General features: G+C 38.6%; 1 long non-coding RNA gene across 1 annotated transcript; it reads left to right on the forward strand.

The window, feature by feature from the left end:
* The first annotated feature begins 10,587 nt into the window (after nt 1–10,587).
* On the forward strand, nt 10,588–48,339 carry LOC142856749 (uncharacterized). The gene is made up of 3 exons (XR_012911716.1): nt 10,588–10,600; nt 12,444–12,547; nt 48,307–48,339. It is a non-coding gene; the product is annotated as an uncharacterized LOC142856749 (long non-coding RNA).
* Nucleotides 48,340–72,089: the final 23,750 nt, after the last annotated feature.

Raw genomic sequence — 72,089 nt, forward strand, 5'->3', positions numbered from 1 at the left:
GAAAGTTAAAAGCCCAAAGGCAAAAGGCGTTTGGGTTAATTAGGATTGAGAAAAGCTGGAAAGAAGAAAGCCAAGCTAAGGCCAGGCATTCTTAACGAAGTATATGCCTCTGTGTGATCTATTAGGTAGCTGGGTAGTAGGCCCCTCAAAAAGTCAAAAGAGTAAAACATCACACAACAGAATTGTGGGAAAGAACATAGAAAAGATATTTATTAGAAATATTTCAGTTAATTTTGTTGTTGCTTAAAACCATAGTCTAAAGAAAATACGACTGCTGGCCCTATCTAGACCATGGGCTGCCATCTCAGACCTTCTTACAGATGGTTCGACAGGAGTAAAATCATATTCCAATGAGACTGAAGTGCACAGCATCACATGGCTTTCTCAGTATTAGGTATTGCAAATCCAAGTCTCGAGACCCATGGTTTAAGCTACCTTCGGCTTCTTTATTCTTCTCAAGCCACATGCCTAATTTTGGGATTCTGTTAGTTTCTTCAGTTCACAGGTGTGTCATTTCCACCACTATACCAAATGTTACCCGGTGATTAAAGTCTCCCCATTGAAGGATACGTAGAGAACTTGATATAAATGTTACTTCAAATATTTAAACATGGTTTTCATTTCATAGCCTATCCTGCTATCCAAGTTCATTTTCCTGTTGAATTTCACCACACTCTAGAATTATTGACATTTGGAGTTATAGTTCTCGAGTTTATTCTATATTTATAAGGACAGTTTAGCTAATGTCAGAACAATTTAATAATTTTGACATTAATTAAAGATGCACTTTAATTATTTCCTTTGTACTAACTTGAAATGATACATATCAGCTTAAATGGAAACATATATCCATATCTATACTTGTTCAGAGGTAAATAAATATTGATATGGTCTTTAAGGGGAAATGTAATCATCTCAATTTTTTTCTGTGATAAAAAATGTAAAAGAATTTATTTACCTTTTTACTGTCTTTTCTGTAGTCAAGAAACCTGTAGCCTCTAAACTTTGAAAGCTGAATGTTTGTCGTTCTTACCTTAGTATACATCATAACTATAGTTTCAAATTCTAGTGGGCTAACTTCTCAGTGTTATTATTATACATAGCTCAGCACCGTTCGTTAAATCCAAATTCTCCTGAGATACTGCATTTGAATACTTGAATTTTAATGTGGAGCCCCTACATTTTCAATACTAAATCTGAAACCACCCTGACCACGTAGTAATTGAACAGGACTGTCTATTCCAATTGCGGGTATTGGGGATTAGACTACTTACAAATGAAGTCCATTGATTAGGTCACATGGTATCATTGCAGGGATGTGAAAAATTCTGAGCTCTGCTTTTGCCCTTCCCTTGGGGTGTTCACTCTTCTCTGTGACCCTAACTTGCTTCAGGATTTTTAAATTTGCTGCTAACTAAGGTGGATGCATTTCCTGACCTTGCTTGTGGGAATAGTCCAGAAGTCTCTCAAGTGCTGTAGGAACTAATTAATATGCATATTATACTAAGAAAGAATCATTAGTTTATGGTTAGCTGAGACAGAGAGCACGGCAGCCATGGCGGCTCATTACTAATGGCATGCCCATCTCTAATACAGAAAGGGGTCTTCACTTTGATGGGAGAGCTTAATTCTACAACTTAAAATAGCTGAGAAAAATTTTTGATTGTATCAAAATACATGAATTTTTTCTATTGCTTTTAAATCACCTTTCTCTGATTGATAGCCACTATATGGAAATGAGTCGAAATTAAAAACATTTTCAGTTTTGGGGAAGTATAATTCACTTAGAAAGAAAGTGCTATCAAATAGAAATTGTTTAATTTACTTCATTTTAATTCAACAATTAATTACTGGGAGATGAAGAGGACAAAGTGCTGTAACAGGTTGTTTGTTTTTTGTTTTTTTTTTGTAAAAAACAATACCATGTAGATGAGTTATATTTCTCTTTTGAAACTTCCTGTCTCTTTTGCACCTTATTTGCAAACTCAGTAGTTCCTCACACAGGTCAAACCAGGAAGTGACAGGCATTAGGGCAATCACCAGTATCCAAAGAATCAGAAATACCATATAATAGGTGGTGATAAAGAGGTCAGTGTCAGGGTGACCTGGGGCTGAATATCCAATGGGAGTTTTTAGCTCCAGAGAAGAAAAAATAAAAGCTTTAGAACTGATGTGTTGTGAGTTTTTGATACCGGGAAACAGTAGTAGATCAGGGAGAAGACTGAGTAGGGCACCAGCTGTAAATTCAAAATATAAGTCAAATGCTGAGTTCCTTGAGTCGAAAATTGTCTCACCTCTCTTGTCAGCCCACTGACAGGATGGGACCTTTATTGACTTTGAACATCAAGGACTTCTGCCTAATCTTTGGATACAACATTGCTTAGATGAGTGTAACTCATCAGTCGCTAGGCTCGAAGTTAATCAGGTAGGAGAAGCAGACCATGTACACAAGTCAGCAAAGCCATGCAAACATAAGTAGAAATTTTCCAGAAAAATAGACCTCTGGGTAAAAACACAGAATTGATAAGATATATGATGCAAAATATACACTTTTACACAATCAAAACATAAAGTGACAGAGAGAGAAACAGGAACCTGTGATGCACACATCAGGAGGAAAATAAGGCTTTTTCCCTCTCAGATCTTTGATTTAGAGAAAAACATTTTAAAATAAACACAAATATTTCTGCAAAAGGTAAGGATGTTGAAGAACTAAAATTTAAGTGGACATAAAGATAACTTAGGATTTACTTTTTTAAGTAATAAAGAAGAAGAAACTATTTTTCAAAAGACACATGAGCTCCAGGGTCGGAATGCACAGTAATGGAATCAATAACATGAGATTCCAGTAGAGAAGAACTGGGTCCATAGAGAAACAATCAGTTCTGAAGGGAACCCAGGAAAATAGCTCAAGAAGAATAACTATATCTCAAAGACCCGTGGAAGGAGTTGAAGTATGCAAATACATGTATGATGGGAAACCCATGAAGACAGCAGAGGGGAGAAAGGAGGAAGAACATTCCTGAAGAACAAACCTTAAAATCTTTCTAGAAGTTCTTCGAGGTGAATGGAAGAGACCTGAACAGAACGATGAACCCACATGAAGAAGAGAAGAACACTGAAATATATGATAGCTACAAAAGATGGGGTCAATGTGTATTTTCTCACTCCCTTAAAAATTATCCTAAATGCTGTAACCATATAAAGTAACATGCACAACAATGGATTATGGGTTAATAACATAGCTAGAAGTAACATATGTGGTGGAATTATGGCCTAAGTATGAGGAAATGGGATTATGTTTGGACAAATGGTTTTACTGGACAGATTTCACACTAATAATTTAAATACACGATATTATAGATTTTGATTAGCTAAGATACATGTTGAAATGTCTGGGGATCATGAATCAAATATTATTTAAAATTATTAAATTATTATTAAGGCAGAGACATGATTCATATCTGAAAAGACAGAGTGTTCTTCAACTTGATTAAAAAATTACACATGATACATACCAAAAACAGCATGTTATATCATAAATATATGGCATATTGTGTTTTATGTTAAAGACAAATCAACAACGAAAAATTATACACTACCCCATAAATAGACAGAACTTGGTGTTACGCAAATAGATAAAAATTGGAAAAGGAAATGTAATCATAACACTATATGTTTTGACACAGAAGAAGGCAGTAAAGGTAGAATAAAATACCAAGATCTGCCATACAGAAGGAAGAAAAGCCAAGCCACGTCTGGAATTCAACTGAAATTACATCCAAGGAGAGTTTATTAAACATACTCTGATCAAAGAGACGGGGGTGGAATAATAATGCAATAATTGGCTATTTATACACTATACCTGGCGACCATACATATGTCAGAGATCTCTAGAGAAACAGCCCAATAGGATGAATAAATATTAAAAGAGGATTTATAGAATTTCTTACACAATATGGTTGGAGGAGTCCAGCAATGTCTGCGTCATAGTGGAGAGGTGAGAACTGAGTAGTTTCTAAGGGTCTCCGCAGTGTCATTCAGGTACCAGAGGCCTAGAGGATTCCTGAAGACCTTTATTTATTCCTAATTCCATGTTGGAAGCTGGATGAAGCTGACTCTATTCTCAGCAGAGGAATCGGCTGTATCCACAACCTTTCATCTGGGCTGCTGCCAGAAGGTGACAAGCACATTCACTGCGAATCTTCCCACTATAAAGGCAATCAAACTAATCCCCGCAGACATGCCCATGGGCCAAATGCATAGAGATTCCCTTATTGAGACCTTTTCTCCCAGGTAATTCTAGTTCATGTCAAGTTCACAATTAAAGATAAGCATCATACTATATGTCATTTTATTTTATATTTTATTTAGCTAACATATTTATTGTTTTGAGGCATGTGCATTGTACTTAGAGCCTCAAACATGCTATCCAATTGACTTATAGCATGAACCTAAAAGAGTCCGCTTTGATTCAAAGATATAGAGATGTTTCAAGACAATTGTGGAAAGAAATTGTTTGATTAAAAATAATCACAGCAAAGACGGAATATCTATATTAATACCAGATAAAATTTGAAAAATAAATATGTGAATCATAGAAGCTTGAGGGCTTGTTTGGTAGGCAAATATACTTGATATGCAAGTTTGATACTGAAGTTAAAACACTGGAATCAATGTGAAAATTCAGATGGGGTAACACACATATGAAATCCCAGAGTGCCCATAGTGAGATAGGAGGCAGGGGCAGTAGACGTTCCCGGAAGCTTGTGAACTAGCTTGCCCATAGTACACAATGTAATGAAGGAAACAAAGGAGAGCCTGACTCAAGAAAATGGAAGACCAGAACAGACTCCAGAAAGACATCACTCTTGCTTCTGAACACACGAATGCACACGTGTGCATACACACACACACACGTACACATGCACATCCCCACAGACATGAATGTGCCTACACACACACTTGTGTGCCCCACACACAACATGAGTAAAATTTCAAAGATGACTTTCATAACTTAAAGCTCAACATCATGAATATATAATGATTACTATTGTAAAGATATCTAGCAATGAAGAACCATACATTAAACACGATCAGAAAATTAAAGAAGCATAGACAATTCAAATGGAAAATTTCTTTTTAATTTTTTCTTTTATTGAAAATATATTATTTTCTCATAAAATATATTCTGATCATAGCTTCCCCTTCCTCTGATTCTCTTAGTTCTTCTTAACTCCTGTCCCCTCCTCTTCCCTTCCCTCCCCTCTAGATCCACTCCCTTTCTGTCTCTCATTTGAAAAGAAAAGGCTTCTATGAGAACAATGAAACATGGCAAAATAAAATGTAATAAGATGAAAGAAAAACAATCATCTCAAAGTAGAAAATGGCAACTTAAGAGGAGAAAAAGGGTCTCAAAATCAGGCAAAAGAGTCCGAGATCCACTTGTCATAGTCAGGCATCCCATAAAATTACTAAGGTAATAGGTAATAATATCCAGAGGACCTGGCGCAGACCCATGTAAACTTTATGCTTGCTGCTTCAGTCTCTGTGAGCTCACATGAGCCTTGCTTAGTTGATTCAGAGGGCCATGCTCTCCTGATGTCCTCCATCCACTCTGATTCTTACAACCTTTCTTCCTCTTTTCCCTGAGCTCCGAGGAGAGATATTTATTGGAAACCTCTAATTTAGACTCTTTGCACAATGTCTGGTTGTGGGTCTCTGCATCTGTTCCCATCTGCTACCAGATGAAGCATTTCTGATGATGACTGATCTATATGAATATGGCAGAATATCATTTGTAGTCATTTTATTGATTTTATGGGTAGGCTTGGGGGTGGATGGGTGGGTTGGTGGTGTCAGGAGTGGGGGATCACATATGGGTGGAGACGGGGTGAAAAGAGAGTGCTGGTAGAGATAACTGGAATTAGGGGACATATGAAGGATAATGTGGAAACCTAGTGCAATGGAAATCTCCTGGAATGTGTGGAGGTTATGCTAATGAGGAATTCTAGTACTGGGGATAGGGATTCTCGACTGGCCATCTCTTGTCACCAGCTGAGACTTTAAATGACAGTACTGGGTTGGTTGTTGGCCTATAGGGGTCCATGAAAATTCCCAAACAACTCAGGCTGTTAAGAAGGCAAAGGATTATTCTTCACAAATGAACAATGGGACCCTATTGCCAAGCACAACACCCACAGAACACATAGAACATGGAGAAGTTGAGCTAGTGTCCACATAGAGCCTTCACCTGTCTTGTAGTCTCTTTGCTATGGGCAGGTACTCTGCAGGCTACCAAAAGAGAAACGTGAACATCAACCCAGTTACAAAACTTAGGTCTACAATCTCTCCTGTCTGAAAAGTATGTTAAGGCAGTGGAGGCACAGAATTTGTGGGAGCAGCAAACAGATGTCTGATTTGACTTAAGGACCACTCTAAGAGAATAAACACAAGGCCTTAGATAACCAAGAATTATAGACTAAAGAGCTCAGAAGAACCAGAGACTAGAAAACTAAAAGCCAAGGTTTCACCTAGGATAAAACCAAACACTGTTGGATTAAAAAAAATAAAATACCAAATGGAAATTTCAACCTGGTGTTGAATGCTCCAAGTGCAACTCATACAGAAAGTCAGCGAGGCTCCCAAAGGCTCAAAATTTCTTGTTATACAATTGGCCTAGCTGACAGATATGGAAGACGCTGAACCTACATTTTCAAATACACAGAAAACATTTTTCAAGTTAGACCACATACTAAGCAACAAAGTAAATCTCCATATTGTCAAATAGATTTTAAAGTATGTTTTTGACTAAAATGGAGTTAAATAAAAATCCTGTATCATGGGTCCTGCAGAAAAACTCCAAATATTTGTACAGTCAGTATCACATTTCTGAATAATCCATGAGCCATATGAAAGATTAAATATTAGAAAGTATTTTGAATTGATTCAGTGGAGACATGGAGAATCAAAACACACAATTTGCAGCCTAGACAGTACTGAGGAGAATGTGTATTACTTTAAATGCTTCTGGTTTTTGTCATTGCATACCATCTCCACTTATCCATTGATCATACATGTGAGAACCTGCTGTGCTCCTGGAATCATGCATGCCATGCTGAGCCAGACAGACTCTGCTTCCCAGAGCTCAGGGCAATAGAGGAAGGGGGAGAGCAGTCAAGGAATTGCTTATGACTATGTTATCATGAATTTTTAAAGGCTTTTCTGAAAACATAACATGTTTACATAAAACTAAAGTATTCCCAAACTGTATTTCCAATTATAGATGCATATATTAATGAATTCATAACATTAACAACTTCACTTCTTAAAATTTATAATACAGAACCCAAGTAATCTGATTAAGACTTAGAGAGGGGATGATAATATCCACTCAACCATCTGGTAAGTACATTTATAGCTTTTTGAGGAATCTACATATTGTTTTCCACTGTGGTCTGATTAGATTACATTCCTACCAATGGCATAGAATGGGTTCCTTGCGAGCAATTCCCTGTACCTGTTTTCACAGTGACTATCATGAGATAGAATCTCAGTACAGTTTTTATTTGCATTTATAGTCATAAAATAATTAATATGAATTATAATTTTAAAAGTGACAGGTAAAATAGATTGTAGCAGTCCATAGAGAACATTATCTTCTCTTGGACAGCCTACATAAAACCCAAATGTAGTCACCATAAAGGAATAAATCATAGACTTGATCAAAATTCTCTTCTAAAATCAGATGGGGTGATAGAGGCAAGGATGAGTAGAAAAAAGGAAGAACACAAGGTTTAAAAATTGATAAGCTGTCAGGGTTCCCTGCCCTGTGGTAAGTCCTAGGTCCTCCCCTCTCCCTCCATATCTAGGAAGAAGAACATCCAAACTGGCTAGGCTCCCACCAAGCCAGCACATTAAGTAGGACAAAACCCCGTGCCATTGTCCTTGAGGAATGGGGGGAGGGGGAGAAGGGTGGGAGGACGGGGAGAAGAGTGGGAGGAAGGGGAGAAGAGTGGGAGGAGGGGGAGGGAAATGGGAGGTTGGGAGGAGGTGGAAATTTGTTTTTTTTTATTCTCCTTTTATCAATAAAAAAATAAAAGGAAAAAAAAGAAAAAAATAAAACTGACAAAACGCCCCCCCAAAAAATTGATAAGCATGTAGAACATCCAAATTCACAAGAATACCCCCTTACGATGTTCAAAATTTGGCATGATTCTCTCTCTCTCTCTCTCTCTCTCTCTCTCTCTCTCTCTCTCTCTCTCTCTCTGTGTGTGTGTGTGTGTGTAAAACTAGTTGCTAACATTTGTAAAGGAATATGAATAAATGCCAATTATAAATAACTAGCAGGAGGGGCATATAATTAGAAAACGATATCACTATTTATACATATATCACTAAGACAGTTTCTTAGATCTGTTGTATAGCCCATACTTTAAAAAGTTTTAAAAGCGGGTAGGCAAAGCAATGTACTCAGTTCAATACCTAACCCTGTCCATTTGCAATGACTCACACTGGGAACTTTATATTCAGAGACCTGTGCTACAACACGAAGGCACAAACCCCAGAAACCTGAGCAGAGAGCATAGCTGGTTGTTAGTAAAGGCATTTCTTTGGCCCGTGTTTCTTGGGCTATGTGTGGGGAGTGTGTACTGCTGGGGAACATGCACACACCATGGAAGGTCTTCTCATCACTGCTGTGCAGGAGGAGGGTTGCACACAGAACCAGCCACAGAGGACACAGTGGGAGCACAACATCTGTACTCCAGAGCCTCTGACCTTAAGACTTCATCTGGGCCCTGTGTCTAAAGTCACCTTTGGTTTTCCATCTCAGGATCTTACTATATACTACACCTCACTGTTTTCTGCAGCCGTATCTGTTTGTTCCCCTTCTTTAACTTGGTCGTGGCTAATGTGCTCTTCCTTTCCCACTTTTACCAGGTTCAAGCTCAGCGGATTGATCTGAGACCCTTCTTCTCTGTCATAAGAATTTAACGCTGTCTATTTGCCCCTAAGCCTCTCTTTAGATATAACACCCCCAATTCGATCTATTTGTGCATTTGCGCTCTTATTTTCTTTCCATAAAAACATTTTTGACTTCTTTCGTGACTCCTCCTTGACCCGTCTGCAATTTAGAAATACACTACCTCATTTCCAGATATCTTGGGAATTTCCAGGTATCTTTGCTGCTAATGATTTCTGGCTTAATCCTTTTATGATCCAAGAACAAAGTTTATATTATTTTAATTTTTAAGTTTATATGATTATTTTCATAACTCAGGGTATGGTCTTTTGTCCATGTGTACTTGAAAACACTTATCTGCTCTTGGTTGGAGTGTTGCAAGAATGTTAACAGGCTAAGATTGTTCACAGCTATAATTATGTATCTGTATGTTTCTTTTTTAAAGTTTATCTGGGGTTTCAAAGCATAACAATGTCTAACAGAATTTGCTATTCTAATACTGTCTTCAGTGTTCTTACTCTTTATCATTATACAACCATCATTTCTTAAATACCTTCAGTGCCCTAAACAGAAACTCTGTTTCTGAAAAAGTAGCTTATCTGAAACCCTTGTGTTCCTGAATCTATTTTTTCCCTATGTGTTCCCCACAGGCCGTATAAATACACCCAGGCAATATTGGTACCTTCGAATTACAGATTTATCATAGTGCGTTTATCCACATTGAACCAACATTAGCATTTCTTTCTTTTCATGACTGCATACTTTTCTTCATGGTAAGCATAGCCCTGAGCTGCTGTACATATAAGCATATGACCCTTGGTTCAAGCCTTTGTTTTCAATATTTTAGGATTATAAACAGAAATGATCATAATATCTGTAACTCTTTGAGGAACTGACGAATTGTTTTTTAAAGTAGCTGTGTTTTTAATATTCCATTTCAACACCAACCTCACTTCTGTTTCTTTTTAATCCTAGTAACTATGAACTATGGCTCATTATAATCTTGATTTTCCTAAAAATATTGAACTTCTTTTAAAGTGATGACTAGTCATTTGTATGTCTTCTTTGGAGAATTCCTGATGACCCAAGTCCTTTACTCACATTTAAATTGCATTTTTGGTCTTCCATGTCATATTTTAAAAGTATTATCAATCACACAGTTTAGCAACATTTCCCCTGGGTTTTCCTTTCGTTTTCTTGGTGATACTATGATGGACAAAAGTTTCTGATGTCTAGGAATTCCAAGTTGCCTGTCCATGCTATGGTTGCTCATGCCTTTGCTGTTATATCTAAGACTTCATGGTTGCATCTAAGGCTACAAAGGTTTTATGACTTTAGTTTAACTATTGGAATTATCAATCCATTTTGAATTAATTTGTTATATATTGTGTAAAGTAGTTTGCCTAAAAACTAAATATTTAACTTTTACAGAGTCAAAGAGTAAGAAGCAGGATGAATCTTTCAAAAGTTGACACATCAAAAAATTTAGGGCTATCATTTAAAACACATGTGTGTACAGGGAAGATATCAAAACCAGGAGATGAACGCACAGAAGTGACACCCTCGACAAAGACACAGACTCAATGAAAGCATCTTCATGGATCACCCTGGGAAGGGGAAATAGATGAGACCTCCCAGGTAAACTGGGGCTGATGGTGGTGGGACAGTAGAGGGGAGGGGATGGGGGGTGAGAACATGAGGGAACATGAATGAGGATGGTCGAGTTGGGGGAGGGGCAGAGTGGGAGAGCAATGAAAAAGATAGCTCAATAGAGGAAGTCATTATGGAGTTAGGGAGAAACCTGGTGATTAGGAAATTTCCAGAAATCTACATGGATGACCCCAGCTAAGACTTCTAACAATAGTGGAGAGGGTACCTGAACTGGCCTTCCCATGTAATCAGATTGCTGATTACCCTAACCGTCATCATAGAGCATTCATCCAGTAACTGATGGAAGCAGATGGAGTGATCCACAGGCAAACACTAAGTCTACCTCCAGGAGTCCAGTAGAAGAGAGGGAGGAGGGATTATATGAGCAAGGGGAGTGAAGATTATAATGGGGAAATCCACAGAAACAGCTGACCTGAGGTTGTGGAAGCTCAAGGATTCAAGACATACAGCTGGGGAGCCTTCATGGGATCAGAATAGACCCCCTGCATGTGGGCAACAGTTGTGTAGCTAGGTCTATTTTAGGTGCCCCTGAGAGTGGCACCAGGATCTATCCCTGATGGTGCATGAGCTGGCTTTTTGGAGCCAATGGGCTCCAAAGGAATGCCCTATGTTGGCATGCCTTGCTCAGTCTTGATGCACGGAGGGGCTTGGTCCTATCTCAACTTGATGTGCCAAGCTTCGTTGACTCCCCATAGGAGCCTGACCCTATCTAAAAAGTAGACGGAAGGTGGGTTATGGTGGTGGAGGTTGGAGGAAGTAGGAGGAGGGGAGGGAGTTGGAACTGTGGTTGGCATGTAAAATGAATAAAAGTTTAAAATTGAAAACAAGAGAAAGCGGCGCCTGAGGCAGTGACTGAAATGGCCATGTTTGCCATCTGTCTTGATGAACAAAGAAGCGGGGACTCAAGTGCTTTCCTGGTGCAAGGTACAGTCATCCCTTCAGGGATTGTCCCGAGAAATGCCTGACTTTACTCCTTAAAATCTGATCTTCTACAGTTTTGACGTACCCTTACCGAGAAAGATTAAGTCTTGGGACATCGGTTGAATTTTCTCAAACATGACCACATTTCAGGAAAGCAAATACAACCCCCAATGCTCTCAAAGGTGCTTTCCTTCCTCTATACCTAGATTGTGCAGCTGCACACTGTGCCACAACAATGAAGCTGATTGCACACTCAAAATGACCAGGGGCTTCAAAAAAGGTTAATAAATAAGAAAGAAATCTTTTTTTTTTAAAAAAAGTCTGTAAATGCTTCCAATTTATGAAATTGTTTGACTTGATGCACAAAGAAAAATTCAGTCAATAATACTTTCACAGTCATGTTTCTGATATTGGTGTGGCTTATTAAAATTGTAGGATCTCTTCAGGAATAGAACTGATTGTGATAGATTTTGAAGTCTGTTTGATCTTTTGTTCATTTTTTTGCCAGGGGAAACTAAAGAAGAGGGAGGGAATTACTTTTCCCTTAGTGCAAGGTACTAGTCTGAGTGTTTTGATCCTGTTATCTCATTTATTTCTCAAACGACCGCAGTGGCAAGTATTATCAACTTCATTCTTAGTACCGAAGAATTGAAGGCCAGGAGAGACGAGCAACTTGTCTGAAGTGATACAGAGTAATTTTCATAGATAGAATTTGAACTCATGACTTATTGTAAAATCACTATGCTTTATAATATACTGGAGTGTTCCGGTCAGAAAGCTGTCCCCAGCAAGGACCTCAGGCTTGGGAATGTGTGGCTTGATATTCATGAAGTGACAAGAGCAATGGACACCGAAACTAATACATCATTTCATACCATTTGTCTTTCAGAATCAGGACTGCTCGGTATGTCTAGAAAAAGTATGTGCGAATGAGTCAATGTAATTAGCTATTCCACATAATCGCTGATCACAGCAGAAAACATCGTGGTTTAGGTGGGTATGCTCTTCCCGCAATGGGCTTTGTAGTCTGATGTTTAGGAATTTCTGTTACAAAAATAGCTCAGTGGTGAAGAAAGGAACAGAGGTGGAGGCTACAAGATCACAGGCTGGCGAAAATGATCCAATTTTAGCTCGAGTCTTTGTGAGTGGCTGCCAACCATCCACTTTTGTTTCCAGAGGAACCTGTGGCTGCTGGGATGATGCCGACACGTGTTGTCTGTTATCCAGCTGGCATCAAATCAGGTTAGCAGTTGCGTCGGGCCAAATTGGGAGAGTGCTATCGTCTGGTGCTGTTGCTCACTAGGAATGGCAAAGCAGGGCTATTATGTCAAGGGATGAAGTCCAGCCTCCCTTTTCCTAACAAAACACAGGCGCAGAAACAAAGACTAAAACTTGGGCTGAATGTTGGGGTAAGTTCTAATTCTAGAGAGAAACTGAATGCTGCAGAGGTTTGTTCTAGAGTTCTAGGCTTCCAGAGGCACAGAGGACCTCACAAAAGCTGCGTACCATAATCGCAGCACCAACACCCCCAATGCTTGTTACCGTCTCACCAGATCCTGTAAAATTAGCTCCATACTTCAGGGCCTGTGAATGAAGCCTCCACTAGACTTCCTCCCTCACTCTCTGCTCCTTTCAGAATTTAAGGCATGGGACAGGTTCTGGAGGCCACGGCTCAGGGAGCAAAACACTTGCTGAACAAGCAGGAGCACCTGCATTCAAATCCCCACTGCCCACGCAAACCTTGACTAGGTAGTAGGAACCTGAAATTTCATCTCTCCTTGAGCCTCATGGTAAGTGGGGACAAGAGAATTCCCTGAAGCTCAGGGGCCAGCTAGCTCTGGCAAACATAGAGAGGTTGTCTCAGATAAAGTAGGTGAGGATAACATCTCAAGGTTGTCTTCTTACTTCTATATGTGTCTATCTACATATGAATAAGCACCCACACCACCCTCCAACATGCTTATGTCATTTATATCTACACACAACTATGAATGAAAATGTTTTTAAAGACTTATAAGAATAGTAGGCACGGGATTAGCAACCCGGTGGACAGAGCTTCAATCGCTCCATTTTTCCACTCACTCAGCAAACACTCACTAAAACCCAGATATAGTGACTTTTTCTTTGGTTTTAGAACATAGTTTTAAGTGGCAGGAGATTTGGCTTAGAGGTTAATAGCACTTGCTGCTTTTGCAGAGGACCTGGATTTGTTTTCCAGCAGCCGTACTGTAGCTCACAACTGTTTGTTACTACTCCAATTCCAGGGGATCCAAAGCCCTCCTCTCATCTCACTGGGCATGTGTGTGGTATACATACATACATACATACACACACACACAGAGTCAAGAAACATAATAAATATATATATATATTTTAAATAAAAGAATATAATTTAGGCTTAAGTGTTGCTGATATTTTCTTCATATATATGCTTAGTTTATTTGATTTAACATTTATTTCGAATCAATCAATAAACAAATAAGAGTTAAGTGTCAATTCCTTTACTTGATCAAAGACTATTATTGCCTCTTATGAAGCAGGGACTCACTATGTATATATTCCAGGATGGTCTCAATTTATGATCCTGTCGCCCCAGCCTCCTGCATTCTGAGGTTACAAAACTGTGTTTTCTTGCTTGATCATACAATATTTTTTATCACCACAAATTTTTTTCCATTACTATAATTTATTTAAATTCAATATAAAATGATGTGTAAATGTTTGTGAAATTAAGGAATACTCTTGAATGCTGGCTATGCCTTGATGGGTAGAGAACTTTTTACCAACCCTAATGACCTGAGTGTAATCTCTGGAACCCCAGATGGTAAAAGGAGAGAGATGACTTCCAGAAGTTATTTTCTGACCTACACACACACACACACTCTCTCTCTCTCTCTCTCTCTCTCTCTCTCTCTCTCTCTCTCTCTCTCTCTTTCTCTCTCTCTCTCTAAAGTAAATGCATATCAATTTATTAATACAGAACCACTTTTTTATATTATCACATATTTGAAGGTGACTAGCATATGATAGAAGCAACACAGAAAGTTTATATGGTGACTCACAATAACCATATAAAGTCTGTTATATTTATATTTTATACACATGAGCACCAGGTCTCAGAAAGGTTCATTGACTTGCTCTATATGCAAGCAGTGTTGTCCAAAAACATGTACTGTGCTTTGACCAGCACAACTCTTTTTTTTCCCCTCATTCTCGGCCACATTTCAGGATGCAACCCTTGGAATTCACTTCCTTCTGGTGTTGCATCCGATTTACAAAACTCAGCTTTGCTTGTCTCCTGCTTCCCCTTAAAAGTGTCACTTGCTTCCTGGAGAGCCTCCACATTCAGTGCTGTGGAACTACTTTTGTGAAAAAGGATGAGAGGGATAAGCCTTGGAATGAAGTGATCTTATCAACCCAGGACCCAGGAAGGTGTCCACAAATGTCTTACAAATGGGCTTCAGCTTTTCCTACCTCTCAGGACCGAGTTGAGGGGTGCTGTTTTAGCAGTTGTTCGGCAGGGCGGTGTGGCTGGGGTTGGGAAGAATAAATTCTTATAATGCATGGTAAACTTGGACCAATGGCAGGAGGAGATATAGGCTGGAGCAATTAAAGACCTCCGGGAAGATTAAAGTCCTTCTTCTTTCCCACCCTTTAGATTGTTGCACAATGTAGGCAGTTTCCTGTCAGCTGTCCAGACGCCAAAAAGCCGACTCTGCATTTCCACTTATCTATAAAGCATTCCCAATCTCATGCCTGCCTTATGCCTTTTCCCCTCATTCCTCTGATTGTTGCTGTTTTAGGACTTTCCTTCCCAAGGAAACATTAGCCTCAGTCTGTTCATGAGAATCATTGAGATGCAATAGTGCTTGCACAGATGTTTCCGGATTCAATAGGCTCACAACCCCACTTTTCTACCGTATCTCACTCAGAGACATTTCCAGGGATACTCTCACAAGACCCCAAAGGACCACATTTAGTTTGAACCCTCTACTCCACGTGAACATTTTTCTTCAGGATTCCTTGAAACATTCCTCTAACTTTCCTTTTGCTTACTTTTTACTCATTTGTAAGTCATTTGTGGACTCTGTATCCTTGACCACATGCAAAATGTTGAACTTCAGTAGAATTGTTCTTTATGCTCCCTTTTCTTCCTTCTTCTCATTAGCTATTTTATCTACACCTGATTTTACCTACCTGCACTTTGATAGAGTCTGAATCCATTTGATTATTATAAACCTCTTTCCTCAAATTCATGATTTCTCTTCCTATCTGAGTACCCTATAAATACATTGCATTTGTCATACCCAAAGTTATATTTGTACCTCTAGGCCTGTGTCTGTATCAGATCTTTCATTTATACTTCAAAATTCTCTTTTTCTCCCTTAAGCACCGCATTTTGTGCTCTGGAAGACAGACCTGAGCTGGGTAGCACAAAGCGTTCCTTGTTCTCCAGCTTTTCATTGAATCCAGTCCTAACATACACTGTATGTCAGATGCATCACAGACTTGAAATGTGAACACTATTGCTTCAGCATAATCTTGGAATGGTCAGAGTAAGCTGGTTATGTCCCTTGACATATGGACACAATTCCTGCTAGGCAGTCTTTCTAAGCAAATATCCTAGATTCTTATGACTGATGGCATTTAGATTCTGTCACATTAGGTAATTATCTCCTTTTTATCGCTCATGAAACTACTGTGGATAGTCTGTTTCTCTATCCCTAATGGTAGTCTTCGTTTCTTTTAGATAATCAGTAGGTGCTTACAGATTAAGTATGTGCTCATATGCATGCCAGATAGAAAGAGGACATGCAATATTAAGATTGCCCTCAACTTCAAAGAATTGATAGCTCATTTGAACCTAATACTACTGTGTGGAAAAAACAGATTATTCAGAATGATGTGTTAGCTGGGTTTTTTGCCAACCTGACACAAACTTAGGCATAAACTGATAGACATGTCTTGATCAGCGGTTGATGTAGAAGGGCTTAGCCTATTGTGGGTGGAGCCACCAATGGAAAGGTTGTCCTGGATTGTGTAAGAAAGCAGGTCAAGCAAGTCACCCGACACTGGGTAGTCAGCAGAATTTCTCCACGACCTCTGCTTCAGTTATGCCCCCCCCCCCCGTTCCTGCTGTGAATTCCTGCCATGGCTTTACCTGATGATGGGCCATATGCCATATAAATGTTTTCTTCTACACATTACTTTTGGCCATTTTTTATCACAACAATAGAAAACAAACAGAGATAAAAGTTTTTACAAGGTTCATGGGATATTGCTGTGGCAGATATGACCATATTTTGGGGTGGATGGTGGAATGACTTTGGAATGTTTGGCAGGAACAGACATTGAGTTCTCAGAGTTTAATGACCTGTTGTTGTGAGCGCTTGACAGATAGGAATGCTGAAGGAAATGCAGAGGATGAAGAACTGGCTTATGAAGTTTCAGAAGGAACAAAGATCATAACTGCCATTTGTGTGATCTTTTGTATTTAGAGTATGTGACGTTCTGGTCAGCTGGATCTGAGAATCAGCTGTAATTAACAAGAGACTAGCACTACAGAAGTGAAATTTCAAAATTCTACCCTTCACCTTCTTCATTCTCAACAACTTCCAAGTTGTTGGCATCCACCTAGATATTCAACAGATACAGGATGATGGTGCATATACAGAATGGGACATTTTTCAGCTATAAAAATGGCCTCAGCTGGGCACCCGCCTTTAATCCCAGCACCTGGGAGGCAGAGACAAGCAGATCTCTGTGAGTATGAGGCCAACCTGGTCTACAAGAGTTAGTTTCATGACAGACTCTAAAGATACAGAGAAACCTTGTCTCAAAAAACAAAAACAAAAAATGGCCTCATGAAAAGTGCAGGCAAATGAATAAAAGTGAAAAAATTACATTGAGAGGTGTCATTCAAACCCCTAAAGACATATTCAACATGTTCTTTCATATATGGGGGTCATAGATTTAAATCTTTAGGTTTAACAGGGAGTATGCATAGGATCTAGTCAGATAGAAATGGGCTAATGGTGGAGAAGGTGAATTTATGGAGTAGGTAGTAGAATATAGGTGAAATGAACATAATGTTGGGGGATGCTGAAGGCAGAAAAGTTTAAAGGTACTGAAGTGATAAGGATCTAGAAATAAGGAGGCAGGGGAAGGCTTAACTAAATGAAGTATCCATGAAGAATCTACCTAGAAATCTGCCATCTTTCAATCCAAGTGAAAAAGGAAGAAAAACAGAATATATGAGGACAGGTAGAAGATGCAGGGAGATAAGGGTCTAAGCAGAGAGAATGATAGAATGATAGGCAAGGGAAATAAGAAAGGTGGGTAGTGGGTTAACAAAAACTAAGGATTTGTGACTAAGCTTTATGAAACCCCACTAGTTTATAAGACATTAAAGATATAATTATTTTAAGTAAAAGAAGTTTGAATGTAAGTATTCCATATTAACAACTTCTTCCAGAAGACATTCATTAGAACATCTCAGTGTTAAGTCTTGGTTAACTCCCTACAAGTTATTGGTTGGAGAGGCTCTAGTGTGCTTTGTTAGTCGAGAGAAACAAGCTAATTGGAAAAATATTCTTCGTGGCCTGTTATTTGGAATTTTGAATTTATTTTGCTTTCATAGTTTTTAAATCTGCCATTATACTTGCTAATACTATGTAACTACCATCAGTGACAGTTTTGTCAGACACAATGCCCCACAATACAAACTTATCATAGAACATGGCATTGTCAAAGACTGAGTGGCGAATTGAAAAGGGGATTGGCAGATGGAGTCTGGGACTGGGAATTGCTGCAGTTATCTTTGATGCTTGTAGTTTTGCTTATGCATATCCATTTTTGTCATGTTTATTTGGAAAGAAGGCCCAGAAATATTCATACTGTCAGTCTCTGGTTATTTAGGAGGTCTCCCAGACTGCTTTTTTCCTGTTACCCCTGAGAGTATTTCTTCTTTCTCTTCTGTTTTGCCCACTGTTTGGGTGTTTTCTTAACATCTATATTACTAGCTAGTTTTTATATCAACTTAACATGGACTAGAGACATATGGGAAAAGACTCCATCAATTGATTCATGGGGCATTTTATTGATGGTAGATATGTGGAGATTGGTACCCTTAGGAGATGGTCCTCCGTGCTATAAGAAAACTGATTGAACATATTGGGCAGTGGTGGTGCACACCTTTAATCCCAGCACTCGGGAGGCAGAGGCTGGCAGATCTCTGTGAGTTTGCGGCCAGTCTGGTCTACAAGAGTTCCAGGACAGATTCTAAAGCTACAGAGAAATACTGTCTTGAAAAATCAAAAGAAAAACAAACAAACAGAAACAAAAACCTGATGAGCAAACCTTGAGTGACAAACCAGAAAGCAGGACTGCTTCATGGTTTCGGCTTCAGTTCATGCCTCCAGGTCACTGCCTTGAGTTCCTGCCCAGACATCTTTCAGTGACAGAGTTTCAAGTGGAACTGTAAGCTTAAACACCTCGTCCATCCTCCCCAAATTGCTTTTGGTCGTGGGATTTTTACCACAGCAATAGGAACCATGATGAAGATATCAATATTTAGGAATTTCTGTTGTAAATAGCTGATGTGAAATATCCTTCTGTTTATGTGTTGCTTTGATGGGTAAAGTTATTTTGGACAATGGCTTATCGGAGTAAATCCAGGCTGAAAATATGAACAGATATGTATAGAGAGTAGGAAGAGTCAAAGGAATACCAGCCAGCTGCCAAGGAAACAAGACATGTAAAAAATGAGGTAATGTCACAGTCACGTGACAATACATAGACTAATAGGAATGGGTTAAGTTAAGATGTAAGAGCTAGCTAGAAATATGCCTGAGCCATTGGCCAACCAGTGTCATAATTACTATATTGTTGCTGTGTGATTATTTGGGAAAATGATAGCACAGTCTTAGTCTACAAGTAGTAATTTGTGGGACTTCAGTATTAGTAGAGGGCTACATAGACCGTTGTCTGACAACTCACTATTGCCATTTATTGGGAAGAATATGACACTTCTTCAAACAAATGCAAATTCAGTAGCATCAAGGACTACAGATGCTAAATGTAGAACATTATTTTGGCATATATGTATGCATGTTTGCATGAAGAGAAAGGTAGGGGAGCTGTCAGAGAACAGTATATAATGTCTCTTATGAGACAAAACAAAAATAATTGAAAAACAAACTTGGAGCATAGTGATGATGACTCGTACCACATTTTCTGATAGAATTCCAGAATCACCTTCTTTTTGAGGAATGGGTACACAATTTCTTTTCAGTTGTGGACAAATGCTTTTAGGTAAGACAGTATTTTATCTTACAATCACACCATGTCAAGCTAAAGCCATTGTTCTAAAAGACCTGCACCTTCTGCCACTTCAACAACCCCTGAGTGCTGACTGTTGGCTCATTTTTCTTTTCACCTGATGGGCTGGTGACAAGATACAAATTCATAGAAGCAGAAGCAGAATTATCTAAGACGACGGGCCATCGGTCAGCTGACCTTGGAAAAGTTAAAGCCAAAAGTGCATGACTGTCCTCACTGCAACCAGATCCAAGCTAGAATTTCAATTACACACACAGACTTATTCATAAGACTCCAAATATGAGGGTCATTTTAAGAATATTTATTAGATTTGTTATTGACAAAACACTTATTGATATCTCTGAGCCATTTGATTTTCAAGCTAATGATAGTGATTTTTAAGTTATGATTTAGAACAACTAAAAAGTGTGTGTGTGTGTGTGGTTAATGTATCAGTTGAACATGTTGGTGACTCTTTTAAATTCTATTCCTACTTGATTTGTAAAGCTTGGTTTCTCAAAGCTATCTATTTACTTTCTAGAGTCACCTTATGAAAGAAAGTGTGCTCGTACTCCAAACATTTTCTTCAGTCTCCCCATCCACATCCTGGAGAATAAGCCATTTAAGTTTTTCTCCAGACACTATGCGCTTCCTCATCTTTGCATTCTTTACTATTTAAATGCCATATTTTTCAATCTCAGTCAATCTCCTGTTTTTATTTTTTTTAAATGTTATCAGTGGAAATTGCCATTTGGGGCCACAAGAATTACCCTGGGAATTTAGTCAAATGTTAAGCTAATTCTATTCAATTCCATCTTAACTTATTTTTATTTTACTTTGTTAAGTTCAGTAAATTTGCTTTTTGTATTCTGCCTATTATCAAGAGTACAAGTCAGTGAGATGCCTCAGTGGGGAAAGGCACTTGCCACTAAGCCTGAGTACGCAAGTCTGATCCCAAGATTCACAGAGTGGAAGATAAAAATTGATTCTAGAAATTGTTTTCTGGCCTCCAAACACATTTACACACAAATAAAGAAATGTAATGAACTAGAAGATAAAGCTTAGTATGATGTGGCTTTGCTATTGAAGAAATGTAGACGTTACTGACATACAAGCATGACTGTGAAGTTCCTAATGCCAAGTGCAGCATATTTAATAGATAACACGCTATGCCAATCACTGGTTATTATTTATATAGTTGTTTTTGTATGAATGTGGTGTATATGTTTATGCATATGTGTGCCTGCATGGAGGTTAGCGGTGAATGAGGTCTGTCTTTGTCTATCACTCACAACCTTTTTATTTATTTATTTAAAGACAAATTTCTCATTGAACCTGCTGCTCACCATCTTGGTAGGATGGTCGGTCAGCAAGCATCTGGAATCTGCCTGTCTCAGAACCTCCTCTGCTCAACTCTGAAGTTACAAGGAATACACCATCAAAGTGGATTTCAGGTGTTTTCTGGTCAGCCAAACTTTGTTCTTTATACACGAGAAGCAAGCACTTTACACTCGAATCTCTCTTCCTAGCTGTGGATTAAGTGTTTTATATGGATCATTTCATTTTATATTTATGGCATCATCAGACAACATGAATTGTTTTCCTTTAAGATTAGGGAGTTGAGTTCCAGGGAGCTTTACTAACCAACGCTTAGCTATATAGCTCACAAGTGATTCAACCCAGACTAGGACGCAGGCATCCTGCATCTTAGATGCCCACCCCTTACTTACTTGACCCATATAACTTCAACGGGCCGACACATGTCACAAGTACAATTTTTATGCCATAGAAGACAGCTGTTTAAAATAGATGAAGTAGCACAGATTACTGGTTTTGAAATTCATAATGTAGACCAGATGAAAACATCTAAGGAACTAGTCGTGGTTGATTTTAGTTTAGTACTTGATGGAAACACATTATTTTTAAATGAGAAGAGGAATAGCAAAGAATGTTTAGGGAATTCCAAACAATTGTATAGAAATTAGGAGGAAACCAGTGTTAAACACAAATCCTCATACTTTGCATCACTGTTACATTTTTTTGCTGTTTTTTTAATTAATTTTTATTGAGCTCTACATTTTTCTCTGCTTCCCTCCTTGACTCTTTCTTCCACCCCCTCTTCAACCCTCCCCCAAGGTTCCCATGCTCCCAATTTACTCAGGAGATCTTGTCTTTTTCTAGTTTCTACTTCCCATGTAGATTAGATCTATGTAAGTCTCTCTTAGTGTCCTCATTGTTGTCTAAGTTCTCTGGGATTGTGATTTGTAGGCTGGTTTTCTTTGCTTTATTGTTACAATTTTACTGATAAAGTAAGTTTTGCAATTATTCCTAAATTGTAAAATTACACAGCATGGAAAACCACTGCAGATTAAAAAGCCTCTTCTGACTTGTGACTATGTTAAGAAAGATTATGATAGCATCCTGGGAAAGAGGGTCCACTGGCTAAGAAATCTTGCTTTATAAACAGGAATATCTGAGTCCAAAAATTAAGCACTCACAGAAAAAATCCCAAGTATAATAGCACATTCCTGTAATCTCAGCACTGGGAGACAGAAATGGTCCATCCTATGAGCTCAGTGACCAAAAGCTTGCAGTTCAGTTTAAGGCATCTCTTAAGGCATAGGAAGAAAGCAACAGAGGAGGACAATATGCATCCTGTTTTGGCCTTTCTAAGGATGAGCATGAACACATGACCTGTACACCCTTATGGATTCCTCCTCCCTCGCCCACAGCCTTCACAAACACTAAAATAGTATCCCTTTCTTTAAAAGAGGAGAAAGAAAATTATTGAAACCAGCACTTTTTACTATTGTCATTTGAATCATTATTTGCTATTTTTTAACGATTGTTCTGAAGTGGTAAATTTATTGAGAAACCTTTTAGATTTTCCTGCATATACATCAGAATGACTGCATACATAATTCCTGTTGTAAGTTAAGTTTCTCTGCCAGCTGACCAGGTTCATGATGGATGCAGTTAACCTTTTAGGTTTGTGAACTAAAATAGAGAACCACAGCCTCCCTGTTGCCATATAACTTCCATTTATTCTTACTTGTAAATCTACAGCCCACATAGTAAAAATCAAATTAAATAGTAATTGTCAGCACAATGATTTTTGTTCAGGCAAAATGGCTTTTTCACTTAAAACACACATACTGAAGACACAAATGATTAGTGACCAAAGTGAAATCTATATTGGTCTTAAAACTGTAACTGTCTCATTTTTAGACTGTGATTCAGGACGCTTTTCATGTTGGCATTAGGTGATGCTATGGTCACTTGCTATTTGAACCTGTCCTGTGTGTGTCTGGCACAAATATTTTGGATGTCAAAAATTGATTGACATTTTTCTTACATATATTTTTTGTGTCAAGGCTAAATCATCAATGAAAAAGGAGTTGTTCAAGCTACAGGAATTTTGGTTTACAGTGTCTGCTATCTTTTGGACGAGTATTTTGTCACTAAAAAGCAGTTTAAAACATAAGTAAGTTACATTTTAAAACAGAACTCTTATAAATTGTCTTTTAATTTTTCTTAAGGAACTGGAAGATATTTAAGCTCTCCTATTTTTGAGAAATGAATGAATACCCATGAAAGAAGAGCACATCATTTTTGGACTTATATATTATTAGACTTTGTCTTTTAGGTATGCCTGCATATCAAAGAATAATTGCTGTATTATTACATGGAAAGGAAAGACCCCAGACAAGCAATTGAGAACGTGGACCTTAATGTGTGTCTGCTCTTAGATAGGCCAAGCTTGCATAGCTCTTCAGTTTGGGTGTCTATATTGTCATTTATGAAATGAGGTGTTTTGTTTTCCTTTGCTTTGCTGTTTTGGGATATTTAAAATAATAAAAGCAATTTCTCCTAGGAGTGGGATAGCTGAGTCATACAGTAGAATTGCTTTTAGCTTTTTGAAGTTTCTACACACTGATTGCCAGAGTGGCTGGATGCATTTGCAACCCCCAAAGTGACTGAAGGTTCCCTGCTCCTTATATCCTCTCTAGTATTTTTTGAAGGTTGTTTTGCTGATCTTGCCATTTTGATTGGAGTAATAAAACTCTTAAGGTTGCTTTAATTTTATTTCCAAAATTGCTATGGGAATGCACATGTTTTGAGATGTCTCTTAACTATCTAAATTTCTTCTTTTGAGAACTCTCTGTTCAGGTACTATGTCCATAACTTGGATGGGTCATTTGCATTTTAGATTGTCTTTTGAGATGGTTATATATTCTAGATATGAATCTATATATGAAATATAGCTGGCAAAGTATCTAACACATTTCATGGGATTCTACCTCATTCAACCATTCCTTTTTGGGCAGGAGTTTTTGTTTTATGGGGTCCCACGTAGCAGTTTTTGAGCAAATAGATTCCGGATTAGAAAGTCCTTTCCTACACTTAATATCATGCTTACATTTTCTTCTAACAATTTCAGTGTTCACATTTAGGTGTTTGCTCTATCTAGCAGTTTATGTCCAAGGCAATAAGCAGACAGAGGTCTAATTTCATTCTTCTCCACATGGATATCCAGTTTCCCAGTACCACTTTCAAAGGCGCTTGCTTTTCACCAGCCTGTATTTTTGGTATTTTGCCAAATATGAGTTATCTATAGTTATATATACTAGCTTTTGGCTCTTCAACTTTGTCCCATTATCCTACATGTCTGTTTTTGGGCCAGTACTATATTGTTTGCATTATTGTGGTATATGATCAAGGTCTTGACGTCTTACCCTACCAACACTTGCTCAGCTTTCATCATGGCTACCCTATTAACAATACCTACGAAAGAAATACCCTAAACGTCCTTCAACTTTTGAATGGATAATGAGAATGTGCTACATATATACTACGGAAAACCATTCACCTGTAAAGATAAATTAAGTAACGATTATTATATGAAAATGTTTAGTCCCAGAGAAGCTTATGCTGAACAAAACAACCTAGACCCAGAAAGACAAAGGCTACATATTTTCTTTTACCTGTAATTCCTAGCTTCAAATATTCAGATATGAGTATTGGAGAGTCAAGAATGCACTCGGAGACTATGAAAGAGCAAATGTAGTCACCAGGAGACGCTATTGTTGATATGGGCACAACCATGTCAAGGACTAATGTCCCGCCAGGCGGTGGTGGCGCCCGCCTTTAATCCCAGCACTCAGGAGGCAGAGGCAGGTGGATCTCTGTGAGTTCGAGACCAGCCTGGTCTACAAGAGCTAGTTCCAGGACAGGCTCCAAAGCCACAGAGAAACCTTGTCTTGAACCCCCCCCCCCAAAAAAAGGACTAATGTCCCAGACCTATGAGAATTTAGCAGAGTTTGCCCTAAAGTGTGGATTTGAGGGAAGACAAAGCCTTTCTCTATTCCAAGTGCGAGTGTTGGTTCTGTGTACAAATATGATTGCTTATAAATGATTTGCCAGTATGTCCAAAAATTAGCAACAGCAACTTCCTCCCCCTGTGTGCTTATAGCCCAAGACAGCTGACCTACACAGATCTCCTACTCAGACTAGATTACTGCTCCACTGTGTTGTACATAATAAGCACGCTGAGGTTCCAGGTTGTGTGGAAGTTGGTGTCATTCTATCAGAATGCACACAGCCTAATTTACCATAGCTTTTTTTATATGTCTGTATATCTGTCCTTTTCTTTGCATCCAAGTCAAGTATGCAGGATCAACCCAGGATAGACATAACATAACCTGGATGAACTCCAGATAACAGGAAAGTAAAAGAAGGCTCATGGATGGGAGTGGGGAAAGAGCCATAGAAAGGGGAATAGCAGGGTACAAGGGATGGGGAGGGTAAAGAAACACAGGAGGGTAGTTAATTAGGAAGGAGGGAGATAGATACAATAAAAAGGAGACGAGAGCAGAACAACAGTGAGGATATCTGGAAAAGCCATTAGGAAGCAAGTTATCTAGCTACATAAAATCTATGTAAACAAAATTTTCCATCCACATTAGCATAGATTCTCTAACAAAAATACCAACAGCAAGCATGAAATACCCCTTTTGAGTTGTTGGTAAGAGATATCCAAGAGCCTTTCCAAAGATAATAAGCTATTGTTATTGCTATTGGCTGTCTCCTAGAAGAGGAAGGACACCATGCACTTCAGATACAGGACCTGGAGGAATTGAGAAAGATCTGACCTGAGAGCTTCCTCCCTGAAGACCACTTTTCAGGGTACCAAAGATGCCATACAAGCTTCCAAGAGAGAGAAGCAACCAATAGTCCCTCCCAGATGGCCTATGAACCACAAAATCAGCATGGAAAGCTATCTCTAAGAGTGCAAATGGCACACATAACTCTATAATTGGACTTCAGGTCTGCTAAACAAGAGGGAAATGGTGCCTGGTCCTGGAAAACTAATCAACTACCCAGACTTAATAAAGTCATAGATTTTGGAGTAATCAACTGCCACTTTACTAAACCAGCATAATATTTAACTACATCCTAAATATTTATCATTATATACCCAGAGACAATAATAGCCACCACTCCTCACAAAAGAACTATCTCCTTTTAACAAAAGGAGACTACTACCTAAATGAGCAACCAGTCTAAATTCAACAAACATGTGATATGTTGTGCCCAGCTCCAAATGACACATCCACAACACAACTCCTGTATCTAAGGCTCAGAAATCATGGCAGAAGAAGAGGCAGAAAGTTTGGAAGACTCAGAGGAGCAGAAAGTGTTCTGTGAGATCACATAGTCTTCTAGAAATGTCAAAAGCTACACCAATGAAGTCTTATTAGCATGGCTACCTAAATGGCGTAAACCATGATGACATTACTAAATCTGCTAACACAGAATAGGGAAATCCTATGGTGCTTCAACCCTAGACTAAGAACTACAGATAACTAAGAATTGCTGAATGTGGGAGAAATAGTCTTTCACACAGAAGAGCTCCCCGGTTGGTTATACAGTACCAAGTGGTCAGTACTAAAATTAATATATACAAGTAACATTACAAGAACTCAGTGTGTTGTACTTATAAATAGAAAAATTATAAATAAAAATATATATCAATATATTATATAATATATTCTTATACATTATATAAGTAGATTGCATAGTATATTACATGGTATAATAATATATTACCTAACACAATATTTTTATATGTAACGTGTATATTATATAATTATGTGTTTATATAATATTATATATAATAATATATATTTATATGTGTATTTATAAATATATATTCCTCTTTAAAGGTACTGGTAATATTTAATGTATAGAGGAAATATATATTTTATTAATATATACATACATTCCTAAATAAATAAATATATAAAAGTGTGTGTCTATATCTGTAACAAAAATTTTTGAAATAGTGATGGTGAATTTGAGAGGGAGCAAGGCTGTGTATGGACTGGGTTGAAGGAAAGGAAGGGTAGGAGTAAATGATGTAATTATATTATAATTTCAAAATATAGTGCAATTAAACAAAAATAAATGACTCTCAACATAGCTTTTGTGAGAGACAGACATACAAGGCACACTTGGAAAACTGGACATTAGCTTTCTAGATGTCACATAGGAAATGCTGGAGAGAGAAAACTGAGATCTGATTCTTCAGGTCATTTCATTACAGATAACCTCTAGTAATATATTCCTGCTACGTCGTAATAAATTTGACTTGACCAACCTAGCAAATGGTTTCTGTATATCTATACCACTTACATAGTAACATGTAACCTATCTTTTAAAGAAGAAATATTATAGACTTATGTCATTATTCCCAGGATTTCTAAGTCATTCCTAAAATCATCAGAGAGGCACCATATCTGAAAACCTAGGGCTCTGTCTGGTGAAAGCAATTATGTTGAAGTTATGGTAACTAAACCAATTTGATGAGGTGTTGAGACCCAAAGTTGAAAAATTGCTCTTTGTCTCTGAAATTAAACATAAATATAAGTATGAATCTCTTTTATTCTACACCATCGAACACAATGTGAACAAACTAATGTTGAGTATTGGCACAGCATTTAATTTGCCCCAAGAGTGACCACACGTTCTTTCCATGACACTTGTACCTAACACTTCTGGCAAGGGCAGAGATCTTGATTGTGTTTGTAATTCCGAGGTTACTCATTTCAACCATGTTCTTAATTTTTCAACTGGTTTACTTAGAAGTGACTTCTCCTTATTCCTTTCATAGTGATAATCTACATCATGATGCATGCATTTGGTGGTTAAAACTTTGTCTGTTTTTTTCTCACCTATCGGTTTCTACTGTCTAACCAGTGTCTGTCACATAGTATCTATATTTATTTACTATACCTGTTCAGCAAACATGTAGAAAGTTATCTATAAATTATTTCTTGCTAAATATAACAGTAGTAAAAACAAATCACGGAGCCTTCTGTGAGCTAAATGCTATAGAAGCATATATGAATAAGAATAATTTAATTTAAGGACTTTTTCTTCTAAGACATATTTTTTCTCCATAAAAGTTAATGCCCAATATTTGAGGCTAGCGCAGTTTTTGCAGTTTCAAACTGTTGCTTGGAAAATGGAGTTTTAAAATAATGAGAGGAGCATTTGTCCCAGGTGGTTAGACTGTGCACCCACCCACCCACAAAAGTTGGTTTCTACTTCCTTCATTATTTATGTTCCTCTTCCATTGCTTCGTGGTTTTCGGGTGAGATGACTGTACAAATTAGACTTTTTTCCTGACTTTTCCAACTTCTCAGAGTTTCTGGCTATTCTCTTCTTCATCTTCCTTCATCCCAATCCTCACATGTGCTTCCTTTTTTCCTGATGGTGTGCTTCCCCTCCGTCCAATCAAAATGCATTTGACGTGAATGATAAAAGATATAACTACGGGGTTGAGGGAGGGTCGGACGCCTGGGGACCTGAACTAAGAGCCCCATCTTTACCGTTGCGGCCTGTGTTTGTGGATTTACACAGGTGAAACATTGACCTAGAAGTACAGTGTATGGAACCAACCTATTCCTATAGCTTTAAGCTGCAGAGGTTTATCACAAAAAAAAAAAAAGAGCAGAAACAAAGGCAAGCAGATGGCTAAAGATGAAGGTCACATCAGATTGAGAAGTTTGTCAAAATGTGATGACATAGGTAATCTGTAAACTGTTATTGCGCCTAGCTGGAGGTGCTGAAAAACATTTTGAAATTACAAAACACACTGGAGTCGCCGGCACAGAGGCAGGAGCGATAGCCTGGAGTGCTTCTGGTCTATGGATGAATGCCAGATGTGGAAAGCGACATATCTGGAATTAATGATATTAAACATGCTTTTCTTTTATGCTCAATAATAACTCTATTATGATTGATACAAACCGCAGACACTTTATCTAGTACAAATGGAATCGTCTGTCATTGACTATATTAAATCATCAATTTCTGCATGATGAGGATCGTTTAGGGTAACTAATCATCCGTCTCGTTCTGAAGTCTTTAAGGCTGATCAGATAACGTTTTGAATACTGCCTGAGCAACCATGACAATCTAACCCTTCCGTGTAAGGATTGAGAGGGGCCCATTATGCCGTCAAAGCCTGTGGAAATATCACAGCTCTTTCTCTACATAATACCCCACTGTAAATAAATCACTCGCCACCGCAAGCTTTATTGATCACAAGCACTTCCATGCTTGTGTCTAGTGAAGTCTCTACAGAATAAAATGTTGCTTTATATTTTGTCTTGTCAAAATATTAAACGGCTCTGTCAAGCGGAGTCTGGCTAGCCGTGATGGCGTAATTCTCCTGCAGCCTTCTCATTCCCTCCTTCTATCTCAGCGGCCGGGCTTACAAAGCAGACACCCCCCCCCCCCCCCCCCCGCAACACACACACACCACTGTGCCTTTTTTAAAAAAAAATAACTTTCCAATTACAGTCTCATAAGATTATGAAGTCTTAAGATAAAGTGTCCTAATTTAAAGTAGTGGAGTTCTGTGCTCCTGTAGGAGGAAAACTGTTAGATAAAAACAGGACTTCTCACAAGGAAAACGATAACCTGGCTTATTTATATACACAACTTTAATGGGAAGTGGGGACAAGGCTGACAAAACATCGTTTATTTTGCCTTGCAAAATGGAAGGGTGGGCAGTATATAAATTATTTGCACCCAAGTACTTATTGTTCAGACTTACATAATGATTTGTAATGATCTAGAGCAGCTTGCAGGTGCCAAGTGGAAGACAGAACTAAAATCCACCATGAATCTAACACGTTTTGCAAATGGCATGGAGTGGGTTGCTAGCTACTAAATGGTTCCAGGTACTGTAACCTGTTTGCAGCAACACGGAGGGACAACAAACAGATTAAATGTGTAATTTACTGCCTGCTAACATTGAATTTCCTGGGCAGCATATGGTTTTAATGCAATTTTAAAGTAGTCTCTACCTTTGAATATAGAAGAGTAGGATTTTGCTTTCCGGAGGGCAAAGAAAGAGACTGAAGTCACTTAGGGAAGAGTAAGATTTAGTGTACTGAGCCATTAGGGCTGCGGAGGACTCTGGGTTTGATCTTTATTCCCTTCTGGAAGATCATTAACTCTTTTAGACATTTAGCAAATAACCTGTTCCAGGGCTTAGGCGAGCTGCTACACTTCCCTAAGAGAGCATTTTGTGTCTCTCTTCACTGCTGCTGTGTTGAATATTTACTGAGGCTTCCGTTTGGTGATTTTTAAAGCGAAGTTAAACTGTAAGCTTAGTTGATAATTCCACACCGTGAGTTTATTTTCAAGGCATAAATAAAACTGGATGTCACAAACACTCAAAGTTGAACATGCAGCCACGGACCTCTTGGTACAACTTTGTTCTTGGCTAGAAAGTATCCTACTGCGGGGAGAGGGACACATTTTAGACTAGGGATAATGCTAAACCCACCCGCATCTATCAAAGAAGAAAGTAAACAGCTTTTTTTGAGTAATAAATTTGAGCCATCAGGAACCTCAGCTTAATTCACCTTCTAATTCCTCTCCCTCATGCCACCAGCAATGTTTTTTACAAGTATTAGGCTAGGCTGTAAACCACAAAGATAGAGGTATCAGTCTTCAACAACTCTTCATTTCTGTTTCCTTTGTTTTGTTTTGAAGCAAAGAGGAACTTAATAAATCCCACTGGACAATTTCTTAAGTAGCTGTGACCATTTTCTGGTGAGTACAATGTGCTGTTTCGGGGAAGGAAACAAAGTGTGCATTTCCAGATGTTCTGGTGAAGATATTTGCTTAAAGATGGTGCCACACTTTCCCCATCAGCAAACACGGACTGAATTTTTCCACATGTTAGGCACTCCTGGCCTCCCCAGAAGAAGCCGCTGACCCAGAGTGGCTCAGGTTTATTGAGTGAGATGCTCTTGTCAACAAGTTAGCAAGAGCAGTAAGAAGGAACAGAGGGTGGGGAGCCACGCACACCCCTGGTAGTCTTCGTTTTCTATTTACCTGGAAAATGTGTGTTAGATATTTTTCATGCAGCAAATTTTCAGACATCTGTAGCTAGTACCTGCTAATTTTCTTATAATAGCCCCTTTATGTAATTTGTTTTTCATTTCTGTGTTTTTTACCCATCACTGATCTAAACTTCATAGAACTTGCCTGATTTCACCTTCACCTGTTCAAAGGTGGCAATTTAAAGAGGCACTGTGGCTTACCGGTAAGGTAAGGTTCTGATCAGATTGTCTCACTGACTCCGCCTTCTTTCTCCAAGCACTCAGTTTAGCCCCCCCCCCCCGTCCCCCTTCTAGCTCTACTTTGCCCTATCACAGGCCAAGCCAGTTCTTTATTAATCAGTAAAAGCAACACAGTTTTCAAACATCTGTCTCTGGGTTTGTCCGTTAGAAGACCTAGGACAAAGATGAGAGCAAGATAAGAAAAATCTTGATTGAGGGAGCCATTATAGGGTTAGCAAAAAAACCTGACTCTAGAGAAATTTCCAGGAATTCACAAGGATGATATCAGCTAAGACCATAAGCAATAGGGCAGTGGGGACCCAATCTTGACTTGCCCTGGGGTCAGACAGATGAATATCTTAAATATCACCGTAGAGCCTTCATCCAGCAACGGATGTAAACAGAGGCAGAGACCCGCATCAGAACACTGGACTGAGCTCCTAATGTCCAGTTGAAGAGGGGGAGGATTGAGAATATTAGCAAAGAGTTAAGACCATGATGGGTACACCCACTGAAACAGTCTACCTGAGCTAACAGGAGCTCACCAGCTCCAGCCGCACTGGGCAGGAATAAGCATAGGACCAAACAAGTCTCTCTGTGGTTGATAATTGCATGGCTGGAGCAGACTAGGTGCAGTGGCATCAAGATTTATCCCTGCTGCTTGTACTGGCTTTTGGAGAACCTGTTCTCTTTGGATGGATACCTTGCTCAGTTAGATATAGTAGGGAGGGCCTTAGACCTTCCCCAAAGCAATGTGCCTTACTGTCTCTGAGGATTGGATAGAGGTGGGGTGGGAAGGTATGTGAAGGGGATGGGAGGATGGGGGAGTGGGAACTTGGATTGGTATGTGTAATGAAAAAAGAAAATTTGTTTTCTCTTTTAAAAAATAAATAAATAAAAGAAATAAAAGAAGACCTAACTACAAGGGGTTGCTCTTGCTGAAGCTGTTTTAGATAGATTTATTATTTTAAAGAACAATATAGTTAAATAAATAAATATACCTTGTTTAAGACACAGTAGAAAGAAAATATTAATAATTGTTAATGCCTTTATATGCTACTGGTTTCTAAGAATAAACTATAATTTCTGGTTTTGAAAGTAATTTAATACTTACTTTGGTATTGGATCAGAGGCCTTTCTGTAGTTAGAGTCTAAATGATAATTGTATAATGGAATAATTATCAGAATATATTTTAAAAAATTATCGTGTAAATATTTGCTTTCATTCTAGATAGTAAGCCAGTTTCTACTAGTTATAAGGTTTCTGAAGAAAGCGCCTAGGGAAGCTGTGTAAATCCTCCTTGATATATGAACAGAACACTTAATATCCTGTGAGGTAGCTCTTTGTATGCACCTGGAAACCAGCAAATACAGCATACCTGAAAGTGTTAATGCACTTTCCTCAAGTACCTAGCTTACTCCTGGGGAGTAGCTTACACTGTGGGAGAATCTAGGTCAATGTGCATGACTGAAAATAGCTTTAACAGTGAATCCAATATGAATTGAAAAAATAATGAGATGAGATCTGAGCAATGAGATACCCCAACCAGGCTGGATTGGGTCTAAAAATCAAGCATCTTAGGTCTAGGAATGTGTGCTGGTCGGCAGATATTTTTCTCCTAGACTTTCTCAGCTGTTTCAAAGGTGGAATGAATACATAGATCAAAGTTCAGTCCAAGAGGCTGCCAAGAAGACAAAGAACCTTGCTCTGTGTACAAGGAAGATTATTGTTCAGAGGAGAAACAGAAATTCCTAGTTAATTGACACAGTGATCCTGTAGACACGTGAACAAAGTATATGTTATTATTTTGGAAAGAAATAGCTTCAGAATGCTTTGATGATTGATTTGAAACAAAGTTTTAAAGTATTTTTAAACTGAATATATTTTAATTACTTTTGAGGATTTCTTACTTACATACAATGTATTTTAAGCCTATCCATTCCTATATTTCTCCCTAACACCTCCCAGATCCACTGTCCCCAACTCTGTGACCTTTAAAATTGTTTCTATCCTTTTGAGTCCAACCTGGGTCAAGCATACATTCATTGTTGTGGGCACATCTGTTAAAACATGACAGACGTAGAAGTCTGACTTACCCCTCAGAGATACTCACTAATATCCGCTCATCAGCTAGACTCATAACCCCCTTCCCACAACCATGCTAGAGTGTCATCAGGCTTCATCTTAGATAGGTCTTGTGCAGGCAATGTAGCTCTGTGACCTCATGTGCACAATGCTTTGGTCATGTAAAGTTCTGTTTTACTTCAGCCTTCCCAAGCTACTTCTGGCTCATACAGTTCTGCTTCCTCCTTCACACTGATTCCTGTTGCTTGGTGGGGGGAGGAGATTGTGATGCACTAGTTGCACTTATGACTAAGCACTCCAGCTATTTATTCTCTGCCCTTCTACTGTTTGTGAGTTTCTACACTAACCACATTCTCCACATAAAGAAACGTTCCTGATTATGTCTGAAAGATATACTAATCCATGGATATGATTATATGAGTTCAGTTTGATGTTACATCTATTTAGAAAAATAATAGTAGTAAATTCACCCCTAGGACAAATAAACTCCCCAACCATGGCTTTTTTTTTTCAGATTTATGGTGTCAGACTTGTTTTTCCTTTTGTAGAACTGGTCTTAAATCAAATCCAAAGTTGATTATCCCCATACTCGTCATTTTTGTAGCTCTCAGTGTTCACAACTGGGTTATGGTTGTTCAACAGTACCTCCTGGTACTGTTAAAACTAGCCAGCGGGAAAGAAGTTTGCTTGTCAGTACCAAATGATTTCTCCAAAGTCATTTGTGTGTGGTGTCTTCAGTAATAGGGTATCGCCCTTGAGCTCTGATGGACAATCAAGTACCTGTATTGTTCCAAATGGGGATATTTCTTTGGAAAACCCCTGACCAACAACTCAAAGGGAGGTATCATATACCCAGAAGTAGACTTTTTATTTGGCAACTTATACCTTCTAGCATGAGCATAATCTGCATGTAGGGTAAATTCAAACAAAATCTTACGTGAAAAATGTATTAATATGAAAATATTCAGGAAGCTTAATAGTAGGGAGTCAATTCTAAAATTAACAAGTTTAAGTGATATTTTACAAGATTTTATGATAAGAAATAATTTACTGTCAAGTTCAATATTCATAAAGTAAGTTTATTTCATTAATTAGGAAATAACTGTTTTATACTTACACACTGTTTAAAATACTTTTAAAAACTAATCCAAGATCTAATTAAGTGTTTTGCAAAAAATATCACAAATAAATGCCGTAGATCAATATCTCAGCTAGGCATCATCCTTTAGAGAAAAAATTGTCTATGTCATAATTTTAAAAATCTAGTCATTATGTGTCTTATGTTGGCAGCTCATTTGCTAGCCATGTGTTCTGTGGAAAAGCACATAATGTGTTTTATGAGGCTGTGTGGTCCTAGATTTTATGTGCTAATACAAAGATGTTTAAGATGTGTTTGCTTTAGCCTTGAAGATTTCAAATTAAATACCCCTTTGGTTATAACTGGTGGAGAGTGTAGCAAAAAGTCAGAAATATATGCATTTAACTATAATTTAAGATAGCTGATTAAGTGATAGAGGCTCAATAAATAGTGCTCAAGGAGACAAATACAAGCATAACTTTCGTTAGCCTTCCTGACAGGGAAAGTTTGCAAAGGTAAAGTTGACATTGAAATACACGTGTTGGAGACATGAAGTTGAAATGCTTAGTTAAACACATACAGTCAATAGCATGGGAGCATGATAGTATGGTTTCTGATGAGGAGCACTGAAATAATTTGTTATATTTGAAATTTCAATAACCAATAAAATACTAAACTGAATAGTTACAAAACCTGGTCTGAACTCAGATTATGAAATATCTTAAATATACATATTGACATTTTTCTGTTAACCGTGATAAGGAATAGGTAGAAAGTACCATAATATTGTAACAGTTTGGGGAAGTGAATACTGGTAATACAATAATAGTAGTTAGTAGTGATTCTCAACTGTGGGTTGTGACCCACTTGAGGGTTGAATATCAGATATTCACATTATAAGTCATAGCAGTATCAAAATTATAGTTATGAAGTAGCAATGAAATAATTTTATGATTAAGGGTTACTATAACAAGAGGAACCACACTAAAAGGGTGCAGCCTTAAAAAAATTGAGAACGACTGAGTTAGCAGTTATTCCGTGTTTACTATGTGATAACCCTCATAGAGGTGCAATACAAATTAGCTCATGTTGCTCTCTTCATAGTCCTATATATAGTATCACCATTTTCCTTTTACACTGAGGTACGAAGAGTACAAATAACTTCATTAGATAGCTAAGTATTGCTAAATTAAGGTTTCTTTCTAGGCATGAAGAATTTAGAATCTATGCTGGCAGCTATGCTGCCTCTCAGTGTATGACATCTCTCTCAACAGAGAAGGTGCTGTTAGGAAAAGTGTGAAATGGGGATGCAGAGGCAAAAGAATTGTGAACTAAAGCCAGCTTGAGAATACATATTAACGTGATTTCTTTTAGAAGTATAATATAAATATGAACGAATAGTGAAGGGTCTAAGAGAATAAAAATGAAAACATGACTAGAAAGTTAGAGGTAAAAATGGAGGAATAAAGTTGAGAAGCACAGCAAGGAAAGGATCAGTTAACGAGGGCAGTTAGTTAACACCAGTAAAGAAGGAAAGTAAGGAGTTGAAATAACATTGAAAACACCTAGGTTTGGAAACCACACCTGTAATTCTAGCGCTCTAGAGGTAGAAGCAGAAGAATTCCAAGTTGAAAGTCAATCTAAGATATGCACGGACTTTGAGGCCAGCCTGGGCTACCTGAGATATTGTCTTTAAAAAGAAATACTGAAAGAATGACAGGGAAAAAAAAAGAAAATGACAACACAGTTGCAAAATAAGGGAACACATTGACTAGCAATGACACAGGTAGAGGAAGCTGCCGGTGCAGGCTTAGAGAGTCAATAACATTATTGATTGTTAACATGTTCTGCTAAAGCTATGCATAGCACATCTCTACAGATAAATGAAAGAGGTACTAGATATGCAATTGTGATGCACCTCTCCCTAATCATGGTACCAAGACCACACGAGGATTATAGATTTCTACATTCATCTGAAATCTGGTCTATGATGTTCTTTACCATTATTAACTCAGCGTTGATGCCTACTTTATTCTCCAGGATTCAGTGCTGTCTTTGAACACTCTCAAGACTCCAGCTATCTTGCCTCTTCTTAACACATGATGACTATAATCACTCTCAACAAGATAATCCCTTCCAATACTATAGGTTTTCATAAAATTAAACTTCATAAAGTGTATCTCATTCTCATCATTAAAGTCAATTCTTACTAGCACATCTAAATTAACATTAACTATGACCTAATACCTGACAAGGAGCCATTTTTATGAAGAAATGTTTATTTTAGTTGCTCAACATAGTAGATCATGAAGCAGAGAAAGAGAAATGCTGGCTTGCAGCTGGCTTTCTTTTGTTTTTTTTAATTCACATTCAGAATCCAGCCCAGGGACTGGCACCACTGCCATTCAGGGATTTTCCTCTCAGTTCTATGGGACACATTCTTATGGACACATGCAAAGGTGCTCTTCATTAATCTCATAGGTGTTCCTAATCCAAGTAACGTGACAACCAAAGTTAATTATAACAAGCTGTTACAGTCAACATTCAAACATATCACTTTAAAATGTGACCTTCTAGTTCTGCCTACTGAAGTCTCATGTTCATTCTGTAACACAAAATGGATTTAGTTCATCTCTAAGAGATCCCAAAGGCTTAACAGTCCCAAAAGTTTAGAGTCTCGTCTGAGACTCAGGCAACCTCTTACCTGTAAGCTCCTGTAACCTGGAGGATATATAAAATTTCAAACCTTAAACACTTATGATATACACTAGGACAACATATTCCTATTCCAGAAGAGAGGAATGGGGCATGGTAAGGAAAGGGAATGGGGCATGGTAAGGAAAGACGAGGGTAAGACAGAAGTCCACCAGGCAAACACCACATATTCAGCTCCATGTCTGGCATCTGAGACTCTTGGTGGCAGTGTCTGGGCGCTAACAGTCTTGGGTAGCTCAGTTCCACCAGTTCATTTGTCTGGGGTGGCTCTCTACTTGGTTCATTTATATTTGATGACTACAGCTCAAAATGTTGATTATGATATATCAGGCCCTTGTTATTAGCAATAACACTATTTGTATACATGTTTGCGTTGCTTGCTATAGGATATATATGTATATATATACATAAATATATATTACTCAAAATAAGTATATAATAATAGTAACACTGAGCTAAGGTAGAAGAATATGTATTCCAAAACCATAGTAATTTATAGAATTCATAAATGCTATTATATTATTCATTAAATGTTCCTTATCAACAGAACTGAAAGATTGGGTGTAGTTAAAGCAGTATATTCTGTGACCCTTCTAACTATACCTGAATCCATAAAGAACAATAGAATACTCATTAGGTATAAGTGCATGAATCAAAACCTTGATTCTGCACTCATTAGGTATAAGTGCATGAATCAAAACCTTGATTCTGCACTCATTAGGTATAAGTGCATGAATCAAAACCTTGATTCTGAATCAACAACAGGACATTGAAGGAGTTGGCAGCTTAAAGAGGATCAAGTTGTAAACTCCAGGCCCTGAAGAAGAGCTGCTTGATGGAATTCTCAAAGTGACACTTTTCTGTATATATCTTTAGATCCTTTGGGAAAATATTATCTTCAATATGTGGATCATATTGTAGATAAGGTGAGCTCCAAATGAAAGACTAAGGTAGTGTGTATGCTCTATAACTAAGGTAAAGGGTGAGTAGTTAGAAAGGTGAGGAGAGAATGATGGTATTCAGGGCAGATTATACCATGTGCAACTTTGCTTATTCTGTGTTCAAATGTAAGACCTTGACACTCTAGCGCTTACACAATGAAGTAAGAGGGATAATTATCAATGTCTGTCTTTATCTCTATCAATATCTATATAGACACTGCCAAGTTACTTGTCTATCTATATGAAATCTTCTATATTAGTTGCTTTGTAATTGTTGTTGTACAAAATCATCTATCAGAAGCAACTTGAGGGAGGTGTCCTTGACTCACAGTTCCCTGACAGTGAAGACATGGAAGCTTAGGAAGCACTCACAGTTTCAGGGATTTCATGTGCGGCCTGCTACATCTTAGGAGTTCAAGAAACAAAGCCCTCAGGTAAAAGTGTGGCTAGGTTACTAGCTTTAGGGCCCACTGCCTACATCAACAGGCTTATCCCTGACATTCTACAACATTACTAAAATTGTCACAAGTTGGAGCCAAGTTGAGAGATGTTTCACACTTAAACCATACCGCCAAAATTAAAGATCAGGCCAAATAGAAATAACAAGATAAGCAGTGAACAAGTTTGTATAAGTGTGTTGATAATGCCTTTCAACCACTACAGATATATTATGGTTTCCATTTTCAACTAGAAAGATTATACTTGCAGAACTTGTTGATTAGGTTGAGGCAGAGACCCAATAAAGACCCAAAAGCTGATGTTTTGTATGCATATAACAAGAAAATTTTGATATAATGCAGTTAATGGGGGTACTTTTATTGGCTAAGAATTACGAAGTACAAAATACAAAAATTACGTGGGATTTCCCTCTATATGCTCTGACTACCATTGGTTAATAAAGAAACTGCTTTGAGCCTGTAACAGAGCAGGTTAGAACAAAGCTAGGCAGGGAAAACTAAACTGAATGCTGGGAGAAAGAAGGCAGAGTCAGAGAGAAGTCATGGAGCCACTGCCAGAGACAGACATGTTGAAACTTTGCCGGTAAGCCACAGCCATGTGGCAATACACAGATTAACAGAAATGGGTTCAATTAAGATATGTTAGCCAATAAGAAGATAGAGTTAATGGGCCAAACAGTGATTTAATTAATATAGTTTCTGTGTGGTTATGTAGGGGCTGAGCAGCTTGAAGCAAACAAATGGCCCTCTTACAACAAAGAAGGTAGGATGGTCCTCTGGTTTCTGCTTCATGAAAGTGTCTGCAAGACATTCTGCAGGACACAGAAGAAAGTGACTGACAAACTGCCAATATAGGCAGAACTGTCTTGAAATTTCTTGCTTCATGGAGCTCTGACAGATACTATGGGCCTGTGGGCTGAAAATGAATACGTCAATGGTACAGAAAAATTTGGGTGACTGTCCAGGTAGTAAGATATCTCTGTCAATTCAAGAGATTTGAAGTTGCTTGCAATGAACTTCCTATTTACTTAGGTAATATTATATGCTTTTGGAGTCTTTGATAGAGTTGAAGAATAGTTATAGTTTTCCTTAGTTATGATAAAAGATAAAGTAGATATAAATATTATACCTGTAATTCTTGCTAGATACCTGTTTGGTCATATTTAGTTTTACTATGTTAAAGTTAAAACCTTCTTTTTTATTTAAACAGAAAGGGGGAGGTGATGTGGGATTCTCCTCTGTATGCTAAGAATACCATTGGTTAATAAAGAAAATGCTTTTGAGCCTATAGCAGAGCAGGTCAAACAGAACTAGGTGGGAAAAACTAAACTGGGTGCTGGGAGAAAGAGGGCTGAATCAGGGAAAAGCCATGGAATGTCACCGCCAGAGACAGACATTCTGAAATTTTGCCGGTAAGCCATAGCCATGTGGCAATACACAGATTAATAGAATTGGGTTAAATTAAGATGTAAGTGTTAGGAAATAAGAAGGTAGAGCTAATGGGCCAAGCAGTGACTTAATTAATATAGTTTCTGTGTGGTTATTTAGGGGCTGAGCAGCCAGAAAACGAACAAGCATCTCTCTTATAAAACAAACTAATAAAAATGCTTTAGTTAGCATTAAAAGATTAATCCAACACTCTCAATTCTTTCCATTTTCCAAATAAAATCATGGCACTGAGAAAGAGTAGGATATATATCATAGGTTTTGTATTTATTGACACTTACAGAGGAAAAAATGTTTCTAGAAATTTTTGACTTCTGTAAGATTCCTCAGTTAGATGTGTTGTGAGCTTCAGTGAGAATGGATTCTCTGGACACGAGGGGAATTCAGGTGAGCCAGAGGACCTAGTTCTGAATGAAGAGGACAGCTAAACTTGCAGGAGTAAATTGCCAGGTCTGAAGGCTGGCTCTTCCTTGCAGAAATTCTTCTTCTGCTGACCCTTTGTTCTAGTGCTCAGACCTTCCTGATTTTAAAGCTGAGGTTTCTGCAAGTAGAAATCGCTAGAAATGGTGAGAAAAGTAATGTGGGGTGATTTTCATCGCCTTTCAAAATCTCTGTTAGCGACTGGCCATGTCAGACTACTGCTAAATCCATCTGGCTCACCATTCCTGACAGGCGAAATTACTGTCTTGGAGTTTGCTTTCAGGAAGGCTTCTGTTTGAACTCCCTGGAAGCTGACATCCCCGTTGACTATGAAATCCCACACAGGCTGTCAATAAGCTGGCAGCTTACTGGCTGTGCTCGTTACCTGCTAGGCTCTTCTTGTCTACAGCAGACTCCTGTGCTATGATTTATCCCAAGGAAGAGCCTTGCACAGAACCAGGAATGAGTTCTGCCCTAAAATGAGAAGGTGTTTCTAGCTCACCCACGTGTTCCACTCCCATTTCTGTGTCCTTAGGACAAAGATCTAACAGGTTACCTTCTAGCAGCACCTCGATTCAGTCATCTTTCAGCTCACCTAAAGGCCCAATGCCAAATAGATCACTGGGGGCTACTGTGTGAAGTGGCAACACCTCAGAGAACAGCAGATCAATAAACTATTTATATATAGATTTATCTGATTCATTTATCATCTAGAGGGCATGTCAGGGTATGTGTGCCTATGTGCCTGTTGCCTTTCTGTGAATGAATGTCTAACTTGTTTTGTTTGAAATAATCAAATATGAAACTCAAAGATCCTAAGAAAAAGAAACAATTTGTAAAATATACCAGTTAAAAATAGATAAGTTTTAGCTATACAGACACACCCACAAACCTGCATGAAGAAAGAGTGACCAGGATGGGAACCTAAAGTGAGAGCTTTGTGGAGTCTTTGAGGGAATTCTGCCACTTCAGAGTTTGGCTCCTCCTTCTGCCAATCAAAAATCAGCCTCTTCCTTTCTTTTTTATTCTCTTTTCCTTTTCCATGCTCCTCAGTGTGCATGTTCCGGTCCGGGAACACATTATCAGCAGTATTAGAGGGACAGACTGGCTACTTTCCTTCATCACTTGGCCTCACTTCTAACTCTTACCCTTCCCCCACCTGAAAGACAACCAGGGATTAAAGGAAAGAAAAAAAAATACATCAACAGGTTTACTTTGGAGAAAAAGAGAGAGAGTTGGGGAGAAAGAGAGAGAGAGAGAGAGAGAGAGAGAGAGAGAGAGAGAGAGAGAGAGAGAGGAGGGAGGGAGGGAGGGAGGGAGGGAGGGAGGGAGAGAGAGAGAGAGAGAGAGAGAGAGAGAGAGAGAGAGAGAGAGAGAGAGAGAATTCTATTTATTTGTTTTAAAGTTTGATAATGTCCCAGGGATTTCTGTATACTTCTGTGTTTTATTTTGTTTTTCCCTTCTCCTTTGTGTAACACTCGATGGCAAGCCTCATGATCTAGAGCCTACCACAAGATTCTACACATTCTGCTGGAAGTCAGGCTAGCAATGTAGTAGCCTGGAGCATGGAGACTGTTTGTGGAGATGGTTTCCCTCTGGTGATCCTATCTCTTTCCTCAGAGGTCGCTCCGTGGACAGCATGAATTTTTAAAGAGAGCTCAGGATGGAAGCAACGCTTCTCTCTTACATCCTATACCTAAGTAGGACAGGAGCAATTGAAGAACATGCTTTCCTATTGTCCTTTCATTCTTGGTCAGTGCAAGAAGTCTGACTGCAGTTATCCTGTGTATGTTTCTCTGTGGCGGTGCTTCCTGCTCAAGCACATACTTGCACCTCTCAGAAACTGGTTGTGCTCATCTGTAAAATGGGAATAATTGTAGTTTTAACATGTTCCTCGTCGTCTGCATATTTATTATAATGTCCAATAAGCAAAAACTCTTTATCCACAACTGCCAAATGGAATTGTTCCTATAAGCACAAAGACATTAGTACTCCCATTGATACTAATAAAGTAGGGTTACTATGATTATAAAAAATTTACGCACATAAATTTCTAGGGGCAAATGCCTTAACTGTAAATCTTAGAACTATTGGCAATAATCAGGCTGTGTATGCGGTGCTTTCGAGTATCAAGGGCAGGCAATTTTCATGATCTCACTTTATCCTTCCAATGATCTTGCAACTTTGAAGATGAGATAGCTGTAGCCTGAAACATCCTGTAGCCTGAGACCAAACTCAAGTTTATGTACAAACCTGGTGATCACACAAGGGCTGGAATTCAGGCCTTCAGTATATTTGCCTGTTGACTTTAGCAGAGGGCAAAGCAGATGGGAAAGATATTCCTTTTACAGTGACCAAATAAGGTAAGGGAAGTGTTTATATGTGATAGCTTTAGCAAAGCCGTATTTACTGGGCCCACTGGAGCTAGACAGTTTGAGAAAATTCAGTTGTGAAGAAAGAAAAATCCATCCAGGCATATGGTGGCTCTTAATTTTATTTCACAAATTAGTTCATGCTTAACTGTGCAGTTCAACTGGCAACATTTTCTTTGGTGATATTTGGATTCAGTCCATGAACTTCATTCTGCTTTCTTCTCTTTATCATTATCTTTCTCATTATCAGCACTGAAGGCCTTACATTAAAATACAAAAATAACTGTTTTGAAACGGCTGAATCATTCTGCTAAAGCAGCACATTCAAGTGCCTATACTGTAGGATACCCACTCCAGCAAAATGATAAGGAATTTGGGTGTGTTTTGCATAGTCACAATATTGCAAAGCTGACATTTCCTGCACCTGAAGAATGCAAAGAAAGCTCTCTTTTATGTTTACATAACACTATTCATGTGTTAGAGCTGGTCATATCAGAATGAAGGAACTGGAGGGTGGGAAAAAAAAGAGAGAATGAAATCAACCATACGGTTGTGATACATACGCACCAGCAACACCTAAGCAAATGAAGCTCCCTGTTAAACAACTCCAGAAACATTAAGCTTCATTTATTTTGTAAGATCAGCAGGATAGTTGAATAGTTGATTAGTTTGGTCATGCACACTGTAAATTCTTAAATTGCTCAGTAAGAAATTTTGTAAGACTTTCATTCATTGAGGCTTATGCAAGGAAGAAATATAGAACATCCATTACAAGTTTTATTTTTGAGAAGTAAAGAATGTGGCCCATTAGAAGAAGTGTAGTGATGACTCTTTTGGGGGAAGCTAATGTGCTATCTCATCAAATTCTAGTGTTCATCTTCATCTTCCTGGATGACTTTGCACTAATCTGACTTAATTAAAATCTCCTCATTTGTATAAAAATTATTCTTCTGGACTGATAATTGGAAAACAACCCCTGCCCACAAGAAGTTTGGTTGTCCAACATTCAAATTTATCTCACAGCATTCATTTAAAAACGTTTAAAGAAATGATCTCCAAGCAAAGGTGGGTTTGGATTATTTGATTTTTTCCAAAAATTAAAGAAAAATGAGAAATGATTGACCTGCACCTTAAACCTAAGGCTTTGATTCTTGGAAGAGCATGCGTGTTGGCAGCCCAGATGTAAAGTTTCATCAAATGTCAGTCACTGCACAGCAATGGCCTTCGCCCAGCCCTTTTGAGCACTATGAGATTTTCTCCTCTTGTTATTGGAACTACACCAGGAATTACACTAGGAATTATGTCAGTCCTACAGCAATTTTCAAGAAGCCACAAGTCCATGATCCTGAAACGTTGACTGCTGACAAGAAGTTGCTGGGAGCAGCAGCGTTATTAACAAGCCACCTTCCTGGCACCCCATCTGCACTGGAAGCCGTCCCTGGCTCCTCACCTCCATCTGTCTCTCTGTACGATGGGGCGTGCACACCAGCAGGCTCTGACCATGAGGTTTCATTTGCTGCTGAGTTACTGTTCAAACAACCCATGCTGTGTGGACGCCTTCCTCTCAGTGCTGAAGGCTGCAGGCAGCCGGGCCCGGCGTCTGACAGAAGTGTACTTTCCTTCTTTTATAATGAAGCCTCTTTAAGCAGGAATTTTGATGGCCTCGGGAATGAAGATATTTTTATGAGTGTGCCAAGATCCATGTGGTGCAGTGGGTGTCTCTCCTGAGATTTATTACCAGTTCTTTGGAGGGCGGATGTCCCTTGATTTGATGCCATCAGGGCTTTGTTCTCTGCACAGTGTCCTCTGAAGACTACCAGCCTAGATTCTTCCTCCAGCTTTTGAAAAGGCCTTTGAGGACTCATAAATTCAGAGCTCCTGGATTAAAGTGTAGGATGTGGAATGTGCCTACTGCTCTGTTCCCCTCTGCTCTTTCCTGGTTAAAACTCCACTCTACTCTTGCTGCTGATTGTCAAGTGTTCTGCACTGAGCTGCAAATGACTTGCCAGTCATCCAACACATCATTTTTATAAAAACTGGCACCAGGACTTTGCTTCCAAATGGGGGACTCCAAGTTACTCTTGAGAAACTTCATTTCATGTGCCTTTGGGTGGTTTTTATCTTGTCCTTTATCCTAGTCTTTTTGTTGTGGTTGGGCGTAGACAATGGTGGTTAAGGACATGTAATTTATTCTCTAAGATTCTATGTGTAACATAACATAGGGACATCTTCATGTCTGACCATGAACAGGCTACAGATCTTAGAAGTAATTTTTTTCATTTTCCTTGGATTCAGTGTATGAAACAGTACACTAAAACAAAGAATTAAAGAGGGATATAGAGGAATTATAAAATAGCAAAACATGGATGCTATGCTAAAATAATATGTAATTCATATCTGGTCTTGTCTATTAATCATTCTACAACTTCAGATAAATGAAAAATATAAGCCTCATTTTTTTTCCTGTCTGAAATTGGGAATAGTCCCTAACACTTAGATTCCTTTGACATAGGTAAAACTAGGATGTATATTCCAAGGGCTAAGCATAGCATGTGGCTTTGAGGTAAATAAAATATTGAGTTATGTTGTATTATATCTAATGACAGAATATTCTTCTAAAAGACAAGGAAAAACTGAAAGTGAATGCTTTTTCTTTCCATTTCCTGGTAGTGATAGTTCGTGTTTTAGCACACCTTACAGTTTCTCCTGTACAGACAGAAAAATTAAAAAAGAGAGAGAGAGAGAGAAAAGCAAAAAGTATCCATTCAAGGACTGGATTCCAGAAGTCTCACAAGATTCACCCAAGAATTCAAGACCTTGGGTCCTGTTCATATGTCTCTCTACTCACAAAGCTGTTTTCTTCTACTCATATAAAGCTCTGCACCCAGGGGGCACTCAATAAAAACCACGACAAAACCTAACCCTTGGATGCACAGAGAGGTGAGCTAAAGATCTGTCTCCCATTATATCCAGTGTTGCTCAAAGCGCCCTGTTTCTTGCAGGGGAAATAAGCCATGATGCTTGTAGCCATTTATGTTTTCTTGTTTGACATCCATCTGGACCCTTCCACTGTGCTGCTGTCTCTCTCCTGGACAACTAGTTCTTGAACAGACATGTAATCAGAAGAACTAGTTAACTGATTTACTAGCTGGCTAATTTACTAAGCCACGAAGGTAGCCCCTAGCCACACACCATATAGCACCCACTCATGACAAGGTTTCATGGTCATGGCTTTGAAGATTGAAACATTAAAAATTTAAAGTTCAAAATAACACACAGTGAGTCTAAGCAAGATGGGAAAGCTGAGCGAGATGGGTGGATTGCCTCCCAGCCACCTCTTGAGCTTGAAGACTAAAGATGTGCAAAATGTTGCCTTTGGAGACAAAATACAGGGAAAGAATTTTGCGTGATTTCCGAGAAATATGTGTAAATTTTAGTCTAAAGACATTGCAATAAAAATTTTTAATGCAAAACAGGAGGTATATATTATCCTAGTAATTCACATACATAACTAATAGCACAACTATTGTTTAGAACTGTGTAGCATCTAAATAAAATATTTAATCACCGTTTTATTTTCTACAATCAAAATCTGAGCATTGAGAAAAATGACTTTGGTCAAAATGCTTGGTGTGTAAGCATGGGAATCTAAGTTCAAATCCTGACAGGGATCCCAGGGATTTGCTGTTCAACCAGTCTAGTTGGCTTACTCAGTACCAAATTCAGTGAGAGATCCTGTCTCAGAAAAATAAAGTGGAAAGGGAAAAAGAAAAATGCCCCGCATTGACCTCTGGATTCCACAGGTGCCCTCACAGGTCCATGCAGTGTGTATGTGAACATGTGTGTGCGTGTCTGTACACACACACACACACACACACACACACACACACACACAATTTTAGTTGGTTTTTTTCCCTTTTAATTTAATGTAAAAATGACAAGAAGTAGTTAAGCCACAACAGCTTACTCTTTTAAAGGGTCGTAGGAAATTGGGGCAATTCTTACTTTTAAACTTGAAAAGAATTGGTTGGGGAATAAATAGAAACCTCAAAAAATTTGCGTATAAAGCAGCACAGAAATATCTTCAAGGGAAGGGCATTTTCCACTGATCTGGGTTTAAAATAGGATGATGCATTGTGACAACATCTGAAACATTAGAGCAGCGCCCACCTTTCTGTTCTGTGCCCATTAGTGGCAGCAGCTTAAACTCCTGCTGGGAGTTTAAAAATAGTTATTTTCTGATTGTCCCTTCTGATGTTTAAACACCTCACGGGCTGAGGTGCAATAAAATATCCCTGTCTTTGACCAGTTGGCTTTTTAAATATTCCTACTCAAATCGTTAGGCAAGGATTAGTGTTTCTCCAGATAACAATGCCTTTAACACTCTTAGATGAGATTGCAAGCCACGCTTGAAGATCCAGGTGACCGTAGCTCAGTGCAGGTGCCACACTTGAGGTGGGCATGGCGGGACTTAGTGACAATACAACTTTGTCTTTTCAACCTCAGGAGAGCCATGCTGATTTTAGCCATGGGAAAGAGATGGGGAGGAAAAAATGACTTTCCAGCTGTGTGTCTGGAACACAGGTATTTACAGCTGAGGTGTCCAATCCTATTCAGGTTTTCTTCCCTTTAAGAAAAACAGCAATACACAATACACAAGCATAGATATGATCCTGAAAGAGTTATACATATATTTACTTTGGCCCATGTTAAAGCAAAAAAAAGCAGTGAGTTGAAAAGCTTTTCTGTGGTTACCTAGAAATTTACAGATACATGCCCCATTATTGTCTCAGATACACCAATAGTCTCCTGAACTAGTATAAACAACAAATCTACATTTTTAAGATCTCCAAATACCATACAGTTTTTAAAATTCTGAAAATAGATTTTTGAAACTGAATAGCACACATACTTGTTAACTCGGGTTATTAAATAAGGATTTGCAAAGACAGGCATCCGGCATCTTTTTCTGTAACCCAGAGTCTTGTTGGATATGCTTGCTCAGTGTTGCCTACAATCTGCGTTTTGGTGCTTTCATCATTTACTCTCAGAATATACTAAAGTGATGCTCATATAACAGTTTCTGAAAGGGAGCTAGCTGCGCAATCAACCGTGATTGCCTAAAAGAAAGTATTGCATAAGCCAGTTGCGGGAGAGTCATGCCAGTTCCTGAACTCTAGTTCTAGATTATGGAAGTCCTTACTTACAGAGCACCTTACTTATGAACACGGTGTTTAACATTTTCTTTCTCTGTTTTTGTCTTTCTTTTCAGTTTTCTAGTATATTTTTATGCACAGCAATATGCATTTGATGTTCAATTACAAGCTACAAGCAAGTCTGGTGCAAAGCTGGAAACAAAGAGACTGGGAAGGACAAACCCGACCATCCATCTGTATACATGTACCTTGCTGGCTGCTGCGTGTTAGAGAAAGGAACTCTGCAGATTCTCCAAATGAAAGAAATAATGAGCTACAAACAACATGCTTCTCTGAAAAACAGTTATCAGTTAAGCAATAATGGACATATCACATACTAAAGAGGAATCATCAAAAACATAAAAAAGGCACACACGCACTCCCGTGCGCGCGCGCGCACACACACACACACACACACAAACACACACACGCTAAGGCTAACATCTACCTTCCTAAGAGCAAACGCATGAAAGACTGGTCAGTAGGTTAGCAACTGCTTCCAGTAGAGTGAATTGTGTGACAAAGGACACCACATGGCAAAAGAAGTGCTTTCAGAGGGACGTGGATAAGGAAGAAATCAGTCAGAGGGAAAGGTGAAAGGTGAGGTTAAATTTGGGCCTGAAGGGGTTGGTTATGGGTGCTTTCTTGCAGAAATGACTGATCAGTTACAGACTTTTGGATGATGAGCATGGCCTAGTAAGATGAAGAAGAGTGTTTGCAGACATCAATAGCATTGATTAAAAAGTAAAAGTTCTGTCGAACAGTAGTTTGATCTTCGTCACGGCAAACAGCCTGTTTGATGTTTTTATTGAATCAATTGATCTTTTTTCCGCTGGATTGATTTGTTGTTTCACTGTCATTTGGACACTTCCTAAATCAACACAGGCCTCTGTAGAGATGTTTATGAAAACTTCTGACTTTACAGACATTTTAATAATTTCAGATTACAAAATCCAGTGAAACATAAATTACATTGAGTAAATAATCCTATGGGATAAGGTTTTGTTTTTCCTTAAAATTGACCTTGTATTTCTGAATTACTTAAATTTATAGACTGATAGGGTTTTTTTTTCTTATCTTGTTCAAGTTCGTACTTTGATTGTTGACCAAGTTGTTAGATAATCCACAATCAATAAACAGTAATGTATTTCTATAGCTTTTTGAAGAAGGGGGATACAAATGTTCCACCTACTATTCCATAACATTCTTCAAGACCCAAACTTATACTTTATTCATGCTTTCCTAACTCTAGAATGAATTATCAAATCTACTATTCATTCCTGTTGAAATTTCTAGGGCCAGGTTTGGCAAGATGGATTAGACGTTAAGAGCACTGACTGTTCTTTCAGAAGTCCCGAGTCAAATTCTCAGCAGCCACGTGGTAGTTCTCAACCAAGTATAATGAGATCTGGTGCCTTCTTCTGCCATGGAAGTGTGCATACAGACAGAACAGGAAATGCATTATAAATAAATAAATCTTTTAAAAAATATTTCTAGGGGCCCACAGTATACATTCTAAAATTTTCACTTTCTCCTCAATATTATTACATCTACTGGCATGTTTTGGTTTTTAGCAAAGAAGTTTAGGTAACTAGATAAAGGCAGCTACATTCCTTCTGTGGGGATATAGTCATTTGGAATGCAGATGGTGGAAGGAGAAGGTACTTTCAGTGTTCATAGCTGACCTGGGTTCATTGTAAAATATTAAAGCATATCTCATTAAAGCAGGTTATTGCTGGCTACATAATCACTATGCTAGCATCTTTTAGAGGCTGTGGTAAGATTCATTTACTGAGGGGGGGCATGAAGAGTCCAAGAAAGTTAGCCACAACAGCACTGACTCATCAACTTTTAGCACACACTGGGATGTTCAAAATTCAAATTTGCCTAATAATGAGATTTTGTAGTCCTGCCTTCTGGCACCATATACTGAAATCTATTGCCAGAATTTCTACTATATCATTAGTTCACTCATTCATTCAGTTACTTAGCTCTTAAGACCCTTAAATGACTTCCCCAATATCTTGTCTACAGCAGATTCTTTTGTCTCCTCCTTAACCAGTCAAAGGTATCTTTCTGTGTTCCATTCTCTGTTGTGTAACAAAATGCCTGAGGAAAAACAACTTAGGGGAGAGAAGAATTGTATAGGCTCATGGCTTCACAGGATTCAGTTCATAGCGTTTGGGGGTGATTGAGTCTTGACCAGGAAAAGGAGATCATTACAGGGGCAGGAATATGTGTAGCAAACATGGTGGCCAAGAGGAAGGCTTTCTGCTCATCCTCTTTTCAGTCTGTCTAGGCCTGTAGTGTATGAGACAGCACCATCCACTGTCCATTAGTCATCTGCCTTTAGGTGAACCCTCTTTGGAAATTCCCTGACAGACACACCTAGATAAGCAATTTACTGAACTCTAGGTGCTTCCAAATCCAACCATGTTGCCACGATTAGAAATCACATCATCAAAGAGAAGTGCTATTTTCTGTCACATTCTGATAACTTCCAGGTACTTCTATACTTGTATAATTGTCGCCACCTTGATAAAAAACCAAAGCAACACAAAACAAACAACTCTCCCATAAAAGTATATATTTTTAGTTATCTTCTGTCCAATCTACATAATGTACCTTTAAGCTTATTCTTTCTTCTCTGTGTATATTGATTTCTAGAGTTTATCCTCAGCGTACACAAATATTGTTATCTCCCTAAACTACAGCAACATGACTAGCATATGACACCGGCATATGACTGTCAGCTTCCTGCTAATAAAAGTTCTCAATTCTAGCCGCTATTCCCTCTCTACCTCCTACTGTTTCCAGCTTGGTCCTCATCATGTTACCCAAGGTTGCTAACATCTTTCTTATTATCAAGTCCAACAGGGAGTTATCATTTGTAATTTATGATATCATGACAGCTTTAAATGCTTACTTTTCTTCTTGAATATATTTTATATATACCTGAGACTCCTCAGAGAGTTTGTGCATCCTCATAGTTTTAATTTTGAGCATTAAGGAAAGAATACAAAAAGTTTTGATATCTGTTCTAATCCTATTTTTCCTTCCAGTTATCAGCCATGTGTTGAATATACTTTTCAATTTTGTAATCACAGTTTCATTGCAAGATAGGGATATTAATACCTATTGTATAAAATACAGAGGATTCAAATGAGAACACTGGCACCTCAGTCAGTGACATTTCTGAACTTGTGCTGAATAGCATTCTAAACTGTCTGTTCGCTTGCTCAGGTTTGATCGTAATTTCTCCTGTCTGACTAATTTTACTGGATGGATGGTCCCACTGTTACTACAGTTGTGCATTTAAAAAGACAGAGTAATGGGGACCTTCACAAAGACCTCTACAACGGCCTGGGTTCAGCTGGGAAGTCCTGCCAGCTGCCTCAGAAAGGGTCATGGGCACACTTTCTGGGAGAATTTCTGTAACTGCCTGCTGATATCTGACCCATGTCTACTCTTGCTCCATCTATGTTTTTCCTCTTTTTTTCATTGCTGGGTGAGTTGGCTAGCCTGACCTTCTACAATAGACTTTCTTCTGGGTCTAACAGAGTTCCTGAGTCCCAGTTTGGGTCAATTCTTGGCCTTCTCGGTTCAATGTGGTTTTATAGGTTTCCATAAGGGTTGATAAGCTTGCTCATTGTGTTCTAGCCATTATGATTTCCTGAGTACCTCTTTTATTCTCTCTTGGTAGAAATCCACATGTATGTAATGGTCAACGATCTCATCAGGTAGAGATATTTGGACCCAAATATAAAAATCTGAGGTCTATCCTAGGACACACATAGTGGAATGAGAGAACTGGCTCCTGCAAGTTGTCCTGTGACCTCCACACATGTGCCAACACACATGTTCATCCACCCACACACAAACACAGAAGGAGAAATACATATTAACGTAAAAGCTGCATCATTCAAACCTGCTCCTCGTAGTCATATTCTGAGGGTACACCAAGATCAGCATCTACAGTTTCTCAAATGGGAAAGATTCCAGGAACCATTTGCCTCTACTTTCTCGATGACTTTGTTATTTATAGCATAGGCCTAACAATGCTTGGTGATAATTTCAGTGACAGGTGATATTTCTTAAGAGTCTCATGTAGCAGATACTTAGTCAAGGCTTTGTAAGCCACACGCGTCATAGAAGAGAGACCCAGGACTTGACTTGGCACATAGTAAGCATACGGTCTAGGGATGCAAGTTCAGCTTTGCCAGATGCCATGTACACACTCTAATGTGCTATGATGTAGATTTAAAATGACCCTTTCTCTTTGACAAAAACACTTATGCACTTTGCATAAGCAAAGTTTCACAGTTTTCTAACCAAAGATGCCACGGAGTCACACCGAGCATGTAATGTCATATAATTAAGAGTTAACAATAAATAAATTATAATTCTTGGAAAGATTTATCATGCAAGTTTAGTTATAAGGTCAGACCCAGGGCTGGGGAGGAGGGAGGAAAACCAGGGGCTTCTAGAGAAAGGAAATAAGTGAAAATGTGGTTCCCAACGTCGTTTCTTAAGTAAGCAAAGACATTCTCTGTCTGGCAAGAAATAAAAGGGCATCCATGGAAAAAGTCAAAAGTTGAGCCACAGGAAATCACTGCTGAAGCACAGTGCTGTGGCTTAGGATGGGAGACAACTTCTTGAAGTCTTCTGCTGGTTTTAAATCCCAGCATGTGCAGTATGAACTCAAAACAGTTTGAATGAACATTAGAGCATTCCGTATGCCTTGCCTAAGACAGCACTGAACTTGGGACATGAATATTTTTGTTCTGTCACTAAACAGCACTTAGATCTTGGACAAATCTCAATAGTGTGGTCCTTCGCCGTGTCATCTTTAAAACTACTGGGAGTTTAGAGCCTGAAGGTTATTCTTTTCTCTAATATTTTGGTAGTCCACTTGTTTGAAAGCTGATAACAGCTTCTGATTTGCGAATGTGAGCCCACTACCTAAGTAGTAGGTTCATAAACATCACATGTGGATAGTGTGGTTGTACTTGTCTCTCTGATTTCGGAGGTGATTTTAAACCTTGCTGGAGTGTTTCCTGACTGGTGATAAGCACGTGACAGAAGAGATCATACTACTTTTGCAACATAACAGACCTTTGCTCTGCTAACAAGGACCCTATCTAATTTTCCAGACAAGTTCTCTTTACCCCAGGAGCTTCTGTTTAATTCCACTTGTTGCCTATTTGTTCAATTCGTGTGTGGGAGTATCTGTAACTGCATATACAACAGCTTTATCACGATTGAACAAAGGGTTAATTTGGTTGGTAGTTTACTATCTCAAAATCCAAAGAATGACCACTTTTGGTTACACTAGTAGACAGAAATTGTCTTTATTTTTTATTGGTTTACAAAAGCACCTCACTTGGTTCAGTTCATTTATTGACATTTTTATTTCAAGCACACATTCATACCTAGGTAGAACTTCGAGGCCCGCAACATACTACTTGTAAAAGCGGCAGTGCCCATCCAACAGAATCCCCAAACCACAGAAAATGTCTGTGACTTTGACAATTGTGGGATAAGTTTGAAAATGATCTAAGCAAACAAACAAAACAACAGCCGCAGCAATAACAAACAAACCTGATCTTGAAAAGCTCCTCCCCCACGACCCAGTCTGGTACTGCTGTGTTTATCTCTGTTAAATAAAGAAAGACATTCACATCATTTGCAGAAATCACATCCTAAACTATTACCCACGCTGCCGGGGAACAGGCGTCTTCTTAAAAAAATCCAGTCTCCCTGCCACCTCCCCCTTTTTCTACTTGCTGCTCCTCTCTGCGGAAAGCAGGCAAGAGTTAAAACACAAGAGCAGTTTGAAGAACGCTCATGACTAGCAATCAGTGCTAATAAGATTCTTTTCCCTTCCGCAAGATTCACAGAAAGCCCTCGATCCATGCCAAGCACATTCAAAGACAGGGGACTGAGAACTCCCGTCGCAGGTTCATTATCATTCTCAGGTTATCCCAAGCCAAGTGAATCAGGAAAGCAAATGAATTAGTGAGAATTAAGGAGCCTCTGTGGTCTGAACCCACTCCAAATCTCAGCTAAGATGAAAGGTAGACGCTGATGTCTTTTGTCCCCAGGTTCACAGGATGGGAGCCCCAGTGCCCAGCCGTTCCTCCAGGGCCTTGCAGAAATGTGCTGGCGGTTAATGTTGCCTAACGTCTCCTGACCGAAGGTTCAGCCATGTGGGAAAACTTTTATGAGGCTGCAAAACCAATCCCCCCACCCCCTTCACTCACAATTAATTACAGAAGTCCTGTTATATCACCTGGCTGTCAATGCGTCCAGCCTGAGTACTTCTCTTGCTTTGGTCACTTACTAGTAATCAAAGACACCAGGGTAATAGTCTATTGATATCACGCGGAGTTTTTGAGGAACAAACCTATACAATATTTGAACAGCCAAGTTGGAGGCATCTTTGGAATCTAAGGAGAGAATATCGAATGTGAACTGGAGTCTTTCGAACCTCAGAAGTTTTCCTAATTTGTTTTTATTGTTTTAAATGCTCCTGGCAAGTAGAGGTGGGCACTGCGGAGAGGGCAATGCTTTGTACTTGAGATGGAGATGCCGTAACCCTTAGAAACCCTCAGAGCATCTGTGGGATTTGAACAAAGCATGTAGTAAAGGCTTGGGAACAGCAGTTTGTTTTCATTAAATACTTGTTACTGCTAATTATATTTGATCACTATAAAGAATACAGTTTAATTAAAGAAACACAGCAGTTAGGAAAATATTTGATTTCCAAAGTAGAACAATTTATCTTCGCATTACTAAGTAGGGGGGAAAGAAATAACTGTGAGTGTGTGGTTTTCAGTGTATTATCAGATTCAATGCAGAAATTTTCATTCTAATGGGGAAAAATATTGTATTCTTCATCTCAAATTTAGCCTCAAATGTCAATTGCAAATCCTGTTGCTTGCACGGATTGAAATTGCTTGTTCCAATTTATTTACCATAAGCAATTATTTAAAAATTGAAACAACGTTTGGCAAAAGATGTTAAGCCACATATTCTGATATCAATGTGAATCAACATATCTTCTTCATCTGTGGAGGAGGTTTCCATGTTAATTCTTTCATTGAAAGTTGAAATGTGCTTCGACTTTCCGTGTTTTCCCTAATCAACATATGGCTTTCATTTTAGTTTTGCAAGGTAATATTTTGGCAGTAGTCTGGAGAAAATTATTGGAAAATGAAGGCCTATAAGTATCCTTGTAACCGAAGCTGAGTATTTATATTGCTTGTATATCATTGTATATAATCACCCTTTTAAACAGTCACCGTAGAGATCTCTGATTTAAAAAATAAAACTCGGTCTGCTCGTGTCAGTGTAGCTGCAGTGAACTTCCATGACATCTGGTAGCCTAATGGATAAGGTTTTGTCTTGGTTTAGTAACGGTAAGTACAATTTTAATATCTTCCCTGCAATATTGAAAAGTTAAGGTTGATTCGGTTTTGAAGCAAGAAGTATCATGTTCTTTACAACCCCACAACTATCAAAAACATCGTAAAATAAGTGCAACGATAATTTTGAAAGATAATTTACAAAAAGTAATATTTGACCTTTCCATTTTAAACACATCTACAAATTTGGAGGTGTGTGTGTGTGTGTGTGTGTGCCTATGTACACACATGTGTGTGTGAAACAGTCATAGATTTTTCTGCTCTTAACAATTTTATTTAACCTTTTATTGTGCTCGAAGTTTTATATATACCTTTCTAAAATACCTCAAAGGAAGGCATATCTAAAAACTATACAGCTTACATATATTTGAGACTTTATAGTTATTTTTATTTTTATATTACATGTCCTTGTTTCATTTTACCTTAAGCCATATTAAAATTAGATGAGAGCCAAGAAAACATAAGTTCCCAATTATGTACGAATGTAAAATGGAAATGGTCTTCTTTTTGGCCCTGTTTGGATTCTGTTTTCTATTATTCTCTGTTATCTCTGCAGATATATTTTGAAATAAGTTTTTCTTAAAAATAATAAATAGCACTCCAGAAATGTTAGTTTGTGGAAAATAAACTTCTAGTTTATATTAATGTGTACAAATATCTGTAGGCTCAAAACTGATAAATCTGTGAGCAATTTCCTACCAAAGTCAGCATTTACCAGATTTCTGAAAAAAAGCACAGGGAAGCAATTAGAGCAGTTTAGTGCCCAGCAGACAGCCTAGAGAACAGCTTTCTGCACGCTTCCATCAAAGCAGAAGCACACCCTTGTTAATAGAAATATTATTTAAAATGCTCAGAATTGGCAGCTGCCTGGAGCAGTCACAACAAGAGGCCGTGCCTCGGCATAGCAGCCCGCCCTGCCCTGGCGCTGCCCACCAATGACCAGGGAAATCCCAGAGGGACTCTTGGATTTCTGCATTCTCATTTTTTTCCATGGTAAAATATCTGTCACTCACATCCCACACTGGCCAAAGTGACACCTGCCAGTCTCTCGAGCAAGGACAAATTAGTGTCCTGCCAACTGAATTTCAGCAATGAGAGGAAGCCGGTGGTGAGGCTGTGCATCTAATGGTGGATTCTGAAACTGTGTGATTCTCTCTCCCTCTCCTCCCTCCTCTCTCCTCCTTCCCCTCCCTCCCTCCCTCTCTCCCTGTCCCCCCTCTCTTTGTGTGTGTGTGTGTGTGTGTATGTATGTAAGAGAGACAGACAGACAGAGACAGAGAGATTTCTTTCAAGAAGCCTAATTTGATTTTAAGGATATTTTTGTTTTGTGTTTTAGCACAATGTGCTTTTTGTAATCGATTTTAACCACAGTAACACATTTAAAATTGCTTACAAGCTGCTTCTAAAGTACATGTTCCACAAACTTAGGCCTCCTTGTGCAGGGTCGTATGACAGTTATCACCAAAGAACCGTGGCTCTAATGAGGTGGTAAATGTTGCCACTGGAGGGCTTCTAGGATCTTTTTTGGGCCCAAATCCAAAGCAATTTCCTATGTCTACCTTCTGATTTTAAAGGTTTGTGTTATGTGCGTGCATTCTCAGGAGATACCTGTCACCATGTCACCCGAGGTTGCCCAACATCCTGTCTCCTGGTGATGAGATGAGACAGGGCAGAATATCAAAAATGTAAATAATGTACTTTGTGTGATTAGATATCTGCTGTCAATTCCTACAGTATGGATCTGAGCTGAGCTTACTCAGGCAGACAGAAGCTCAGTGAACGCCAAACTGGCCATGGTGTTTCAGACACACGACACACACCACAGTTCAATGGTTTCCTCAATTACTTTGGGGTAGTTTGGCACGTATAGAAATGTTCAACAAAAGTTCTCTTGTTGGACACTTCTGGGAAGTAATTTGATTGTTAATTACAAACGCTCAGGGTGATTGCTCTGCGTAATTGTCTCACTCCTTCGGCTCTCCATTAGAAGCTTATCTGCTGAAGGTTTATTTTTAGATCTTTGAATTCTTAACATCTTCCTTATGTCAAACTGATGTAATAGGAGGGACCCCTCCCGATAAATGCCGTTACCCAGCTGGAGAAACCCAAGGTTTCTTGTGAGATACAGAAGACAGGAGATAACATGCCTGCCTGTATTTCTTTTCCTATCAATATCTGTCATCAGGTAAGGCACACCTGCGCGTGTGGTCACGCACGCACACACAAACACAAGTATATCCTTAGAAATTCTGTACCGTTTTGGGGAAGAAAGCCTTCACTTCTATGCTTTTAATTTCTTGAAAATTATAAAGAAGGCAGAACTCAGAATTAACCCAAATGAATTCCAGATATCATTTCTTTCCATTACCAAGCTCCTGCCTCAGCTCCTAACAATAGATCCCACAAGTCCAGGGTGCCTTAAAGGTAAGTAGGCAGCAACTCACTTGATACCGCATTCCTGAGAATGGAACCTTCTATTTGCTGTCATAGTGATGACTTTTAATTGTCCTAATAAATAAGCTTTTTAAAAAGCTTCTAAAATGCTCTCTAATAACACACTTTGGTTTTAGCCATAGAAATGCAGAAATAATTAGAAGTGGCATTGTGTACACTGCCTTCTGGACTGGGCTGAAGGTGAAGGAGAAAGTCTCTTGCTATCCTTGTCAGCTGCAAGGGTAATTACTGCTGGCTGAAATTACTCAACATTTGTTTATAAGCTCCCCAGAGCATGCTGTAAATAGATTGTCTGTTATAGTCCAATCACATTAAAACGCTGCTCCTTGCAAACTGTTACCTCCTGTTTTCTGTAAGCCAGACAGAGAAAGCCTGCTGCTCACTTATTGAGCGCTGAGCAGGGAAGAGCTCTGTTTAATGGGATTGTTTTCATTAGATCCTTCTTTGTCTAAGCTCAGGTTTGCCCGTGGTAGAACATGGACGCTAGTGGGGTATATTACTTTCATTAGGGTCTGTGATTTGCTTTGGGAAGGATGGATTTCTTTATTTCTGAAATGAGGATACATGTCAGTTTGTGAGGAAATTAAAAACCACAGAGAAGAGGGACCACACACACTTCTTTTCCCACATAGGATTTGCTTATCTCTGATGAGGGATAGAAAGTTTATATCACCCACTTCTTACATCCATTTGATCCCATTTATACAGTATATATTAATGAATGTTCTGCTACTATCTAACACTGGGTAGGGATTATGAAGGCATTTATCCATTACTCATAGGGGGATTATAATCTAGCTAGAGAAAAGAACTTTATATATTTATAACAATAAAATATAAGAAGAGAGGAAAAACTTAAAACTTAATAAAATGTCAAAATGTATACATTCAGGTAGCTGCTAAGCCTGTGCTGAAAGAACAAGTAAAATTTGCAACCTTACAAAGGTTAATAAGGGTTGGGATGGGGAGACACTTTAGTGGGTGTTTGCTGTGCAATATGCAGACCTAAGTTTGGATCTCCAGTACTGACAAAAAAGCCAGCTGTCACATGTGTCTATGACCTAGCATGGCAGGGGCAAATCCAGGTCATCTAGCCAGCCTTCCTGAACAGTGAACTCAGCATTCATTGAGAGAATCTGTCTCAAAAATTAAAGCCTAGAAAGAAAAAGGAAGGCGATGCCAACATCCACCTCTGGCCTACTCTCACACACACACACACACACACAAACACACACACACACACAGACACTGATGATCATGATGATGTTGCTGAAGTTTATCAGTGAAATGATTTTATAAATGTGACAAGAGTTACCTAGGTGATAATTAGCAGAGATTTTTGATGAACTCTGCTTCTAGTGTGTCATTTGAAGTGTGATGAATTTGACTGAACCATTCGGCTAGTTATTCTTAAAAACGCTTTGCATGGAGAAGACAATAGAAAATCAACAACAGCTGGACAGAAGTAACTAAGTTCCCTGCACAAATCCTGCCATGGTCTCAGTTTGTGCTCTAACTCATTAGCAACTTTTGCTGTTTTATTGTTTGCTGTTGAAAAAAAACATTGGAAAATTTTGTGATTTATTCCCATTGACCATTAAACAAGATTTATAAAATGTGATTGACCATAACTTTAGTGTTGCTCAAAAAATAAAAATATATTTGATTTTACAAAACTTTAGTCTATAAATCTGTCTTGAGAAGGGACAGATATTAAAGGGAAAAGGTTGAAGAAAAAGGATATTGTTGAGTCCATGGCAGGTATAGGATTGAGAAATACAAACTGTATAAATTCAAATACGAGAGAATAAAGTGGAGGAAAAGTCGCCACTGTCTTGGTTTTTAGACAATAACTTTTCTGTATATTCTGCAAAATTTTCTCAGGAAAACAATTACACCATTTTAACTAATCTGGAATTGCTGTATGGTTTAGAAACGTTCCCATTTTCAACTACTGGAACGTACCCATTTTAAACAATTATGTGTCACTAGGAGGCATTCATACACACACACACACACAAAGAGAGAGAGAGAGAGAGAGAGAGAGAGAGAGAGAGAGACAGAGACAGAGACAGAGACAGAGACACAGACACAGACACAGAGAAAAAGAAAGACAGAGATTGAGAGAGGAGGCACAACAAGCCAAGTATCAGGAATAATGACTCAATTATATTTTCAATACTTCCTATAAGTATCATATTCTAGGTTTTAGTTCAGGGAAAAGGTTCAAATGCAGGTTGTCTTTGGGGTGGGTGAATCTATTGTCTCGGAAAGCTTGAGATGTTTTACATAGAAGGGCAAATGAACACGAGGATGCCAGTGGTGTGTGGATTTCAGAATGTTTGACTAAATTTATTTTCAAGAGAAAGCTGAAGCTAAATAAACTCATTCTTTAGGGCTAGCACATGGTGTCTTCACATGGACGGAATCCATTTGTAATCTATATAACGTTTTATATGCTCCCCATTACTCATCGCATGCCATTAGGAAAGCACTGAATCTTTAAAGAGAAACTTCCTACAGCTAAAAAAGACATTAAGGGGGAAAATGCTGGGAGCCATCCTGACAGGTACAACTAAGCTTGTATCCTTCGGTTCCCTGGAAACCAGTCAAACACTATCTCATCTTGCCATGACTGTGTCTGATCCTCTGCTTCAGACATCTTCCTAATAATGGCAACTGCAGAGGTGACTCTCTGCAAATAAGGGCTTGCAGCCACTGGGCATCCATCACATTCCTCTAGAGCAACATTAGACCACCCTAATGGGTACTCCCGTCTTCATTATGATATTAATTCGCTAAATTTCCGAGGTGATTTCATTTGTATTATGACAAAGGCTGGCTGCTCTGGAGACAAACTGTTTTCATCCCCCTCCTGCAAGCTCACAAAGGCTCTCTCTCTTTAGTCTTTGGGGGGAAAAGAAATTTGATAACGTCAGATCTCCTGTGATACACAAGGCTGCCTAACAGCTACACCACCTGCCAGCGCTTCATGCCTGGCCTTCCAGCCCGAAGCTTTCTAAAGCAGTGGTTGATGAGTGGAACATGGATGTTGGTTTGGAAAGAAACTATGTCGAGAGAAAGCAGCAGCAGAATAAAAAACTCGGCATGGAAGCTGAATGGGATTTGAGGGTAACAGTGAGGTCAGAGAGAGGCTAGAAGCAGAATCAATTGCAGCAGGGCTGGCTTGCTACAAGCTACCTAACGTGGAGTTTTTTTGTTTTCATACTTGCACATTGCCATCTCCGTTATGGCTGCAAACTCCAGGGCTGCCAACTGTATACAGCATCTAAAATATGATAATCCATTTTCCTTTCAACATGCTAACCTCCATAGACTTTAATTCAATCTACCCACATCAAAATTACCCGCATCGAAGCGATGCTTACTGGCTAGAAAACGCATACTCACAAAAATGCAGCCTTGCTCTCCTGGTCACCAGTGAAAATTTTTCACTCACTGTTTCCAAATGAATTAGGCTTTGCGCAGAGAACGTCAGTATTGAATGATTAAATTCTAATTTTTGAAAGATCCAATATTATTTAAATTTCTAAATACTGATGTGAACTCTATTTGTTTTCTTTCTGCTTTTTTATTTCTTTTTCTTATTTCTCTCATTTTAAATTATTGTAATTAATGTTTTAAAGCTTTCTTGTTAGGAATGTTCTGATTACATGAAGTATTGGCTGTTTAGCACTTCACTTGTATTTAAAAGTCTAGCATTCTAATTAGAGGTAACCCAGCTGAATGGCAAACAAGAGTTAAGCCCGAATTTCATTCCATCAGGAAACTGTTCACTCTTGTTTGGGAATGAAGTAAATGGTTTAGGTTTCTGCTTCATCAGTTTGATAGGAGCTGTACTCTAGATGCCTTCAATTTCACTATTTTATCTTAGTACTGTTATGTGTTCATAGTTTAAATCATTTTGTATTTTGTCTGATCTTTTTTTATCCATATATGTCCAAGCACCTGGTGCCCAGGAATGATGCATTTAGGCAATATCTTCCTTTGGTAAACTTCAGTCAGTTAGTCGTATGAGCGTTAGAAAATCATGGGATCTTTGTTCCATTCAGAGTCTGGTGACTATTATGGTATCAGGTAGAGAAAATAAACTTTACTTTCATATCAGATTGATTTTATTTTATTTATATTATGTTATCAAGTAGAACTTTGTTCATCATGTCTTACTTTCAGTAAATTTCAATAGAAATTACTTTGAAAGAATTGTAATCTCTTTTCCTAAGCTCCAAATTTATTTTATTTTATTTATTTATTTGGATTTTTTGAGACAGGGCTTCTCCGTAGCTTTTGGTTCCTGTCCTGGAACTAGCTCTTGTAGACCAGGCTGGCCTCGAACTCACAGAGATCCGCCTGCCTCTGCCTCCCTAGGGCTGGGATTAAAGGCGTGCGCCACCACCGCCCGGCTCCAAAAATTTATATCCAAATTTCTTTTAAACAAAGTTACTTGATATAAATTTATTGTATATTTTGTTATTTGCCTATTTTCTTTTCATCTTAACATATTAACCTATAAATTTTCCTAAATTTTGACTTTAATTATAAATGGTGCACTCAAAATTAAGATGTGGGTGTTTAATCTGTGAGTGCTATTCTTTTCTTTTAGTACTTGAGGAAGAATTGTTTGTTTGAGTTTTACTGGCAAATTATTTTTCTAGAATTAATCATATTTCAGATTAGGTGGGTTTTTTTATTTCCAGGGGAATAAATGTAGTGTACTCCAAATATATAAAAATCCTAAGAAGATTTAAAAGAAATCTATGTTCAGACCAATTTCAAATGAACACCGTCTGATTGCAAATGTCCCTTGTTTGAAGACCCCTGTGTGTCTATGCTTGCTGTCCCATTATAGGGCATTTTGTAACAGCACAGGACCTCCTTAGTCATGAGTGTGGAACCTGGGGTATTACATGTCAGAGAGAGCCCAGTGTGGAGACTTCTGATCTAGTAGAAGATTTCTGCTGTAGGCCATGATTTCCTTTGATGTCTAGTTGGAATGAGTTAATTGAGTGTTCAAATTTGACTGAGAGCTGACTAGATACAGGCTAGTCTCTTCCCATCAAATGTCCTTTTCAAAGGACAGACTGTGGCAGTTTCTCTCCATGAACAGAACATGGGCCATGGCAGATGCCTAAAGAATAGAGACAGTTTTTGCTGTTTGGCTAATCCTGGATGGAGGGTATGTACATTGAAAGAAACAAGTGGAATATTATCTGGCCTCTAATGTTTGACTAAGACTCAAACGGAATCTAAAGACCCTTGAGTTCATGGTTCAGTACTTGTTTGTTTATCGACCATTCTTTGTTTAGAGTAAGGATATAATGCATATCCACCAAACTAAACCTTGTCCACATCCAGACCTATAAGTTATGTGTTCCTATTAATTTACAATGGAGATAATCTAGGCAATAGTTTAAGTAGTTTATAATATTTGTGGACACACTGTGAAGAACAATGCAATGCTGTTATGTTGACAATAATCATAACGACCTATGTTAATGACAGGATACTGTTGACCAAGGTTTCTGCCCCCTGTGGTCCCACAACCATTCAGTACCACAGAAACCACACAAAAGTCTATATTAATCATAAACTTGTTGGCCTATTAGCTCGGGCTTATTAACTCTTTCTTACCTCTTATATTAGCCTATTATTCTTGCCTATGTTAGCCACATGACTTGGTACCTTATTCAGTGTGGCATTCTCGTCTCGCTTCCTCTGCGGCTGAATCATGACTGCAGACTACATCTTTCCTTTTTCAGAATTCTCCTGTTCTCATTGCCCTGCTTCTACTTCTTGCCTGGCTACAGGTCAATCAGTATTTTGTTAAAAATAATACAAGTGACAGGATAAAAGACCATTGTTCCACACTACTCCCTTCACCCCTTTTAAAAAAGAACTCTGAATCTAATATCCTTTGCTTAGCTTTTCTCTTGACCATTATCCATAACAACTTGTAACCAACATTCTAAACAAAGAAAAACATCCACAATCCATTTTTTGGGAATGTAGGCATAGTTTTCCATCTACTTCCTGCTGATTTGGGGTACTGATAATCTTCTGGGGACCTAAAGAAAATTTTGAATTATGGTCAAGTCCTGAATGAAATATTCTGTGAGGCTTGGTCATCTCAACCAGCAGTCTTGAAACTGTTCTGGTTACAAAACTGAGAGGAAACTGCAACAGAGCTTCAGCAATATTCTGTTTCAGAAATCATCTGAACATAGATTATACTTTGAACAGGATCTCTGATCCAGGCTTACTACTACCTTCCTGAAAGATTTGTAAGATTTGTAAAGGCCCTATATTCATGTGAAATTAGTGAATGAAATTTAGATCCTGGCAGTCCTGAAGCATGTATGGGCAGCTCATATATGGCAGTCTGTTGAGCTTTACTATTTTGGGTTTTATTGTCTAAATTGATGAGGATGACTGACCAGGTCTCTTCCTCAAGAGGGCACCAGATCTCATTATAGATGGTTGTGAGCCACCATGTGGTTGCTGGAAATTGAACTCAGTACTTTTTGAAGAACAGGCCGTGTTCTTAAGCACTGAGCCATCTCTCCAGCCCATCTACTACTTCATAAACACAACTTGGAGACTTAGAATGTATAGCACAGAAAGAAACACCCTTGCCACCAATGAGAAAAACCAGCCTTCCAATTAAAATAGGTTCTCACTCTCCTTCACCAAGATTCATGGGTCTGGGGAGAATACCAATAAAACTCCCAACTCTTCATGGACATTGTTTGTTAGCCATAGACACGAGAAGAGACGAGTCTCAGCAGTTGGTTTACATCATTTAATTCACTAACATCACATGTTGCTTATGAATCATTTGTGATGATCTAAAAGTTCAGGATCTTAGGTTCAAATTTGACATTTATAAATGAATGTCTCTTTGTCACTGGAGTCAATAAAACCCCTTAAAGATTTAATTTTCTTAGTAACCAAAAGAGGCAGTTAATGAAAGTAAGAAATTAGATCTTTCAGATTCTAAAAAAATTGGTAAAAAACCCACAATTTGTTCTTAACTTGATTACTTAAATTTAATAATGCACTATAAGTTTTCTATTTATTTTCTTCTCTCTCTTTATTTAAACTTATTTTCTTATTCTTTTTCCTTTTCTTCTTTCTTTTTTTTTGTTTTCCTTTTTGTGGGTACAATGTATCTCTGCAGTAGGGCATAGAATCATGTGCCTTTATGTCCAGGAAGAGTTGAATAGCTAGGTCACATGGTAGCTATTTTTGAAGATGTATTTACTTTTATTTTATGAGTAAGTGCACTACATGCCTTCCTAGTGTCTGTAGAAGCCAGAAGAGGGCACAAGCTCTCCCAGTGTTGCAGTTACTGGAGGTTACTAGGGGCAGAAGAACATGAATCCTCTGCAGGAACAGAAAGTGCTCTTAACTGCTGAGCCATCTCTCCAATTCCACTATAGTTATATTTCTAGTTTCTCATTTGCTTGTTTTAGTTTTTGAGAAACCTCTACATCAATTCTCATAGTCTGCTTTCATACAGAGGAGGAATAAATGTTCTTTTTCCCCTACATCCTCCCCAGCCTCCTCTCCAGTTACTTTATTGATTATAGTTATTATGCCTGGGGTAAGAGGGAATCCCAAAGTAACTTTAATGTACATTTCCATGATAAATAGTGATACTGAATACTTTAAAAAAAACATTTATTAGCTATTTGCATTTACTCTTTAGATAATTTTCTGTTCAGGTCCATAGCTTACTTTTTCACTGTTTTATTTTTTTCTATTTACCATATGTATTTTTAATTTGAGGATTTCATATATGAGTACATGGTATTTGTCCATGTCATTCCTCCTGCATAGCCATGGACACCCTCTTGGAAACTTACAATGTCTTCTATATTGTGTATACACATATACATGAATATATAAATAGCTATATATACTAAGATATTCATACATACACATATATAATAAGTCCAATTAGTGTTGCCTTTATCCAATGTTACTCTGTTGACTGGAAGGATATCTGTAAGTCTTGTTACTGTTTAGAGGTCTTGAGACTGATATCCCCGTCCTGCCCAGAAGAAATAATCACACAACAAGATTTTATTCTTCAGACTCATTCAGTATTTCCACCTCCTATTCTAGAATGTTTCCTGAGTCTTGGGGTTTGTGTTATAAATTTTTGTGTCTGCATATCCCATCAATTATTGTCCGCATTTTGAACATTTTTTGTTTAGTTCTTTATATATGTTAGATATTAACCTCCTCTTATACTATGGCTGCCAAAGATTTTCTCCAGTACTGCAGGTTACCTCTTTACTCAATAGACTACTTCCTTTGCTGCATAGAAACTTTTCTGGTTTTGTGTGGTCCCACTTGCGTATGGCTAGCCTTATCTGAGTGGTGGAACTCCTACTTAGAATGTTCTTACCTATGTCTGCATAGAGTGTTCCATGGGCCTTAGTGGTGGTGCTGAGTTCATCACGATTTTCCATTTAGGATTAAGTACTCATTGTCTTATTCTAAGCACATTGCCCAATAATGCCTCTCTATTTGACTCCTGAGTACTGTAAAGGGGGGTTCTTTGCCTAAGACTGAGAGTAGACTAGGTCCACTCTGAATGGTCTCTGTTAGACTTTGCATGCTCCAGTTGATGGCTCCACTCCTGTGCATATGAACATCATTAACTGGTGTTAGACTTAGTAGGTCATCAAAAGTACACACATAAAAGTAAGTTGGAAGAGAACTGTGTTGAAAGGAAGAGTTGAGTGACGAAATGGAGTGGTTGATATAATTTTGTTTTATTGTATATATGTTTGAGATTCTCAAAATTTTTATCACTTAACATTTTTTTTGGCACCATGAGGACGAGCCAGTGAAGAGGGATCTTACTGATTAGTTTAAAGTTGATTTATCTTTTTAGATGGCAAAGTGTATGGTGTTTCAGCAACAGGGTCCTGGATGGTTCCTCTCTTTTAAGGCAGCATGCCATTGGACATGTTAAATGTCATGGAGTGAGGTTGAGATTTTTGATGATGGAGTTGTCCACAAGTAGCTTCTAATTTTTTAGAGTTCACTTCAGTCATACTTTTTTCACAGAGTAATAAACTTCTATTTTAGTTCAGTGGTACAAGGCACATCAAGTTATTATTTTTTTAAAAAATATTTTTATTTATTTATTATATATACAATATTCTGTCTACATGTATGCCTACAGGCCAGAAGAGGACACCAGACCACATTACAGATGGTTGTGAGCCACCATGTGGTTGCTGGGAATTGAACTCAGGACCTTTGGAAGAGCAGGCAATGCTCTTAACCTCTGAGCCATTTCTCCAGCCCGGTGCATCAAGTTATAATGGAGAAGGAAAATGATTGATTTCTTTTTCACCTGACTTTTACCTGAAGAAAAATAAATAAATAAATAAACAGGCCATCCTCAAAAACAAACGCCCACTGACATAATTAACTAGAAAGCTACAGCACTTTTCTTCTATCTCCAGCTTAAAGTCAGACCTGCACTAGAGGTAGAAGGTCTTGCTCCTGTGAAAATGAAGCTTGCTTTCAGAGGAGGCCTGTGTTCCCTGGCAAAGAAACCACGGGTGCTCATGTGGTCATTTTATCCAGGAGCTGACAAGATCTACCGCATTGGAGAGGGGATAGCCTGTTGAAACGATGCCCTGACACTCCGTCTGCTTCCTGTCTGTTCGCATCCTTGCTTCAGACGCATCCCTGTTGCAAATGCATTATTGTCCTCTGTTTACGTTCTTTCCTGTCCCCCACATGAAGACGAGCATCCTGAAGACATCTGCATCACATGTGTCCAGAACAGAGTATGTAGAATGCAGTACCTGCCCAACAAGCAGTGAATGAATGTCTGTGAATAACTTAAGGGTAATTAAATCAGTCACATAGAAAGAAGAGACACATAAATACTCTTCCTTCACCAGGGACGGTTGAGAGCTTGCTCTGGGCTAGGGCTTGCCAATTCAAATATTTCTAAACTGAAAGTGTTAGTTGTAAATGGGAGGAAAAGCAACAGAGACTGGTACTAACCGTGCTATATCAGGAAATGTATCCGTATCTTAAAATGCTCACATATTTCCAACACTGCTTAAGTCCAAACAAGCATAGCTCTGTTCTATATTTGGCTCCTGGGGGCCCTGTGCCATGTGCCCTGGGCAACCTTTGTGGAACTGTGCCGGAGGAACGACCTTGTGTGCTATTATGGAGGTAAAATGTAAACTAAAATAAATAAAACCTAAAAAGGAAGGCACCTGAAACTTTGAATAGCTATTGATGTAGAAGGTCAACAGGAAACAGAACTAGGGCCCCTGAATATTGAGCCTGATAGAGACATCAGGGTATTTATCAATAATTAACTTGATATTTTCAGGAGAACAATGTCTAATGTGATCCTAAGTGTTTACTTTAAATCAATAGTTTTCAAGCTATGCATCTCTGGCTTCTAGAGGGAACCTCGTTTGTCTGCCGTTGGACTCCTTTCAGGAAATGAGATCATTACAGAAATTGCATGTATTTCTGACTTTCTAAGGCAAAAAGGACAAGCTTGCAAATTCTCATGTCCATCTAGGCTTTCACTGCACAGCACTGTTTATGGCTTAGCCACTTTCAAAGGCTTTGCTAAGAGCATTATAATAAAAACATATACAGATTTTAAGTTATAGGAGACTTTTGTTTAAAAGACATGCTTCATTCTGGAAAGTCACGTTGACCTCAGGGTACTCCCTGCACTGTATCCTGCCACATGCAAAAGGCAGTTGGAAGCCCCATTTCTTCTGTTTTAATGTAACTTTACAGCTCACCTGGGCCAAGTAATACTTGCGTAGCTATCTGATTTCCCTTTCCCTGAACCTTGCTCAGCTTCAGAGCTAAGTCTTTCTAAGGCTACATCATGTTAGGTATCTCTGCTCATCTCTCCAAAAGGTTTTGTTCCCTGGGTCTTCCCAAGACTTGCAGTAAAAGGTAAAGTGGAGCCGATTTCTGTACAGTGCTTCCAGGGTCCTGCAGCAATCAGCCACTGTCTTGAGTGCGGCGTGAATTCTTTTCCTCTTTGATTTGTTTCTATTCCCATGTTTAAGAATGGATGTGAAGGTACATATCTGCAGAGACTTAGAGCTAAGTAATAGTAATTATATCACATAAATATAACACCTGTACCAAATAGTTAAAGAAACCACGAATATTTGAATTTAGCAAAAGGAGTTTGTTTATGGAATGCCTGCTATTATCCCACTCTGCTTGGTTTCTGTTGCTCTGCCATCTGTAGAAGACATTGACACACGATTACAGGACAGAAGCACAAGGGGCCACTAGGCCCAGCACACTACTGGAAATCCCATATTAGACCACCACACAGGCTTCCTCTCACTTAGAGTAGTGAGTAACTGTTAGATTCCCCATTCTCGGAACACAAGTTATTCCAGATTTTCAGCATATCGTCTGTTTCAACTTGAATACTGTCAAAGAGAAACAAAGTGTTTCCATCAGGATATGATTACACACACACACACACACACACACACACACACAGAGAGAGAGAGAGAGAGAGAGAGAGAGAGAGAGAGAGAGAGAGAGAGAGAGAGAGAGAGAGAGACTATTTAGAAGCTCTTTGCTATGTGAACCATGCCATAGAAGGACAATGATCTCATCTTAACAATCTATCTGGATGTGCGATTTGGAAAGGATTTTGTAGTATTCCTCAAGCCTTGTTTGTGCTTGTGGAAAACTAAATTCCAGGGTAGCCTGCTTCTCCAGAGTTCAAACCTGGAAACTATTAACAGAAATGCTGAGCTTAGCTGTCCTGAGGGTGAAGGCAGAAGAGGGTGTTTCTTAGGCACTAAATATAGATTTACAGAGCTCCTATCAAGCAGTGATGTTGTGCAGGAGCAGATAACTGGAAAGGAAAATGAAGGCTGAGAGAAACCCTCTAAACGGCTCATGTTTTCTATTATGCACAACTCTGCACACGACAAGGAGCTACGGAGTCAGAGCGAAAGAGCCTGGTGACTGATCAGGGCACACGCTTCCCTCACAACACAACGGATGGAAAGAGTTTCTGGGGCATCTTTCTTTGTGAGGCAGTTGAGATCCAGAGGGAGCCCTGTGAGTGGCCGACAGGGATGTGGGCAACGCTATTCAATTCAGAGTTTGAGATTGATGGGCCAGCTGCTTTCTTTGCTCTCACCCTCTTTCCTGTTCCTCTCATCCTCTTTCCTCCCTCTTCTCGGTGTGAATTTATGATTCAGGCATTATTCACGCGGACTTCCAGATTTGTCATTTCTCCTCGGATGCTCTGTGTTTTCCTGAGGGTTTCATCGAGTTACTGGATCAAGGCATCGTGGTGTAGCGTTCTCTAAAAGTAGTTGTGTCAAATCTGTCAGGCTGGTTAACTCCAGTGTAATGGAAGCTGAAGGAAATTCTAAAAGGATATACTGGGTTTCTTCTGCTAAGATTAATATGAGAAGAAACCTAGCTCTATAAATTGAATACATGCTACATTGAAATAAGAATGCTGCATGGATTTCTACTAATGCCTTCAATTGCAGGGGTGGTTTTTTTTTTTGCGACTAAAATATTAACTCTGGAAGAATGGATCTCCAGGAAGATAAAATTTATGTGCGACTGGTTTTATATTTTCTGTTTGCTTGTATTTTCCTTCGTGTCCTATTTTCCCGTTAATTGAGACAGCATGTGTATGTAGCATCATTCTAGACGTCCGTCGCTCTTCTTTGCTGTCCAATTGCAGAGCGAGGCCACCGGAGGGCAATTATCACAGATGTCCAGTCTGGGGTGGGGAGAGGCACTGAGTTCCCACTTCTAGTGTGGTTTTCCTTCTTCTCCTTCCTGCTTTCTTCCTCCCCGTCTCCCGTCTCTAAGCCCTTCCTCTAATTGGATGTGCTTGTTTTGTGACAGCTGAATCCTCTCAGCAGAAAGAAGACGAGGGTGGAGACTAAGTCTTCTAATTGTCAAAAGGCATCCCAGGTTGGTAAAGCAGCTCCCCGGCTACAGATGGGAATTCCAATTGTCATATATGTGAATCTCATCAACACCTTCTCACGTGCACATATTTGGGGGGTTATCTATAGGAATATCTACTGTCAGCTTGAATTTGGGGTAAAAACGTACAGACAATCTTTAAGCTATTAATTAGGAGGTTGAAAAGTAAATATCAGGCTTGTAATCAAGTGTAATGAGCTTTTCTTGTTGTTGATCTGAGGAGGTATACCATACCGCTTAGTGTTTTGTTTAACTTCATGGAGCCCTTGCCAGCAGTCTTCACGGTGATATGGCGATACCATACCTGGGGAGAATGTTCCTACTTCTTTGTGTGACATTCAGATGGAATAAGAAACTTGAAGGAAAAAGTAGAATGGAAGAGCGTTTTTCTTTTGTCTGAGTATGCAGAGCCTTATTCCCGTGTGTATACTTGTTTAATCTTTAGACTTCACCTGTGTGGGTCTTTTGCAATCCTTCCTGAGAGTATACATGCTTAAAAGTAATGTGTGAAAGCTGTAGAGAGCAGCTTCACAAACATCTGGTCCTTGTCTGCTTTTATTATTTGTCTAAAATGATGCGATGCTGAGGTTCACTTGGGAGTGGTGTGATCTGCAGGTTGCTAGAAATACTGTCCATGGAATAGCATTCATGATAATGTAGGAGAGGACTGTGCTTCCCAGATTTCCTCTGAGCCTCCAAGATATTCAAGCTTGTGAAAATATTATCTGGATAGATGGTCTCAGATAGAAAGATACATACTAATATCTTTAGCTATCCCAACCTCAAATAATATCTCTGAGTTAAGTTACAGTGAAATGCATGTACTATGTTCTAAACTACTGACTAAGTAATCTGCATTGTTTAAACACACTGCTTCTGGAAGACTCAGGTGGCATTATGTCATTTGGCAATCGATGGGGTGTGTCCGGCTAATATTAAAATTCCTGTAGTCTAGT

The sequence above is a fragment of the Microtus pennsylvanicus genome, chromosome 9 (assembly GCF_037038515.1).
Source record: "Microtus pennsylvanicus isolate mMicPen1 chromosome 9, mMicPen1.hap1, whole genome shotgun sequence".
In the NCBI taxonomy this organism is placed as follows: Eukaryota; Metazoa; Chordata; class Mammalia; order Rodentia; family Cricetidae; genus Microtus; species Microtus pennsylvanicus.